The sequence below is a fragment of the Carettochelys insculpta genome, chromosome 30 (assembly GCF_033958435.1).
Source record: "Carettochelys insculpta isolate YL-2023 chromosome 30, ASM3395843v1, whole genome shotgun sequence".
Taxonomy (NCBI): domain Eukaryota; kingdom Metazoa; phylum Chordata; order Testudines; family Carettochelyidae; genus Carettochelys; species Carettochelys insculpta.
The window spans coordinates 10,055,383-10,116,475 of record NC_134166.1 but is presented as its reverse complement, the minus strand read 5'-3'; the positions used below and the strand labels follow the sequence as shown (position 1 = coordinate 10,116,475).

The 61,093-nt window shown below is 59.1% G+C and overlaps 2 protein-coding genes and 1 long non-coding RNA gene across 4 annotated transcripts in view; 2 read left to right on the top strand and 1 right to left on the bottom strand.

The window, feature by feature from the left end:
* Positions 1–1,694: 1,694 nt before the first annotated feature.
* On the bottom strand, positions 1,695–8,518 carry ADAMTS4 (ADAM metallopeptidase with thrombospondin type 1 motif 4). The gene is made up of 9 exons (XM_074980768.1): positions 7,512–8,518; positions 6,281–6,604; positions 5,862–5,994; positions 5,388–5,558; positions 4,366–4,652; positions 3,984–4,170; positions 3,491–3,666; positions 3,223–3,398; positions 1,695–2,863 (listed from the first exon to the last, which is right to left on the bottom strand). The coding sequence occupies exons 1-9, from the start codon at positions 8,109–8,111 to the stop codon at positions 2,452–2,454; spliced, it is 2,466 nt and encodes an 821-aa protein (XP_074836869.1). The 5' UTR covers positions 8,112–8,518; the 3' UTR covers positions 1,695–2,451.
* On the top strand, positions 7,708–29,765 carry LOC142003649 (uncharacterized). 2 transcript variants are annotated; one of them, XR_012642865.1, is made up of 4 exons: positions 7,708–7,841; positions 9,337–9,418; positions 17,401–17,521; positions 27,539–29,765. It is a non-coding gene; the product is annotated as an uncharacterized LOC142003649 (long non-coding RNA). The 2 variants fall into 2 exon arrangements; XR_012642864.1 differs by lacking the exon at positions 7,708–7,841 and adding an exon at positions 8,507–8,629.
* Positions 29,766–55,826: 26,061 nt separating this feature from the next.
* The window catches only part of NDUFS2 (NADH:ubiquinone oxidoreductase core subunit S2), a 17,843-nt gene continuing 12,576 nt past the window's right edge, over positions 55,827–61,093 (top strand). The window contains exons 1-3 of the mRNA XM_074980711.1: positions 55,827–55,922; positions 57,665–57,771; positions 60,779–60,969. Coding sequence (XP_074836812.1) covers positions 55,846–55,922; positions 57,665–57,771; positions 60,779–60,969 — 375 coding nt within the window. The 5' untranslated portion in view covers positions 55,827–55,845. The remainder of the gene's footprint in view (positions 55,923–57,664; positions 57,772–60,778; positions 60,970–61,093) is intronic.

Genomic DNA, 61,093 nt, shown 5'->3' with positions numbered 1-61,093 from the left:
AGCACTCTTTGGCCTACGATCAGTGGAGGCCAGGAGTCCGGCCTGGGCTAGTGGATCTTATCTTGCCACGCTGGCCCCCTGGGGTTTTGCTAGCTGCAGCCGCAGGACTGGGCCACACGTGCAGGAGCTGAGCTCCAGCGCATGCTGGGTTTCTGTGCCCAGCTGTAGCAGGTCCTTGTGCTGTGCTGTGCTGGCTCCGTCAAGCACGCTGCCCTGGCAAAGCTGCATGGCACTCGTGGGGCCACAGCCCGGCTGCCCAGTAGAGCCTCAGTCAGAGCAGATCCTGGTGCAGGGGAGCTGGTCCAAGTCACTCAGGGCAGGATGTAAGTGCCCGTGAGCTCAGGGCCTGTGCTGAACTGAGCCCCCAGTGAGGCAGTTCGGGCCAGGCCTGTGCAGCTGTGCTGCAGAGACAGGGCTTGGGCTCACAGCTGCCTGGGGTGGGGAGGGGGCAGAAATGGAGGCCCCTGGGCCTGGCAGCTCGTGCAGAGCCAGCCCCTTGGCTGTGGGGAAGGAGCTGGTGTTGCTCGCATAGTTCCCACAGGCTGGTGTGAAAACGCATTGGGTGGGGAGCGTTGCAGCAGGAAGGGTGAATTCCAGCGTCTGCCCCCCACCACCGCTGGGCCAGCCGCAGCCGGAGCCCCCCACCTCGGCTCAGCACCAGCACGGGTGGAAGCCTCCCTTCCCCGGCTGCAGCCCAGCGGGGTTGGCCACAGCAGGGACCTCCGTGCAGACCCAGCAGGGCAGAGCCCTGCACCCTGGGAGGGTCCTTGGGGACAGCCAGGGCCTGCACCAGTCCCAGCATGGGGTGGGAGCGGGCAGGGTGACGCCTCGGGCAGGGCAAGAAGCACCACATACAATGACTGCCAAGGCACAAGCTGCTGTGGAGCTGCCCCTCCCCCGCATTGTGGGGCCTGCTGGATCAGTGGGGGGCTCCACACCCCTGTGCAGCTCCCAGGGAAGGTGTGGGCACAGCTGGAGGAGGCAGTGTCCTGCACATGGCACTTGCCGAGCTCCCCCCGCAAACAGCCACTGCTCCCTTGGGGGCTAGGTCCTCAGAGGACACGGCCCCAGGAGCATATCAGCTTTGCCCGTTGGATGGGGATGCCTAGGAGCCAGGGGGCAGGCCCTTTGCCAGGCCCGGGATAGGCAGGCTGTGCTGGTCAGGTCTGCCCTGTCCCCACCAAGCCTCCTGTGTGGGTGCCCCATGGAGCCAGGAGTCCAGGGAGCCACGTGTCTGTTCCCCTCCCCACAGCAGGTGCTGCCCGGGCACTTCACTGCTCCCTGCCTCCAGCAGGCAGGATTGCCGACCTCTCCTGCAGGGCTGAGGACCCCCACCCTGGCTAGTGCCAGCCCCTCAGGTGCTGAGCAGTTGCCCAAGCCAAGCTAGGCAGGAATTGTCGCTCCTGTCCCTGCACCACACTGGGCCTTCTCCCCTGGCCAACACAGTGCTGGGGCCAGGCGCCTGCGGCACAGGGGTGGCCTGACGCTGGGCCCTAACATTGCCTTTCCCGGGAGCTGGAAAGCAGAGGATGGGGGAAGCCGTTGCCTTGGCACCAGCCAGCAGGGCAGGGCATAGGCTGTGGAGCTCTGACTTCCAGCTCCAGCCTGGTGGGTGCTCTTGCTACCAGGCAGCTGTGGCTGGGTGCTGTGTGGTTCCTGTGCCCCAGTGATCATGAGCCATTCACGCCTGCTGTATAAATAATCCGGCAGGTTTTTATTACAAAAGAATAACCCTTAGTAGAAAAAAAGCAGCTGGTGCAAACCGGGCGCAGCCATGCCAGCAGGGACTCGCCCAGGCAAGCGGCTGCAGCATTTTAAATAGACCTTGTTAAATTATTACCCCCAGTCCCTCCTTTCCCAGTTGGGTGGCCACCGGGCGCTGAGCAAACCGGCTGGGGGAGGCTGGCTCTGCAGCTGCTCTTGGGCACTGCCCTGGAATCACCCGCAGCAAGGCCTAGCCCCCAACTACCGGGCTGGGGGGGTGGTCGTTCAGCCCCGGAGTTCCTCTCTGCAGCCAAGGGGGTCACCTCCCGCCTGCCCTCCCAGCCCCAGAGACCATGCGGGTGAAGCCTGTGAGATCCAGCTCCAGTGAGGAGGGGGACAGGGGGCCTGAGGTAGAAACTGATTCAAACTGTGCTCCATGACAGGCGCCTGGGCTGCAGGTGGGACGAGTTTGCCGGGTCTCAGCCAGGTGGGAGGAAGGTGCTAGGTGATGTACCATGGACAGCGCCCACGGCTCAAGCCACGAATAAATACTGGAATAAATAAGACCCGGTCCAGGCGAGCGTCCCCACCAGAGGTCCCTTTGGGAAGCCCACAGCAGCTCCTGGGGCTTCCCTGGCCAAGCTCAGTCTCACACAGCCCCAGGCTGGCTGGGGGTGCCAGGGTTTGAGTCCATTGGTCCCTAGCACCAGGGAAAGCAGCCCTGGGCGCTGCCGCCTCAGCTGGGAGCTACTTGTGGCCAAGCCGGTTCCTCAAGATCTCCAGGATCTGGGCTTTCTGCTTCTGCCACTGCTCTGTGGGCCGCTTCAGCCGGGGCACGAAGAAGGTGTACTTGAGCCGGGGGGCCTTCTGGTCGCTCACCACCAGCGCCTGCAGAGTGAGCGGCTCCCGGAGCGGCCCACGGCCCGTGATGGTCTCCACGGCCTTGGTGGCCCCACTGTAGCGCAGCGTCACGCTGCCCGCCAGGCTGACGTCCAGCTCCGAGGGCACCAGCACGTAGTTCCCGTTCAAGGCGTAGGTGCCGTCCTGTTTCCGCAGCGCCAAGTAGATGCCGTCACTGGCCGAGGTGGAGCTGCTGCTCTGGCGGATGAGGATGTGGGTGGCCCCGGCTGGGATGGTGACCACGTCGTTGTAACCGTAGCTGGAAGACAGAGGGACGTGGGTGTCAGGATGCCGCAGGGACAGCCGACGGGACCCGGGCTTCAGCGCCGGTTCCAGCTAATGGCTTTGGGAGAGCTGCCCCACCCCCACCTCTGCTCCAGGAGAGCCCCTGGCTGTGGGTCGGGACTGGGGAGCCTGGAGCTGGGGACTGTGGGTCAGGACTGCAGGGGGCGAGGACCCCATCCCCGCTGTGGCTGTGTGGCTCTTCCCTCATTACTACAAGACCCAAGTGACCAAGCCCCATTAAAGAGCTCAGGAGACAGAGCTGCGAGGGGGGACCCCAGGAGCCGCTGCTATCGCTCCGTCCCAGCAGCCCCACGCGCAGGGGGTTACACTCACCGGGGCTTGGCGAAGGAGCCGTAGGTCTTGGAGCAGCTGGACCCATCCCCCCCGCACACCATGCACTTGTCAAACTTCTTCTTGGAGCCGATGACGCGGTCGCAGCCGGCGTGGATGCAGCGGCCCTGCACGCAGACCGAGCTGCTGTCGGGGGAGCAGGGGGTCCCGTCCGCCACCTGGAGACGGGCAGAGAGTCAGTGAGGCCTGGACCAGACCCACCCCGCCAGTGCTCGGCTCCAGCCAGCCCCACCAGGGCGCCCTCACTCACCCGTGGCTCCAGCACGTAGTAGTAGCCCAGCGCCCGGGACTGACATGTCAGCTTGCACTGGTCCTTCTCGGCCACGCCGCTGTAACGGGGCACCCAGTCCATGGGCGCGGGGAAGCCCTTGAAGAGGTCCGAGCGGTGGTTGTAGACAGCGCATTGCTGCTCCCGGAAGGTGAGGGCTGGAACGAGGCAGGGGGTGGGGTCAGCAGGGGTGGCGCTGGGCCCTGGCTTCTGGGAAGCAACCCCCCGCTTCCTCCCCACTAACCCTGGGCCTTGCCCAGCCTACCCCGCCGGGACCCCGCCCCCACCCGCGTCCAGCTAGGGGCAGCTCAGCCTCAGGGAAGAGTCAGCTCCCGGAGTCAGTGCCAGAGCACAGCCCCCTCCACCCCACAAGCAGGGGGATATGGCACCAGCCAGGAGCGCCTGGGTCCTTGTGTGGGGTGGGGAACTACCCCAGGGATGTGCTCCGCCCCACCCCGCCGGTGCCCCCGCTCACCCGTGCCGTCGGGGCACTCCTGGGTGCTGCAGGAGCGGTACTGGGTGCGCTTGCCCTCGCAGTATTTGCCGCCGTTGCGGGGGACGGGCTTGTTGCACTCGCGGGTGGAGAACTGCACACCCCCGCCGCAGGTCCGCGAGCACTCGCCCCACGGGCCCCACGGCCCCCAGCCGCCGGGGGTGGGAGTCTGCAGGGGGAGATAAAGAGGGGTTAGAAACGGGGTCAGAGCCGCACGACAGCCAGGGCGAAGGCACCTGCTGCTCCTGGGCTCAGTGGGGAAGGGGGGTTCCCAAGCTGCCCTCCCGCCCCTGATCCCTCCTGGCTCTTCCAGGCCCACCCCCGCCCTGGCTCCTCCCCCACCCCGGTACAGCAGGACACTCACGTTGAAGGCCTTCATCTCTCCCTTGCTGATGCAGCGCCCGCTCATGCAGACCTTGCCCTGCCCGCAGGCCGTGCCGTCCGCCCAGGGGAAGTGCTTGGTCTGGCACATGAAATGCCCGTTGATCTTGCCTGTGCACCACAGGGAGGCACAGGGCGGGTGCAGGTTGGGGCAGTGGCGGGAATCGGGCCCAAAGGTCAGCTGGCACTGGCGGTCCGCATCATAGTCACTGCCCGGCAAGGCGGCCGGCATGCGCAGGGGCTCTCGGGGCTTGTCCCGGAGGCAGTGACCTGGGGGGAGGGAGCAGGTTGGTGCGTCAGGCGCAGCGGACACAGGCAGGCGGGGGCAGAGCCAGCGCAGGGTGCCCAGTGTCGAGTCCCCACCCACTTGGCATGTGGGTAGCAGCACTGTGAAGGGATGTGGAAGAGCATCCCCCAGCCACCGCTGGGCAGAGATGTCCCTCCCAGGGCTGGCTCAGCTCTAGCTTGGCTGGCCCAGCCTGGCCGAGGGCTGCTGGGGAAAGGGCTCAGCCTAGTCCCTCACACACAGGTTTCAGCACAGGGGGCTGAGCTACACACACAATGTGGGGTGCAGGACTGGCCCAAGAGGGGCGAGGGACACTGGCAGAGCCGGGTGTGAGAGCCCAGGGCTGGCGCAGCAACTTAGCAGAAGCGTTCCCTGTAAGCTGAGCCCTTGAGCATATACCAAGGAGTGATTCAAATGCTGCCCATTGGATTAACATAGAGCTCATAACACCCACAGCCGGCAGCATGCGTGTCTACTGGTGGTACACAGCCGCACATGCTTCATTGCACATAAAATTTATTCCATACACGGAAAAAAATTAGAGGAAACCCTGTTTGGGAGTGAGGGGCACTAGCAGGGCTGGGTGTTGGAGCTCAGGGCCCACCCAGCAGGGAGCTGGGGGTCGGGAGTGAAGGGCACCGGCAGGGCTGCTTTGGAGAAGCTTGCCCAGTCCCTACGCACGTTGTGCCTGGCTCTGGGCTCTGAGGAGGGGCTCTTACCATGGCCGTTGTCCAAGAAATCTGTGATGAAGCGGGCGCTGCAGGGCGACCACAGCTGGTCGGGATCTACATAGGACATTACTGGAGCCATCATATGGCGGGTGCTGCCCTCCTGGACATTCAGCGGCTCACAGGGCTTGGCATTGTCATGGAGCATGTTGAACACGTGGCCTGGCGGGGGGGGAAGATGAGATGGGGTCAGTGTGGGGTGCTGGGAGACCCGGGGGGCAGGCCCTGGGCAGCAGGGGCAACCAAGCAGCGGAGCTGCTGATTCTTGGACTCCAATCCCACACGCTGGGGAGGGGAGGGGACGATATGGCTGGGCGGGAGAAGGCGGATAGAATGGGAGGAGATGGAAAATATGGATCTGGAGGGGGGACAGGGTGCTGGAGAAGAAGCGGCCGAGCCTAGAGCCAGTGCTCTGGGCTCTTGCTGCCTTGAGATACCTGGCCCAGCCCTGCCACCCACACATACCGAGTTCATGGGCCGCGGTGAAGGCCGACTGCAGCCCGTCATCCTCCACGATGGAGCAGCTGCGGGAGGGGTCGCAGACAGTGCCCACGTCTGCCATGCCCAGCGTGTCGCAGGTGGAGACGCCGCACAGATCCTGTGGAAAAGAACACGCTGGGGCATGCGGGGCGGTGGGACAGGGGCCCGCCCTGCAGCACCAGCCAAGCCTGAGGCTTGCTGCTCCCCTGCCACCCCCACATCCTGCAGCTGTGAGCCAAGGGGGGTACCCAGGCAGCTCCTCCATGGGCCCCTGCTCCAACGGGGTGCCTGCCCCTCCATCCCGGCTCAGACACCCACTGCTGATGTGGTCTGGGCAGCTGGCATGGCTCCCCCGAGCCCTGTGGCTGCAGAGGAGGACATTCAGGGCTGCAGGATGGGCGTACCTGCCGGGTGAAGAGGATGGCCGTGTCAAAGCGCTCCGCGTCCGCGTCGTCCACCTTGTTGAGCCCCTTCTGCCACTGGCAGAAGTTGCGCAGCATCTGGGCAGCATTGGTCGTCAGCTGCAGCCCGTCCTCGCCGGGCCCCAACACCACCAGCCGTGTCACCACCAGCGTCACCGGGTTGCGCAGGCTGGGGTGGCGGAAGAACTTGGCGGCGGCGGCCATGACCGTCAGCAGGTAGCGCTTGAGTCCCGCGCCGTGGAAGCGGGCCATGTGCTCATCGGCCACCACCAGCGTCTCCACATAGCGTGGCACCGAGGCGAACCGCTGGGGGGGGGGGGGGGGAAGAAGATGGTCCGATGGGGGACTGGGGGCCTCCTCCCATGTAACTCTCCGTGCCTGGGTGCTGGTGCCATACGCCAGGGCTCAGCTCCATTTTATAAAGGGGAAACTGAGGCACAGAGTGGCACTGCCCAGGCTCGTAATGTCTGTGTGTAGCTGGGATCAGCACCCAGAGCCCCACCTCCCCCGGCTCTGACCATTAGACCTGGCTCCCCTCCCAGAGCTGGGAGCAGAGCCCAGACAGCCGGACCCCCGCCTCTATTCGCCCCAGGCTCCTCAGCCGGCCCCAGCCAGAGACCAAAGGGAGCTTCTGAGCCCTAGCCCCGGGGGCAGCTGGAGGGACAGGAGGTTTTGGCTCCTGTCATACCAGCTGATGGGACCGGGCAGCTTGGGGTCTGTGCCAGCCCGCCCCCCTCGCTCCCGGGACAGCTCCAAAGGCGGCGGTGGGCGGGGGGGCGAAGATGCAACTCCCGCGGGAGGAGGGGCAAGAGGCAGCAGCCACCCAGCCAGCTGGCTTAGGAGGCAAATGGCCAAGGCAGAAACAAACTGATAACCCACGTGGGCGCAGAGGGGCCGGGGCTTCCCACAGCAGCCCGGCCCCGGCGCTGGGGTGGCAGTGAGCCAGCACCCCCGCCCCCGAGGGCCGGGAAAGCGGCTGGGATCCCCCCAACCCCGGGTCAGGGCCGGGAAGCCGCTCGCGGGGGATGTCCCCGCCCCGGGGGAGTCTCTCTGGAATCCCCCGCCACAACACAGCAGCTGGGATCTAGGGCAGCAGGCGGACGGGACCCGCGTGTGGGGGTGGGGGTGGGACCCGGCTCCGCCCCACGACCCCGCCCATTTCCCCGCCCCGCCCCGCCCCTACCCTCCCCATATGGCCCTGCCCCGCCCCTACCTTGGCTCTGCTCGGGCCCGCGGCGCCGGGTCGCCTCTCCCCGGCCGGCTCGGGGGCTGTGATCGGGGCCCGGCCGCCCACGCTGCACATGGCGCCGGTGGCTCCCTCCGGCCGCCTCCTGCGGAGCACGTGGGCGCCGGGCCCCGCCGCGTCGGGCGCCGCCCCGGGCAGCGGCTGCACGTGGTACTCGGCGCCGCGGTAGCGCAGCACCCCCAGCAGGGAGGCGCCGTCGTAGCTGACGGCCGCCAGCGAGGCCGGGTCGGCGTTGACCGTGCCGGTGTAGTAGCTGCCCGGCCCGTCCGCCGCGGCGGGCTGCCCGCTGCCGCCCAGGTACTGCACCGTCAGCCCCTCGGCCAGGAAGCCGCGGTCCGGCTCCAGCGCCAGCAGCAGCTCCTCCTCCTGGGCGCGGAGGCGCAGGACGAGCCGCGGGCCGGGGCTGCCGCCCGGCCCCTCCCCGGCCACGCCCGCCCGGCGGAAGGTGCTGGGCAGCCGCTCCGGAAACACGATTTCCTCCCGGGCGCCGCCCGCCCCCGCAGCCGGCCCGAGGGAGCCGCAGGCGGCCAGGAGGAGGGGCAGCAGCGCCCGCAGCGGGCTTCCCATGGGGCGCGGAACCCGGGCGCGCTGGTGGCCCTGGGGGAGCCGCGCCTGGAGTGAGCGGGCGGGCGGGCTCCGAAGATCCGTTCTGGGCAGCGCCGGCCAAGGGCAGGCGGGGGCGGCGCGCAGGCTGCTGGCTGCTCCGAGAGTCGCGGCAAAAAGGCTCCTCCGGCCGCTCTCGGGTCCAAGTCCCAGCCCTGCCCCGGCACAGTCCTGCAGCCCGCGGCGGGATCCCTGCGGGACGGGGCTGGTTCGGGCGCTCGGCGCTTTACTGGCCGCGAGAGCGGGGTTTTCTTCGCCCCGGGGCAAAGAGAGACAGTTCTGCCGCTGGAAGGGGCTGAGTTACTCCCGCCAGACACTGCGCCCCAGCGCCCAGCCCCGTGCAAACCCCTGCGAGCTCGAAGGCAGGCGGACTTGAGTTTCTCTGCCTGGCCCTGCGGTGCTGGTCCCCTTTTAACAGCTGTCTCCCGCGGGCTGCTGCGACCCCATTGGCTGTCACAGCCCCTGGAAGTCGAGGGCACGGGGTTTGTTTTTTTTTTGTTTTTTTTTTTGCAATCCCCTCTTGCCTTGACGCAAGTGGGAGCGAGCGAGTCATTTTGCTTTTTGTTGTTGTTGGGTTGTTTTGTTTGAAAATGAACTGGGGGAGGGGGGTGTGGGGGTGGGAACGGAGGGCTGGCGGCCGGCCCAGCCTGGGAGCTGGCATGCAGCCCGGTTTGCAGAGGCTTTTCTACCACTTGTAGCTTTGTTTCTGGAGCGGTTCCCTTCCTTCGTGAGGGGAGGCTGGGTACTGATGGGTGCCCTGGCCAGGGGAGGCAGCCAGCTGGCTCCAGATGCTGCTGGCTAGGATCCTCTTAGAGACCAATCCAAGGCTGCTGTGCAGGCCCCTGCAGGCCAGCCGCAGAAAATTATGACACTGCAAATACCAATCTACTAACTCAGGAGTTGGTAACCCCCAGCACGGGTGCCAAGAGTGGCATGCAAATCCATTTTCATTGGCATGCGAGGTGGGAGTGAGCCCCACTCCTCCACCCACGTGGAGCGGGGAGCTTGCTCAAAGCCTGTGGGTTAACGCAAGACCAGCTGATGCTACCAGCCACCACCTAAGGGGTAAAGCTCTGCATCTTCATTAATTGGAGAAGCTGTTGTAACTAGGCCTACTAGTGACTTTTTAAAGGGGCTCAGACCATCCGTAGAGGTCAAAAGGTCAAATTTTGGCACTCTGTCTCACCAGGGTTGCTGACCCCGGTCCTTATTGCTGGGTACTCTTCTCTGCCTCCTGCTTCATGCCCCTGTCTCTGGAGTCAGGAGAGCTGGTAAGTGACTCTTACTTTAATCCAGAACCACATGACTCCTGGAGCTGGGGCTTTAAGAAAAACCCCAGCCATTGCCAGAGTGCTTTGGTGGCCTGATTTCCTGTGCTCCACCCACTCCCTTTGATTGCACTTCAGTGGGAGAGCTGAGTTCCCTGTCTGAGCGGGGCCAGTCCCTGTTTCCTGCTGTGTACCAGCCAGCTCGTGGCATGGAGCAACAATTCCTCCCTGACGGTGAAGCAGATGCACCACCCCATCTGGGAGGTGGGAAAACCAAGGCCTGGAGAGGGGCAGTGACCTACACCAGGGCAGAGACTTGCTCAGTGCCAGAGCTTGGCATAGAACCCAGGAGTCCTGGTGCCCAGGCCAGGCCTTCAGCCGAGCTGTGGGGGGCAAGTCAGACGGGCACACAGAGCACAACAGAGCGGTGGCTCTGCTAGAAATGCAGCAAGAGGCCAACAGAGTGTGCTTGGACAGGGCAGACCTAGTGCTGAGGTGGTACCCTGGGTCCCTTTGCCACCTGCTTTCTGCCATCTCCCGTGGGAGACATGCAGGTCTGGAGTCATTTGGGGCAGAGCCTGGCAGGATGGGATGGAGGGAGAACAGGTCCTTGGGGCAGTGAGAACGGGAGGGGGAAGGCTGGGTATACAGCAACAGGTGAGCTCCCTGAGAAAGATGGCAGGGCAGCTTGGATGCTCCCCCCATCCCTCTAGCTTGCCACCCCATACCTGGGGTGCCCCCTGTTCCACCCCCCCAGCCAGTGTGCCCCCTGTTCTGCCCCTAGCTTGTCCCTCCAGACCAGGCATACCCCCTGCTGTGCCCTCCAGCCTGTTCCCGCAAGACCAAGAGTGCCCCCTCTCCATCCCCGGCTGTCCCCCCCCGAGACCAGGGGTGCCCCTTCTCCAGCCTGGCCCAGGTTCTCCAAGCGTGCAGGGGTGTGTGGGGCTCATGCCTGGGAATCCAGTGCCCTGGACTTCCTCCTTCCCAGGGGGCTGCAGTGGGGCCACGCACCCCACAGCCAAAGCCTCGTGGCTCAGAGAGGGGTTGTGCCCTGGGAGCACTGACCCAGGGGAGCCAGGTGAGCTCAGCCCCAGGCAGTACCTACAGCTCCGGGCTGGGGGCAAACCCCCCTGTGACAGAGCAGATTCGGGGTGGCTGGGGCCCCAGCTGCCAGACCTACTAATACAGCCCAGCTTCTACCCACTGGCTTCCCTTCCCTGCCCCCCTCCATCCAATGCACAGGCCCTGCGACTCACTGAGGGGGGGTGGGCTGCTGGCTCCCAGTGGCAAATACAGGCCATCCTGGGAGGAGTCCTGCTTGGCCTTTTGCAGCCTTTTCTTTCTCACCGACCACCCCTCAACTTCTCCCTTTTTCCTCCTGCTTGTCCCTTTCATCTCCCTGCTGCAGCCCCACCACCCAGGGCTTGCTCCTGACTTGCCTCCCCCTCCTTCCCTTCCCCCGGCCTTTCCCGCCCAGTGTGGCGCTCAGCCCAGGCGACGGAAGGCAGAGCTGTCTGCCTCCAGCACCTCCCGGCTGCGTGCCCCACGCCTATACTTCTAGGAAAGGCTGCTCATGTCCTCTTTCATCCTCCAGCCCATGCCTGCCCCTCCCTGTCCTTCGTGGAAGGGGCTGTGCTGTTAGGGGACTGGGGCTTCCGGTGAGTCTGTACTGGGGAAAGGGGAGGGGTTGGTGCAGGGCACTGGCCCTGCTAAGGAAGAGGGTCCATGCAGGGCACTCCCACATGTACCATCCAAAGCCCCCGCCAAACCTCTGGCTGATGCCCCTGTGCCCTGCCCCTCCTGGCAGGCTTGACGTTGCACTTGCCCTGGCTGTAACTACCTATCGAGTGGGAGCATGGCACCGGGGGGTCCCACGGGGGGCTCATGGGGAGAACATCGGGAGGGGGCAAGGGCTGCAGCCCTCCATGGAGGAGCTGGGGCTCTAGTAAGAGTAGATTAATGCAGACACTTGTGGGGTGGGGGCATATGGGGCTGTAAGGGGGGAATAAGGGGGGAGAATAGGGTAACCATCTGCCTCCCACTGTCGGCACCAGTGGTAGCGGGGGGCACCAGTCAGGGGCTCCTCTAAGGGTGAGAAGAAAGAGCCAGCCTGAGCCCCACCTCAACCCCGGGCAAAGGCGAATTCTCTGTGGCCAGCCCCACTCGAAGCACCGAGCGGAGCCTCCCAGCGCAGGGGAACGGGACCAGGCACTGATCGGGGAGATGCTGCCACAGGGGCTCCAAGGCACCCAGCCACGAAGCAGCTTTGGTCCTGGGTCCCTGCTTCCTATGTGGCAGCTTGAAAGCCAGAGGAACAAATGTCCCTTTAACTCACCGCTCTGCTGATGGCTTGGACCCTGCTATCTGCTGCTTTGCTGCTGTGTCTCCCCACTGCTGTAGGGCAGCTGCCCCAGTCACATGGCCACCCCCAGCTCACCCAGTTAGCAGCAACCCAGGCTGGGGAGGGGCTGCCCCATGTCATGCTGTCCTGTCCTGAAGCTCCACCTTAGCAATGGCTAGGGGCACTTCGCTGGGGAACCTCGCTGGCTGTCTGCTCTGCTCCCGCTTCCCTGTCCCCACACAGCAGCCCTGTATCTCGGGAGGCAGAGTACTTCGCAATGGGAGCAGCCCTCCCCAGTGCTTTAGGTGTGGATGTGCCCTGAGACTCGGCCCCTCCAAGGCTCCGGGAAAGTCTGTCTACATTTAAATCTGTTCAGGGCTGCAGTGTGGACGCTACCTACTGGGTAACCCCCCTCTCCCAGAGGCAGCAGCTGGGTTGATGGATGAATTCTTCCATGGACCCTGGCTGTCTGCAAGAAGGCGTGTGGGTCAGTGTAAAAACAAGCCCTGTGGCACCTTATAGACTAGCATATTTTGGAGCATCAGCTTTCATGGGCAAAGACCCACTTGGTCAGATGCATGAGTGGGGTGGGGGTTTCAGAGGAGGATTTAAAGAGGGAGTCTCAGTCGAGGGGAGGGCCAGAGTTGACAAGGTCTATTCAATCTGGGTGGATGTGGCCCATTATCATCAGTCGGTGGGGTTGTGAACATCAAGAGAAGAGAAATCATCAGTTCAGTCGGGGGGGAGCTAGTGAAGGTCTCCCCTGTCATGGCCAGAAAATGTGCCAGCCCCTGCCCAGGTGCACACACAAGAATATGGAGTGTGCAGCAAGGAGCCCAGTGACCCAGCTGCGATGGCGTGTAGCAGGTGGCTCCAAAGCTGAGTCAGGGGCACAGGGAGCCACTTGGGTGTGTTGTCTCTGTACTGGGGTGTGGGTGTGGGTGCGGGGGGCGCTGCATATAGGAATTAGGCAATGTCTGTGGGTAAGTGTTTGTGCGTCTGTATGTGGGGTGTATGTGTGTGCGTGAGGGGTAGGAGCCAAGGAGGGTTGTGTGTGTGTATGTGTGTGCAGAGAAGGGTTTTGTGTGTGTGACAGGAAGGTGACACCCTAGTGGTCCCCTAGGCAGGATCTGGGTCTCCCCTCTGCAACTGGCCACAGGCTGCACCCTGAAATTAAGGGGAGGTTTTATGGCAATAGGTGCCTGGCCTCATTGCAGGGCTGGCAGCAAGGGACTGTGGTGCTGCGGGGTGCCCCCCAAGTGTGTCTGTGTGGCATTTAGCCACCCGCATGGCCCTGTGCCAGCTGAGTTGGGCTCACTGCAGCTCGAGCTAATTGCAGAGTAGCCTTTTGGGCTCGGGCTGGAGCCTGGGCATGGTGATGGTGGCCGGGGTGGGGGAGACCCAAAGATCTGTTCTGCAATTAACCAGCCCAGCAGCCCTAGCCCCATAACCTGGCCAGGGTATCTGACTGCAGGGAAGACGGGCCCTAGAGGCCCAGGCCAGGGCTGCAGCAGGTTCTGCTCCCCACCAGGTTGGCTGAGTGCTGATGGGTTCCGCAGCTGGAGAGGAAGGGCGCTGGCCTGGGGCCAGGCATCACTTCCGCCCTTCCCCACATTGTTGCCTCTTGCTCCATGTAAGGGAGGGCGGGAAAGCGTGACTCAGCCGTGGGAGCGGATGGGCCCTGCACCTGAGTCCTGACCCATGCCTGTGAGTCCAGCCCCCTGGGAGAGGGTCTGGATCAACCCAGGAGCTCTGTTTACTCAGGGGAAAAAGGCCCTGCCCAGCTGTTATGGACTCGCGGGGTCTAGTCTGTGCCCTGGACTTGCAGCAGCTTCCTGGGTGCACCCTGGGTTGCATGGGGGTCGGAGGACGGGGCAGGCTCACTGTCTCTGTAGAGTCAGGCGCCACATGGGGCTGGTTCCTGCCCAGCCTGGCCTCTTGGCTCTCGGTCTGAAGTCCCTGGCCAATGTCCCACGTCCTTCCCCCAGAGGGAGCGGTGCTGAGGAGACGGTCCAGTCATGCCCCAGGTGCACAGAATATCCCAGCCAAGTCCCTCATTCTCCATGCTGCATGACCATGGGCGGGGGGTGTCCCATTCAGTCACCCTCTGAGAAGATCTAGCCCTCAGCCAGTTTTTCACCCATTTCCCAGGGACGAGGTGGATTTCGTGTGGTGTTAATTTTTTGATTATAGTTCACGTGGGACTGAGTCAAGCACCGTGTAGAGCCTGCTGGCTTCCGCCACCACCACTCCCTGTCGAGCCACTTCTTGGCCAAGCAAACAGCGCTCTCCCCTCCATTCCAAGAGGCTGATTTCCCCCAGACCAACCCCATTAGCATCAAAGCAGCTGCTGCCCTCAGGCAGAGAAGGATGGGTCCAGTGAAGTAGCCTGTGAGTTGGGGGAACCAGACCCCCTGTGTCACTTAACTGCTCTGTGCCCCAGTTTCTCACCATCCAGGGGGCTCAGAGCCCTGCCCACAAGGAGAAAGAACTCCCCCCATGGCGCACTTTGAGTGCAACTGAGGACAAGGGTCCTCACAAGATCAGGCTGTTTAGCTGCAGCCTGTGGGTTCACAGCGGCCCTGCCAGTCTCCCACCCTCCTACTGACGTGGGTAAGTGCACTGGGCCCCTTGTGGGGCAGTGCTCACCCAGGGCCTCACTGCCTTCCCTGGAACTAGAACCCAGAATGTTTGGCTCCAAAAGTCCTGCTGTAACCATTGTCCACGCACCTTCCTGAAGCCTAGCTAGAACCCAGGCTGTTCTCCTCCCCTAGCTGCCCAGAGCTGGTCACTGGACACCAGACGTGTGGAATTGTTGCAAGGGAAGTGGATTATTATTTTGCCTTGGCATGCAATGTGCGACCCTCCTGTCTGGAGCTAGCAGTGGGGGCAGGAGCTGCAGGGTGGAACTCGCTCCAGATATGAGAGTGGACCCACAAGCCAGGCAGGGGACCCTGTGCAGTTCAGCTCCTTCCTCAATGGCGACTCGCAGCCCCTCACCCTCCTGGTCCAGATGGGGGCCAGGCAGGGCCCCACCAACACACCTGGGTCCTGACCACAGAAGGGGCCTCTCTGGAGCAGAGCAGCAGTGGGCCCAGGCGGAAGCTGGCACTGGGTCACTGAGTGGCTGTGGGACTATGCAGCTTGAGGTGCAGCTCATTGCACCTGTGAGCCTGCGGGAAAGCCGGTCTGCAGGACACAGCCAGCCCCGGGTTCCTACCCCAGAATGCAGGAGCATGTTCCCATCCCTGCGGCTCCCTTCCCGTCATTTGCAGGCCAATCACGGCCATCTGCATGGCTGTGGGGCATCCTCTCCCAGCCCTGCCCCAGGGCCACAAGGCAATCCCCCTCCCGGCCCCAGCCCTGCCCAGCCAGCCCAGGGACAAGGGAGCAGCAGAGGTCGGAAGCCCCGCATTGAGCTGGAAGCTGAGAGTTTCCTTCTGGTGAGCTGGTTTCCTCTCCTGTAAGGGCCTGAGATGCTTCTGACTCTTGGGAGTCATCTGCAAGGCAGAGCCCACAGACCCTGAGCTTCCCACCCCTCTGCTGCCTCCCAGCCCCCAGCTCTCCTGCCCCACTCCCTTCCTGGCTGCCCCACCCCCTCCACCTCTCACTGCCCCCCCACATTGCCCCAGTGTCGCACCCTTCCTGCTCCTTTGTCCTTTCGTTTCCTCCTCCCCTCCCCTCATTTCCCCGCCTGGTTCAAGCACAGGGCAGGACTGAGGACTCCAGGCCCAGCGCCCCACACCAAGGACAGCCCAGCCTGAGCCCGCTGGCCCAAGGGGCTCCCAGGGCCAGAACCATGCCGGGTGTGGGTCCCGTAGGCTCTCTGGCTGGGGGGCTCAGAGGGCACTGGCTAGGGCACCTCCCTGGGGAACCCCCCTGTTGCTAGGGCTGGGCTGGCCCTGGAGTTGGGTGGGGCCCACAGCCAGGAGGAACAGGGCCGCTGCTGCCCTGGGGCCGGGGGCTCCCAGGCAGTGGCCCCATGCAGCAGGCAGTGTCCGGAGCAGGCGGCTGTGTTGTGTCAGGGGGAGACATCTCTGCACCGGGATTGGGACAGAGAAAACAAACCCGTGTCACAGGCTGGGAACAAAGGAGGGTGACAAGCACCCATAACAAAGGCCCTCAGTGCCCCTGGCACCGCAGGGACACCGAGCTGTTAGCGCCGCCCCCCGGCAGGGTGAGGCGCATGCCAGCCCCACTGCCAGCTGGCTCTGCACAAGGGCGGGTCCCCGGTAAGCCCTGTCCACCACACTGGATGAGTGCAGCGCCCCGTCTCTTGTCCCCCGCTGCCCCCACCAGAGCCCCCCCTGTACCCCCTGCAACGGACCCCACCCCCATAGCCCCCCTGCTGCCCCAGGCCAGACCTAGCAGCCCCCACTGTGTCCAAGCAGCAGGTCTTGCCTGCGCCTGTGCCTTGGGCTCCTCCTCTGCCCATGGCCAGCAGCTCTGTGGCCGTTTGGGCCCCTCCTCATCGGCAGGACTCTCACCCTGGGACCCCGCCCAGCCCCCCACTGCTGACGCTTGGCCCAGGGGGGTTTCTCAGGGGCGTGTCCAAGCCAAAGGCCCTCGTTGGGCTGGTCTCTGGCAGCCACGGCTGGCAGGAGTGGCCAGAGATGCCCGGTGCCGCTGTCTCTTCCCCTCACCGAGTAGCACCCCATCCCATGGACTCCAGGCCTTGTGCCATGCTGTGTCCCACCCCCCCCTGGGACTGGCGTCCGAGGGTTCCTGCTCCCTGTTGTTCCCAGGACCCCGGTGAGCAGGGGCTGCGGGGGGCGCTCGCTGTCACGTAGTGTCCTGTGGCGTGGCTGGCGCAGTGGGCGGGAGGCTGGGTGGTGGCGGGCATCACGTGACGTGTGTGCTCCTGGCATGATGCCCTCCTCTGCCCAGCCTCCCGCCAGCAGCGTGCGTGTACAAATGTCCGCAAAGCGCCCGGCAAAGCACAAGAGCCCCGCCTCGTCCTGGGGGCTCATAGCTGCCCTGCAGGGATCTCTACTCCTCCCCTTTGTTCAGCTTCCCAGGCCCAGCCGCCCCCTCTCAGCCGATCTGCACCAGCTGTGCCACTCCCCGGAAGGCAGCCTTCCCGGGCAGCTGGCCCCCTGCTCCAGTGTGCACAAGGGCAGTGGGTGCTGGAGGCTGGCTGGAGGCTAAGCCTCCCAAACCCGCCCCCTGCTGCAGCCCTGGGGCTGGCCTCAGCAGGGCTCAGACCTCCTCTGGGCAGCCTGGGCCCCAGTTGTCTGGCTGGGGCTTGGGTGCCTCTTGGCTGCTCCAGACTCTGGCCAGCTGGGGTTCAAGTCCACTCCTGGCTGTGGCAGCAGATGGGCTGGTGAGAGCAGAGGGAGAAGGCGCAGAGTGGGGAGGGGCCTTGGGTGTCAGAGATGTGGAGGAGGCCAGCCTGCAAGACATGCTGCCTATGGCTGCCCCCAACAGCAGCTACCGCTTGGTTTGTTCCCTTGTCTGCTCATGAGGCAGCATTAATGCCTTTCTAGCGTCGAGCTCTCCTGGTTCTGTCAGAGAAATCCTTCCATTTGGTTTGGCAGGACCCGTCCCAGACAGACCCAGCCTGTTACGTATCACTTGGGCACCTCCTAGGCATTTGCACTTTGCTTGCTTAATTATTTGCTCTGTGATCTTTCTGGTACCGAAGTTCAGCTGACTGGTCTGTAATTCCCTGGGTTGGCCTTGTTCCCTCTGTCGCTGTGGGCACTACATTTACCCCTCTCCAGAAGATCATCGCTGACGGCTCAGCTGTCTCCTCGGTTGGCCCTGTGAGTATTCTTGGGGGATTTTATTGTCATAAATGGTCCCCTGCTACTGTCTGGAGGGTGGAGGGAGCAACCACATGAGGGCCATTAAAGACGATCACTGATGAGGAACATCACAGCAGAGCAGCAAAAAACTTTTCTTCTTCCAGCAGCCCATGAATGCTCCTCCTCTGTCTGTGGCCCTAGTATTGCCTGGTGCCCTGCTGTGTGCTTGCAGGAGCCTCGCTCAGTACTGGGGGCTGCTGTGGGAGAGGATGGGTTAGGAGCAGCAGCAGGGTCCGGGCAGGAAAGGAAGCCCCAGGGAAATGGGGAGGAGGTGCTGATGGAAGCTGAGCGACCCGGCAGAACAGTGCCAAGCAGCTGTCGGGGGAGGTGATGTACAGCCGTGGCACAGGGAGGGGTGTTGAAGTGACTCCCCAAAACAATGGGCACCCCAGGGCGGTAGGAGGAGGTGAGGGATGGAGGGCTGGACTAGGGGAGCGGAGTGAAGTGAGAAGGGGGATCCCTGGCTGCTTGGGTCAGGCTGAGAGCAGGAGCCTCACCCGCGAGTGCTGACAGTGATTTCTAAGTCAAATGAAGCCTGATTCGTGACCTGTGTTCCCTGTAAGCTGAGCACTTGGGCGGCTGCCCAGCACAGATTCTAATGCCGCCCAGCCGACTAGCAAAGCGCCCGCAGCCGGCAGTGTGTGTTTCTAGCAGTGGTACTTATCTGCACAAGCCTTAGCACATATAACAAAATTTATTCCCCCCGGATGGAAAATTTTAGAGGGAATCCTGCTCATGATCTCTGGCTGGAACTCGGGAATGTCAGGATTTGGGTTTTCAGCTGCGGCTGACACTGGAGAGTTCTCTCGTAAGATCACGAGCCAGGCTTCCTTTGGCTTAGCAATCACCTCTCTTGTGCTCAGCTCCCCAGAGTTCATAGAATCCTAGGATCCGAGGGCTGGAAGAGACCTTGGGAGGTCATCGAGTCCAGCCCCCTGCCCAAAGCAGGACCAGCCCCAACTAAATCATCCCAGCCAGGGCTTTGTCAAACTGGGACTTAAATAAAACCCTCCAGGGATGGAGATTCCACCACCTCTCTAGGCAACGCATTCCAGTGCCTCACCTCCCTCCTGGGGAAATAGTTTTTCCTAATATCCAGCCTACACCTCCCCCTCTCTAACGTCATTCCATTGCTCCTTGTTCCGCCATCCGTCGCCACTGAGAACCGCCTCTCTCCAGCCTCTTCAGAGCCCCTCTTCAGGTGGCTGGAGGCTGGGATGCCTGAGCGAGTGAGCCAGGGCACTGCCAGCCGCTGCTGGCTCCTGCTGTGTTCAGGGAAACAGGACTTTGCGCCTGAGCAGTAGCGGACTCGTCCCACCAGTCTCTCCCCTCCCAAGGGAAGCTGCTCAGCAAGGGCCTGGAGACCGATAACACTTGGCCGAAGGGACAGCGCCCTGTTCTGCTTCTCCCACGCAGCTCCTTGTTCAGTGTGAGCACAAAGGGCCTCTGATTCACTCAGGTGGCCACAGGCCAGCACGCGCTGGGAGCCTGCGGAAAGTCTCCCAAGGCCTGGCGGGGTCAGGTCCTGTGTGCACCAAAGAGCCCTGGCAAAGCCAGCCCCAAAGAGCTGCCTGTATCCATAAGAATTCCCAGCTGATGGCTCCAGCTCCCAGCAACTATCACCAGCCCCTGGTTCCACGATCCTGTCCCCGCCACCTCCACAGCGCAAGAGAGGATGGGACCCAAATGCTTCAGAGCTGCTCTGGGGTAGATGGTCCTCCCAGTGCAATCCCACAATGCACCTGCTTGCTCATCAGGCAGCACTCTAGACAGGCGCTGTCACGCTGCCCCCTGCACAGGGCATCCCAGGCAGCAAGTCTCGTCCTTGCAGACTCTGCTGGAGGTGCCGTGTGTTGCTAGCGACACATTGCTGTATAGCGCCTGGGCTCCCAGGCCCTGCCAAATTCGCCCTCTAGCTTCTGCTTCGGGGATCTGTGCAGGGCACTGCAGGGCTGGTGAGTGGACAGCCCCCCGTGGCACGGTGGTGGGTGCTGCAGGCTGGGTCACGCTGGCTCTTGGAACAGTGCAAGACATGACTCAAGCTGCAGAGGGGCCAAGGTGGCTTTGCCAGCCCCTCCCTGCGCTGTGGCAGCAGCTCTTGGGGTGAAAGCACCTCTTCTGATGGGGCTGTACAGCACCTGCCTAGAGCCCTCGTCAGCCCTCTGGCCTGGCTGCTGTTACCCAGTGGAACGAGCTGCAAATGCCGCTGCTGGCTCCTGCCCAGCTGGAAATAATTCCAGATCTGCAGCTGTAGGGTAGCCAGGGCTCGAAGCCCAGAGAAACGCAGGCGCAGCAGCTCTTTGGCCTGCGGGACCAATGGGAGTCGGTGATCAGAATCCTGGATTCCCCGCCTGGCCCTGCTGACTGACCCGCTGCAGCGCCCGCACGGGTGGCTGTAATGGCAGGATGCACAGCTGCTGCATGCGGGTGGTTGGCACGTGGCATCACGCCCCCCCTCTTTGCAAGTGTCCCTCAGCTGCGGGGGGGCGTCTCTTGTTCTCACCCCAAAGCCCCCTGCGGGTTCCTCCAATCTCCCTTCCCTGCAAATGTCAAACCGGGCAGCCCAGGCCCCAGCGTCGTTTGCTGCAGGGTTCTTAGCTTCCCGCGCTAGCAGTGCTTCTTCCTCCTTCTGCAGGCGGACGCTGTGTCCTGGGCCAGCCAGGATGTGCCTGTGTCCTTGAGTAACAGCTCGTTGCGGGGCACTGCCGCTGCCAGCATCCGCATTGCACAGGCCATTGTGCTGCTGTGCAACCTTGTTGCCCCACCTGCTGATGTCAACATCTCCCAGGGCTGATGTCGTCATCTAACCCAATGCCCGGCATGTGCCATGTGCCCCCTGCAGTGCCTGTTCCACACAGCACCTGCCTGGCACGGTGCTGGAGAAGCGCCTGCTTTGAGCTCTCAGTGCATCTGTTTCAGTCCTTGCTGGGTCTGCCGTGATGTCACTGCAGCACTGAGTGATGGCGTTGTGCTGCAGAGTGATGTCATTACATGGCTCGGTGAGGTCACTGCAGCACTGCCTGCTGTCATTGCAGGGCTAGGTTCTGGATATGCCCTGCTGGTGGGACAAGGTGTGAAGTTGCTGCAGAATGGCCCGTTTTTCTCCAGGAAGTACCTGTGTGAGCTGAGCCAGGTCCCACCCTGCCCTATGGCTGCTGCCCAACAGGGAGCCGCTCTGGCAGGTGTCAGATGGGCCCAGTCACTGTCCTACAGGCTGGTGTCACAGGGTCTGTGGCTTTGGCTCCACTTCTCAGTGTTGTTACAGCAGTGGCAGCTCAACACAGAGCGGCCCCCAGCACAGATCACCAAACTCCCGCCAGGGCTACAGGGCTCTCGGCTCAGGGCTCAGCCCCAACCAGCCCTGCCAGGGGCTTTCAGCTGGGACTGGCTCAGCCGTGCCAGTGTGGGGGGTGTCTCTCTTCTGGGGTGGGCTCAGAGTGGCCCCTACTGGCCTAGCTGGGGGCAGCTCCCGGCCTAGCTGGGCTCAGCTTGTTTTCTTTCCCTCTCTCCAGCTTTGCCCATGGCTCCGTTATGAAGCAGGTGAAACTTTGTTGTGGGGTGAGATGAGCCTGGAGATGGGGGCTGAAGGCGCCTGTTGCTTGGACCACTGCAGCGAGGAGTTAATTCCAACCCCCCCTAAACCACAGGGAGGTTTGGACTGGGTGGGCCAAGAGGCCTTTTGCTGAGGCCTGTTTTGCGGGGGCAGGGGACTGCGGGGAGGTGGGCCATGGCCTCAGCCAGGTGACGAGGCAGAGGTGTGAGGAGGCCGAGCAGTGGCCTGGGAGCAGGGCATTGTGCTGGGAGAAGGGCAGGGGAAGGTGTGGGGGCATGGCCGAGCAAGGCATGAGCTGGGAGCTAAGGCTCTCCCCTGGGCAGGGGTCCGCCTGCGTCCTGGAGGACTTCACACATTCCCTCTGTGCACCACTGAGGCTGCACCACAGCAGAGACCAGACTCTGCCTCCAGTTTCTGCCCTCCGCCGGAGCATCCCCCGCAGGGCCCCGCTCAGGTCTGAAGGGGCCCCAGTAGCCGCCTGGCCTTTGGCCCTCTCTTGCGTGGCTCTGGTGCTGCCTGGCCTGGGACACATCTTCCACGCTGGGACACAGCAAAGGGCCAGCAGCTTTGTGTTTGCAGAGCAGAATCCCACAGGCAGCGAGGCAGGGCCGCGTGACACTGTGCCTCCTGGCAGCGGGGTGCTGGCATCGCATGGGTTGGGGGCCACCGTCCCAGCCGTTGGCAGCATCAGAGCTGGCGGCAGCTCAGTCTTGCCAACCACGATCGTCTTCTCCTTTGCAAAGGGAACTGAGGGAGATGGTGAATCTCCTGCCAGTGGAGGGAACCAGGAAGGGAGAACCCAGCACCGGCACCTTGAGCTCATGGCAGTGCCCAACCACAGTGCCCCAGGCTGAGGGACAGACTCCTGGTGTGGTCTGTGCTGTCGCTCATGGACCAGGGCCACCGGGAGCCACCCAGAGACCTAGCACCAGCAAGGGCCAAGGCACAGGGTCTCCCCACACCTGCCCTCAGCCCTTTCACACAGCATGTCCCAGCCCCGGGTGGAGCCCAGCTGCTGTGCGAATCCAGGTGGTCAGGACAGTGAGCAGACGTGGCTCGGAGCTCCGGCACGAATGAGTCAGCCATGCATGCTGCCGGGAGAGTCCCTTGCGCAGCTGCCGGGAGAATCATCGTGTCATTGCTTAAGGGAAAGAAAAGCCTCCTCTGCACAACTGAACGGCACAAATTCTGATGGACCCAGCAGCTGGGCTCTGCCCTGCAGCTCCTGGCACCCTCACCCACTGAGTCATTGCGGCCCTCTGGGGCTGCTGTGCAAGCGCGAGGAATTGGCACAGGCGTTCCCAGGAGGAAGTGGCCTTTTGCCTCCTCAGCCAGCATCCTCTGGGAAGCTGGGAAGGAGGCTTGGAACAGATGGTCACACATCCGGGCAGGGTGATGGGACGTGCCGGGGCAGGGGGAAAAGCTCCTGCCTGGCATTGGCATGGCCACCCCAGCATGAAAACAGTCACCGAACTGCTGTAGGAAACAGGAGAGCTTAAAAATAATTTGCAACGGTGTCTTTTTGCCTTTGCATGGGTTCCCGGTGCCGGCCTGATCTAACCTGGCTCCCATCCCCCACCAGGGCAGCCAGTTGTGGCCTTTGATTGAAAGGTGACGATCTCCTGTACCTCTCCCTGGCCAGAGCTCAGGGGAAACAGTCAGCACAGCAGGAGCAGCACGACCACCCGGGAGTTGTTGGCAGAGTAATGGTGACAGGCACAGTCATCTCAAGGAGATGCTCACATACCCTCTCACACACACGTGGGTGACAGACGCACCCTCACATGGAAACCCCAGAAGAGCGCCAGACAGGATGGCACCAGAGGGAAAGCCGGGCTAGTCTGTATCCTATCAAAACAAACAAGCAGTCCAGTAGCGCTTTGAAGACTGACAATATCATTTATTAGGTGATGAGCCTCCGTGGGGCAGACCCACTTCTTCAGATCACAGCCAGACCAGCACAGACCCAACACCTAAGGCACAGAGACCCAAAACCAGCAATCAAGGTTGACAAATCAGAAAAATATTATCAAGGTGAGCAAATCAGAGAGCAGAGGGGCAGAAGGGGCGTCAAGGGGGAGGAGGGGAGTCAAGAATTAGATTAAGCCAAGTGTGCAAAAGAGCCCCTATAATGACCTAGAAAATTCACATCCCGGTGCATGACGTGAAGGTTTGCATCTTGCTGAGGAGGAGTTTTAGGCTCATCACCTAGTAATTATTTTGTTAGTCTTTAAAGTGCTATTGGACTGCTTGTTTGTTTTTGTACAGTGTGGCAGTATGGACAAAGACACACACACTCTCCAGCCTTTTGTCCACTCGCAAACTGGAACTAGGGCAGTTGATTGGTTCCTGATTTCTGCTAAATTGAAACTGAAAGCTTTTAATCTGCACCCTAAGAAGCCACACTCAGGCCAGTACGGTGCTATGCCGGGAATGTGGAGGGAGGAACACAGGATGCAGGTGGGAAGAGTTTGGAGGAGACACGAAGAAGTTAATCTGTGTGCAGTTGGCTGGTCTCTGTAAATAGTCCTCTAAACAAAGAGTCGGTTTAGTTTTACAGCCACGCTTATTACCCAGCTGATAGAACAGGCAACGTGGTGGCAGTGGCCAGGCTCGTGAGACATGCAGCAAGGAACAGGCAAACCAAGCAGCATCTGGAACCACAGCAAACCGGCCGCACGGAGGGACTCAGTGCACCTGGAAGGCTGGAGTTTGAGACAAGCCTGGCCCAAGCCTGGAAGTGAGAACTGAGCCTGTGCACAAAGCTCCGGGGGATACAGACAAGAAATTAAGGGGAAAGTTTTGTATTACATTACTGGGGAAAGGAGGAGACGCGAGGGGGACACATGCCAGAAATCTGCCCCAAGCACTAGACCAGCTGCTACACGTGTCTGGTGAGTACACTGGTGCCAAACGCACTGCAGAGTGAGAGACTCCACCGAGCCAAGGCACCGAGCCAGACGCGGCAGAGCGGAGACCTCCGGCCTGCACATGTGGCTGGAGGGAGAAGCGGTTCCCTGATGAGCGACAGGATCGTCTGCAGGACACAGGAGTCCCGCTGAGGGGAGAGATGATCTGATCTAACCCCAGAGAAACACCTCCAAGGAGCAGCGGCGGCTGGGCTGTCCGGGCTGAAGCGGGAGGAACCCAGACAGCAGGAGCAAGGGCTGGGCCGAGGGAACAGACACTCTAGTCCAGCACTTTGGACAGGCAGAGGGACCGTTCTGCAGTGTGACCGTAGCCGATCACAGAATCCTGGGGCTGGAAGGGAGCTCAGGAGGTCACTGAGTCCAGCCCCCTGCCCAAAGCCAGATCAACCCCCACTAAATCATCCCAGGCAGGGCTTTGTCAAGCCGGGACTTAAACACCTCCAGGGATGGAGATTCCACCTCTCTCTAGGTAACACGTCCAAGGCTCTCAGAGCACGTGCGCTGCCCGAGAAGGCTGCCAGCCGCTCAGCAGCCCTGTCTGCACCTGTGCCATGAGATCAACGACCTGCTCAGGCCCAGCTGGGTTGTGGAAGCAGCTGCAGCACAGTCCCAGCTGTGCTATTAGGTGGCAGCAGTGGGACCAGGTGCTGGGGATGCGCTGTCAGGCCGTTCTGAGGCCAGGGCTCAAACGCAGGCTGTTGACAAGAAACCCACCAAAGAGGAGACGCTGCTGCTGCTTGGGGTTGCCAGCGGCTGCCATGCAGGAGAACTGCTCACTGCGAGGCGGCAGGGCAGGGCAAGGCAGCCCTGGGTGTGATGTCAGAAGGTCTCCTGACCTCCTCAGCGCGTGAGACGAGGGAGAACGGGGAGCGTGGGCCCTGCTCAACTTTCGAGGAGACTTGAAGGACCTGCTGCCAGGAGACGGGTTAGCAGGAGGTGGGTGAGCAGTGCAGACCGGACCAGGCCTGTCTGCAGGAATTTCTGGGAGGGGCGTGTGTGTTTCTTTTGTAAATGTGGACCACCTCCCCCCGTAGCAGGCCCTGTCCTTCTCCCTCCGCCTGTGGCTCTCCCTCCAGCCAGCCTGGCCCTGCCCGTCTCTCTCAGCATCCCCACTGCTGGAGTCCACACCCGTGCACCCAGGGCTCTCCTAGCTGCCCACAGCCCCACACATGCACTGGGACTCTCCTGGCGACGTGCAGGGCAGGGGACCAGTGTTCCCTGTAAGAGCTTCCATCTCTGTCCTTGGGTGGGTTGAATTTTCTTTTTTGGGCGAGTTAAAATTTCTTCCGTGCAACACCAGTAGTGAGCTCCTGAGTGTGTGGACATTCACCAGCAGTACGAACAAAAAGCCTAGATCTAAATAGATGTCGGAAACACTCCATAAGTGTGGAAGAAAATATATTCAAATAAGGGCTAATTAAGAAGGAACGATGCTCTCGATGATTATTTCATTTGAAATCAAATCAAAAGAAAGAATGCTGCTCTTGGAGCACCTGGATGATCTTTTCTAACAGCTCTCGCTAGTGATCACACTAAAATGCATATTATCCCCCCACAGCAAAGCTGTAAAATACTAAACAAATCTCCGAGACAGTTAGAAATACACCAGAAATTGTGGGCTGGAGTGTGGGAGGCTCAGGGCAGGGGACTGGAGACGTGGGGGTGCAGGAGTCAGGGCTGGGGTATATGAGGTGCGTAGGGTATTGGATTGGAGTATGTAGGGGTACAGAAGTTAGGGCAGGGTGCTGAGGATGTCGGGGGTTCAGGAATCAGGGTTGGGGCGGGAGAAGGGCCCATGGCAAAGTATCAGAGGTCATGATGGGCTCAGGGCCGGGTGTTGGGCTGAAGGGGTGCAGGGGGCTGGGAGTGGGGATTAAGGTACAGTATATGGTGTGGGGGGGTGGTTTTTTGAAGGATTTATTTAAAAAGAAAAACTGTCTGAAGATCCAAGCACTCGAAGCTAAAGCTGAATTCTCAGACTGCTCCTAAAGATCTCTGAAGGGATTTTTTTAGTGATGTGATTTTAGGAACTTCAGCCACAAACTAATAAAATATTTAAACACATGTTAAAGTCAGGGCCTGTGGCCATAAGACACAGCTGTTTATGTCAGTCAAGTCACGGTTGGCCCATGCCTGGTCGAGGCTTTAAATTACCACTTAATGGCTCTTTCACAGGTTCTGTGTCATCCCAATTCGTCTGATGCGCTGGAAGGATTTTCACTTTTCAGAGCCATGGTCGGGGAAGAGCCATGAGTCTGCAAGCTGCTGTTGTGTGGAATAAGGACAGGAAGAGGGGAGGTTGACCGCTAAGACCCAAGGGAGGCATCACCTGTTATACGTGCCACCTGTGCTGGGGGGCGGGGAGTGGTGGCACCCTCTGCCCCCCCTCCCACTACCGTGTACGGGTCTGCTGACACAAGCTGGGAGTCGGAGCCCCACGGGCTGCAACAGGGCAACAGAAGAAAGACCCGGCCAGCCTGTGAAGAGGAGGCCTTGCACCTGTTGAAATCAGTGCCCGGGGCACGTTACTGCCGGAGCCAATGGGGCCTATGCTCTGGGGTCCCAGCCTATTGGTGGCCCCCAGAAAAGTCCCCCCCTGCTCCCCCCACTGGGGGCCTGAGGCTGGAGGAGCACTCGCTCCCTGCTGCAGCCCTGGGGCACAGAGTGTCTTGGGTCTCTGGGCTACCGGGGTGGAAAGCAGCAAGCAGGGGCGGGTCATGGAGCGAACGTGGTGGCACCTGCGGGGAGGGCAGGGCAGGGCAGGGCAGGACTGAGAGTGGTATGGGAGGAGAGCCGTAGGGGGAAAGGGCAGAACAAGGTAGGGCCATGGGCAGGGCTGAGGGGGAAGGAGCAGGGCAGGGCCACAGTTCTGGCACTGGGACCCTCCTCCCTTGCTGTGGCCCAGGAGAACTTCATCCGCTCAGCTAGTGCCCGGGGGGCATCAGCCACCCGGGAGCAGTGACAGAACCAGCAGGTCAAGGGTAGGGCTGCGTGGAGCCCAACCCCAGGAGCTGGCTGGACAGATGTGAGTCCCCTGGCCCTTCTGCTGAGTCTGCTCAGGGATGGGTCCCAGCACATGGCGTGAGACCAGCCAGGTGGCCACTGAGTGCCAGTGAGGGAGCTCTGCCTGGGTCATGGACCCAACTGCATCCCTGAGGCTGGCTGAGCTGGGGGCTGTGTGGAATTTTGGTGTGTGCGGGTTAGAGTCCGGGTCTGTTTCCACCCGGTGTGGTGTGTCCCTCTGCCCCACACTGACCCAAGCCATAGCCTGCAAGGAGCCCCTGCCCTGAGGGGTCCCTTCCCCCAGCTCACCCACACAAACGCTGGCTTTGGAAATGCACCGCCTGTTTGCGGCTTCGGGCCTGGCTTGCAGGACACAGGCTGGGGGGTGACTCCTGGGCTCCCACCTTTTGCTGCCCTACCTGGGCCAGGCTGCTCCCTTGCTGCCCACCCCCAACCCCATCTTCTCTGTGGCTTGTTTGTGTCCTGCAGACTGGTGACACTGTGCCATGCCAGCAGGCAGCCGGGCTGCCCAGGGCTGGTGCTGAGCTGCCCCCTCTGACGCGCTCGGGGCCTTGCTGACTGCACAGAGGCGTTCCGTCCCGTGGCAGCGCGGTCCCCAGAAGGGCGTGCTGAATGCTGGCCGTGGAGCACTACGCACAGCGCGAGCGTCAGTCCGGCTCCGACGTGGCTGTCGTCCAGAACCGGCATGTCGGGAACATGGAACGAAGTCAAGAGGCTCAGCTGCAAGTTGTCCCGGCTGAGCCCCTCCAGCTGGGGAGGGACTGTCGTCCCCTGGGCCGCTGCAGGCCAGCGGCTTCCTCTGCGCCAGGCGAGGTGGCAGACAGGGCTCCTGCTTGGGTGTAAGATGGCCGCTTCCAGTGGCGCGTGAGCTGCCCCTCGCAGCTGCACAGGGTCGGACACAGGCGCTGTCCCGGGGCCCAGGGTGGTGCTGTCCCGGCTGAAGCAGGAGGCGCCCTGGGGTGCCCTCGCTGAGGTGCACTCATTGGCTCTGAGACCGTGGCGTGGCCCTAGCCATGTGTTAGACCAGCGTGAGCTCTGCCCAGCCCTGCGGCATGGCCGGCCTTCTCCTTTCACCGGGATGCCTCAGGCTGAGCCCCAGCAACAGAGGATGATGGCACATCGGGCCAGACGGCCGGGGGCTGGTCTCTCCTCTACCTCCCCTGGTGTAAATCAGGCGTGACTCCATTGTCTGAGTGGGGCTGGTTCCCTGGCACATCGTTTTACACTGGTGCAGCACCAGAAGTGGGCCAGCTTCTTGCCCCATGTCAACCGGCACTGCTCCTTTGGGACCCGCGCCCCTTGACACCAGCTGAGAAGCTGGCTCATTGGCGTTACTCTAGATTCCCTCGGGTTCCAGGTCCGACTCAGGCCCAGCAGCGTCCGTGGGACCAACCCTGGTGGGAACGAGAGGAGTCCATGGCCCGGCGGTCTCGGTGCGATTGCACATGTTTGCACTTAGCTGCTGTTCCGGGTTTGGAGACGCAGTTCCCAGCTTGGCTGGTGCCTGGCCTTTGGCATGGAATGTCAGCTCTGCTTGGCTGGAGGCATGGGACTCTTTCCCTGTTGGCTTGCCAGCTGCTTCCTGAGCTGCTGACTTGTGCAATAGCAAATGGAAGTCCTGGCCTTCTGTGCCCAGGCTGGTGCAGAGCCAGGCCGGATCACTCAGCCAGCAGAAACGTTTTCAGTCCCGGAGTGCGGCCCCTGGCAGAGCCGGGGCAAAGTTTGGGCTTAATTTGAAAATGCCCATCTGGGGTTGGTTTAGGCAGAATTCCTGCCAAGGCTCCGCCATGGTTTTTGTGCAGGAAACAGCTGCTCTGAAGGGGACTGGGCTGACGAGGAGCAGCGGTGCTGGTTAGGATTGTCGGCTCCCATGATTGCCAAGGCCACCGACAACAGAATTGACTCAGTCTCTGCTTGGACTCAATCCCAAGTACCCAGGGAGCTTTGAACCAGGGTGGCTCTCTTGTTGGAAATGATGCTCTCAGAGGACCCTTTGATGCAGGCTCAATCCAGTGGCTGTCTTTCTATGGGAACAATCCAACCGCATGCTGGGGGCAGTTCAGAGGTTAAGCTGGGTCCGAACTCCCTGCGTTTCGGAGACCTGTGATTCATCAGTTTGCCCCCTTCTGGAGCTCAGGTTCTGAGCTGGGCTTGGATCGGGGGACATTACAGAACGGAGGGGCACCGGCCATGATTGTCGCAGTGGCACGGAGAGATTTCTCAGCCCAGTTTTGCAAAGGCTAGTTGTGGTGGGGGCTGTCTGATGCTGGCCCAAAGCAAGCCTTGGCCCGCTACTCACCAAGAAGTGTGACAACAAGGACTGGAAGGAGGGGGATGGAATAGCTTTTTCCTGTGGAAGGATTAAAAAGACTAGGACTGGCTGTTGAGCTTGGAAAAGAAGTGACTGCAGTGAGACATGACAGAGGTCTGTAAGATTTAGATCAGTCTTTCCTGATTTTTTTTTTTTTTTTTACAAAGTACCCCTTTTTCCCAAAAAATTATAGTACCCCCAGTGCCTGCAATTTTCAGACACACAATTTTTTTTCTATCCTTGCAACACATTTGTTTAAACAATTTAATCGTAACTGGTGGGTTGGAAGAAATGGCCTCTGGGGAGAAACTTGCCATTGTGCTTATGTTTGTGCAAAAAGGATAAATAAACAAAATTAGATGAACGTAAAATAAGTCCAATTTTTGATTAATAAAGAAGGTTGAGACACACTGAGTGAATGTCCCCTCTGGAAGAGCTCTGAGTACCCCTAGGGGTACATGTACCCCGGTTGAGACCCACTGATCTAGATGATGGCATAGAGAGTACACTAATCCAGTTTGCAGATGATACCAAGCTGGGAGTTGTTGCAGGTGCTTTAGAGGATAGGGTCAGAATTCAAAATGATCTGGACAAAACTAGAGAAATGGTCTGAAGTAAATAGGATGAAGTTTAATAAGGACAAATGCAAAGTGCAATCGGTTTCCAACATGCCAAATGGGACGTAATTCCCTAGGAAGGAGCACTGCAGAAAGGGATCTAGGGGTCAGAGTGGATCACAAGCTGAGTATGAGTCAACAGTGCGATGTTGCTGCAAAAAAAGCAAACATGATTTGGAGATGCATTAACAGGAGTGTTGTGAACAAGACATGAGAAGCAATTCTTCTGCTCTACTCTGCGCTGGTTAGGCCTCTACTGGAGTATTGTGTCCAGTTCTGGGCACCACATTTTAGGAAAGATGAGGAGAAGTTGGAAAGGGTCCAGAGAAGAGCAACTAAAATGATTAAAGGCCTGGAAAATATGAGCTGTTAGAGAAGATAAAAAGCATTGGGCTTGTTTAGTTTGAAAAAGAGAACGTGGAGAGGGAACATGATCGCAGCTTTCAAGTGCCTAAAAGGCTCTCACAAGGAGGAGGGAGAAAAACTATTCACTTTAGCTTCTGAGGATAGGACAAGGAGCAAGGGGCTTAAATTGCAGCAAGGGAGGTTAAGGTTGGACATTAGGAAAAACTGTCAGGGTGGTTAAGTACTGGAATAAATTGCCTGGGGTGTAGAATCTCCATCACTGGAGATATTTAAGAACAGGTTGGATAAATATGTAACAGGGATGATCTAGATGGTTCTTGGTCCTGCCATGAGGACAGGGGACTGGACTTGATGACTTCTTGAGGTCCCTTCCAGTTCTCGTGTTCTGTGGTTCTATCATAACTGGTTAGGATGGCCAACTTTCCCAACCTGGCAATAGGTCTGTTTGGGAAAGTAGGACGCCCTGGGACTGGCAGGGAGAAAGTGACTAGGGAAGTGTGTAGTATGGGAACCAGAGGTCACCCAGAGAAAGGCTTAAACCAAACACGGGGAAGTATTTCTTCACACAGCGCACAGTTAACCTGCAGAACTCCTCGCCAGGGGATGTTGTGGAGGCCAAGACTGCACGATTATTTGGCAAGGTCATGGAGAACAGCTCCATCAATGGCTATGAACCCTGATGGTCACAGATGAAATCGCCTGCTCTGGGTGTCCCTAGCCTCTGACTGTCAGGATCCGGGCCTGGATGACAACGAGAGGATCACTCAATAATTGCCCTCCTCTGTTTGTCCCTTCTGAAGCATTTGGCTTTGGCCACTGTGGCTACTGGCCAGCTGAAACATTGGTTTGACCGGGATGGCCACCCAGTTGTTCTTGTGTGCTGCTCTGGCAGGTCACTGATCCGGATGCCCTGCAGGCTGAGGGTTGACTGCAGCTTGGGCCGGTGTACCTCGTACAGGATGAATCTCTCATCCAGCTGCGTCCCTTGTCCAGCAGATCCCCGCTTTTTAGATCACTCAGGCCCTGAGGGTGCTGGACAAGCGAGGTACATCCTGTACTCAAATTAGCAGTGGTGTGGCCACAATGTCATGTACAAGTCAACCAGCACCCAGGGTGTCTGCTTGTGTTGTGAAACCCTGGTGCCGTTGCAGCTACACTGTGGTTTTCGGCAATGCCAGCAGGGTAAAGTTAAAGCGAGCGTGTCCAACCACTCACAGCTCAGAATGCACTGCTAAGAGCTCTACCGCTCCAGGCCAGTAAAGGCTCTTTGGGCCCGTGCCCAGCACTGACGTCCACTCAGTGCAGCCCTGATCTCATGGTGAGGTGATTCCCAAAGGCCTGGAACAAACAATTCCTCAGTGTCCTCCTCTAAGCGGCTACCCCTCACAAAGGGCAGGGAGGTAGGAAGATGGCCTTCTCCTTGGGGCCCAGCAGGGAGGGGACTGCAGCTGGCTGGTGAGTGCGGGCTGGGTGACATTCTCCTTGTTGAAAAGGTGGCTTTGGAGACCCAGCTACAACTTGCAAACTCTTGCAAAAAGATAAAAAAATAAAAAAATAAAAAATCCTGAAAGAGTTGAAACTTTGCACCATTTTCTGAACACAATGTTGGACTTTTTGCATTAGATTGGCCTTCCAGGTTATTTTGAAAAATGTCCAAATATGTTTTTAAAACCCACTCAAAACTGGCAGAAAAAGTTGAGTTTGGGGTCAAATGAAGGTCAGAACTTTTGCCCTCAACTTTTTGATTCACCCCAAATTTCCAAGCATTTTATTTTCTGTTGGACCTGAAACGTTCCTTTCCTGCAATTTCTCTGAGCTTCCAGTGAACCAAAAACCTGGTTTTTTTGCTCAGTTCTCCCACTTGCTTGTGCTCAGTGGCTGTTAATTCAGAGGGTTCCTGCACCGCAGCACCTGGGCACCTCACTTAAGAGTCAGTATCTGACAATGGACACAGCAAAGGCAAGGCTGAGCAAGGCAAGGGCACCCAGAAATGAGCTTCACGCCAAACTCATGAACTTGGGCTCTGATGGACCTCCAGCCCAGATTCCCTTGAGCAGCCCACCTCCCTGCACCATGCTGCATATCCTTTGGTGACTGGGGCGGGGAGGGGGGCAGGACAGGACACACGACTGCATTGCTGATCTGGGCCAGGCCTGGAGGACCCTTGTGTTGCTGTTACCCCAGTGCGAGGTGCAGGGGACTTGTCCCACGTTTTCCTGTACCCCTGTTTCAGGCTGGAGGCCTCTCTCTGTCACATTGCTCTGTGGGCGAAGGGGAACCCCCAGAGGGACAGAACGGGGTGGTTAGGTGGCTCCTGGCTGCATTTGGCTCCAGGAAGGGGTAACTGCAAATATCTCAGCGGACTCAGGCCTTGGAGCCAGCTGCCTGTGGAGCTGTTATCTCCCAGCTGTGGGCCGGGGGTCCTGAGGCTGCCCAGATGGCATGTTCCCCCAGTTAGCAGATGTTTTTTCAATTTACAGCTGATCTCTGCTTTTCCCACATCCTCTGGCTGGAAGGCCCTGGGATCAGGCCAGCTGGAGGCTGCTGCCAGTAGCACGCCTGATGTCTGACGTCACAGCTCTCTGAGAACACTGCAAGTTCTCGGAAGATTTCAAAAGGGGGTTCTCTGCTCAGCTGGTCCCATCCTGGGGATAAGCTGCGAAAACCCCTCAGCTCTGCCAGTACACTGGCTCTGACACACACACACACGCTCACACTCTCCTAAATATCGTCACACACTGACACACTCATACACATGGCTCCCAGAGTCAGTCGCATTGGGTCACAAGCCCATGTACTCACAGCTCTTGGTCACAGTCACGCACACTCTGACACAGTCGCACAAGGTCATGACTACTAGAGGCCATCATACTCTGACACAATCACACACACTCACAGCTCCCAGAGACAGTCACACTCTGACACAATCACGCACACTCACAGCTCCCAGAAACTCACACTGACACAATTACACAACTCAGCTCCCAGAGACTGTCATAGGGACACAGTTACAGACACACACAGCTCCTGGAGACTGTCACATTGACACAATTACAGTCATCACAACCCCCAGAGACAGTCACACTGACACAATCACACACGCACAGCTCCCAGAAGCTGTCACACTGACACAATTATACAACTGAGCTCCCAGAGACTGTCGCACTGACACGATCACAGACACCCATAGCTCCCAGAGACTGTCGCACTGACACAATTACAGACACCCACAGCTCCCAGAGACTGTCACGCTGACACGATCACAGACACCCATAGCTCCCAGAGACTGTCGCACTGACACGATCACAGACACCCATAGCTCCCAGAGACTGTCGCACTGACACAATTACAGACACCCACAGCTCCCAGAGACTGTCACGCTGACACGATCACAGACACCCATAGCTCCCAGAGACTGTCACGCTGACATAATCAGTCATCACAACCCCCAGAGACAGTCACACTCTGATGGCATCACACACTCACGGCTCCTGGAGGCTGTCACCCTCCGGCTCCCAGCCACACCCGCGCCTCTTCCTGCTCACTGGGGAGGCTGCAGCACTCCTGAGGCAGAGACAGGATCCTGCCTGGGCCAGCCAGCGTACGTCCCAGCTGGGGTCTAGCCTTCGGGTCCCCACACAACACAACACTTCAGTGGACATTGGGAGGCTGGGGGGTCTAAGCCCTGCCCTGACTGCAGCTCCTTGGAGAGCTCCTCTGAAGACACACCATGTCCTGCTGTGCTTCTCCACGGAGGACCCCCCTGGTGCAGCTGCAGCTGGGACCCTCCTCCTCAGCTATGTGTGTGGGTGCAGCGTCTGACTGACAAGGCACCGGCCGCTCCTCACCAACCAGCCCCAGCTCCAACGCCTTCCCCCAGGAGCCGGTGAGTCTCATCTGGGAGATCCTCCCTCCCTCAAATCCCTCTGCATTTTCCACGGGATATCAGAGTTGCCTTCCCTTCCCATTCCAATTATTCTGTGAAACTGCTAAACAGATGCTAAACCCACCCCAGAGGCGGCTGCATTTCTGCTGCGGTGACATGATCCCTGGGCAGTGTTGCTGTGTGGTTGTTAAGCAGCTGCTAAACCCACCCCAGAGGCGGCTGCATTTCTGCTGCAGTGACATGATCCCTGGGCAGTGTTGCCATGTGGTTGTTAAACAGCTACTAAGCCCACCCCAGAGGTGGCTGCATTTCTGCAGTGGGTGATGTGATCCCTCTACACAGACCATGAGCTGCAGTGGGCTTCTTTGGGGTGGAACGAAGGCGCTGTGTAAGATCTCGGGGCCTGGGTGGTACAGCCATGTATCTCTGATCCCCTTGTCCTTTTCTCTCCATCTCCTGAGGGCTGTGAATCCATTGGCAGACACTCGTGGTGGCCCCTGACTTCCCTCCAGCTCCTGCATTGACTAGCAGAAGGTGGCTGGTTGTTGAGGGTGTCAGAGCCTCTTGGGGCGCCAGGTGAGCTGAGGTTTGAGTTGTGCTCTACTCTTGCACTCTGTGGCAGGCAGGGTTCTGCCCCACCGCCCCCCGGTGTTTCCTGGGCTGACCTGGATGCTGATAAACCCAGGGTCTCTCCCAGGTCCAGCCTCCTGGCTCACGCTCAGGGAAGGGGACTCAGTGGCAGCTCACCCTGTGGGTGCTGCTGGGTGCAGAGAGAGATGCTGGGAGCCAGTCTCTGCCCTGCCCGGCCGTGTCTCTATGGGGTGCACTGAGGTAGGGATTACCTGAGCAAAGGGCTGTTGCTGGTAGCCCATTTGCTGCTGGCTGGCAGGTTCATCTCCCTGGCTGTTGCTGCCCTGCGCTCCCTGGGGGACACGCACCCCTGAGCCAATGGAGCTGGGCGCAGCCTTGCAGGGGGTGGCTTAGCCCAGGCAGCAATTAGCCCTGAGCTGTGGCTAACATGATTTTCAAACACAAGAATGGCCCAGACTGGATTGGACCAAAGGTCCTTCTAGCCCAGTGTCCTGTTTGCCAACAGAGACCAACGCCAGGTCGCCCAAAGGGAGGAACAGAACAGGGCCTCACTGAGTGATCCATCCCCTGTCACCCACTCACGGACCCTGACAAACAGAGGCGAGGGACACCATTTCTACACATCCTGGCTCAGAGCCATTGATGGACCAGACCTCCATGACTTTATCTAGTTCTTTGAATCCTGTTAAACTCCCGGTCTTCACAGCATCCTCTGGCGAGGAGTTCCACAGGTCAACTGCGTGTTGAGGGAAGAAATACTTCCTTTCGTCTGTTTTAAACCTATTGCCTATTCAGTTTGGTGACCCCTGGTTCTTGTGTTATGGGAACACGTAAATAGTTTTTTCTTATTTACTTTCTCACACCTTTCATGATTTCATAAACCTCTGCCATATCCCGCCCCCCCAGTCTCCTCTTTTCTAAGCTGAAAAGTCCCAGTCTTTTAAATCTCTCCTCATGCGGCAGCTGTTCCAACCCCCCAGTCATTTCTGTTGCCCATTTCTGAACTTTTTCCAATGCCAAGAGATCTTTTCTGAGAGGAGGCGACTGCATCCGTACGCAGCGTTCAAGCTGTGGCCGTACCGTGAATATACATAGAAGCAGTAAGATGGTCACTGCCCCCTTTCGAATGACTCCTAACATTCTCCTGGCTTTTTTGACTGCTAGCGAGTGGATGATTTCAGAGAACTAGCCACAGTGACTCCAGGATCTCTCTCTTGGCTTTGGCCTTTCCCAGGAAATATGCAGCGCTGCAGGGCCTGCCCCACCTCACCCCCACCGCCCGACCTCCAGGGAGCCTCTGTGATGTGTTGAGCCTCACAGGATTCTCAAACCACTCCACAAACTCCATGCCCAGCACTCTCCCGTGGCGAGATGAGCAGACTTGTGCTGGCAATGTCCTTGCACCTGAGCCAGGGAGGGGCAGCTGGGCCCACGGGTGAGGCCATGGCTGTATTGTGTCTGTGGTCTGCTCATCAGCTGGGGGAGGCACTAAGACAGATGCTGGCAGAGGCTCAGGCCAGCAGGAAGCAGGACACAGGGTCAGGGTGGGGGGAGTTAAATGTGGAAGGGACGGGGCAGGCGTCCCCTGGCTGGCAGCAACCCCCCCCCCACCTGCATTTCCCAGCTGGCATCTCCCTCTGGCCCCTCTGCCCTCCAGCTGCCAGCCCTGCCCCATCACCAGACTGGCAGCCCCCTGTTCCCCAGCTGGCATCTCCTTATTCCCCCCGCCACACTTCTACCTCGTCCTGTGGCTGCCCCACCCCACCCCACCCCATCCCTGGCCGGCTGCCCTACGCCAGATGCTCAGCTACCCCTTCAGTGTCACCCTCTTGTGCAAACCCAGCCGTGTCTGACTCTCATTAGCAGCTTTTGCAATCTGGACTCAGGAGTTGCGCCAGTTTTTCCGGCAGGGGTGGACTGGGTCAGGGCAGCTCTCAGACACCCCGCCATGTCCCACCCTGCTCACTGCTCCTCGCAGAGGGCTATTGGCCCATTTGCAGGTGGGGACACTGAGGCACAGACGGGCCTTTTTATCTCTGTCAGTGATGCAGAGACAGGACTGGGAACAGAACCCCAGAGGCCTGGCTCCGGGTCCCACTGCTGCCGTTGTATAGTCTGCATGGTTCCCAGAGCCCGGGCAATGGAAGGAAACTTCCCCACTACCGGAGGCTGAGGGGATGATCCACCGTCCCTAGAGGCCCCAAAGTCTGGCACCCGGGGTCTCCTGGGAGGGGTCAGGTGATTTCCCTGTGAGGACGGGGGTGTGGAGGGGTCTGCAGACTGCTGCGTAGCTGAGGAGCTGGGGCTGAGAGGTCCCTTCCAGCCAGCGGGAGCTGGGAGGAGGAAGTCTGTGGGGGGCTTTGCCCTGGGATTGGGGGTGTTTGGCCTTTCCCGCAGCGACGGACTCAGGCTCGAGGATGGGCTCGGCGTAGCCAGGGAATCTCTGTCGACACTCCTGGCACAGCGCAGGTGAGGCAGGGACCTCCGGCCACTGGGTGCGTGTGTGTCTGGGTGAGGGCTGAGCGTGTGACAGCGGCAGTGCCCCTGCTCTGACACCCCCATTTCCCTGGCCTGTTTGTGACCCCCTGCCCATCATGCCCCATGGCCTCCCTCTGCATCCCTTCGCCCACCCCATCCTTTCCCATCCTCCCCTCAGCCTGGGCAGTCTGGGCCCTTTGCTCTGTCTGGTCTGTCGGCCAGACACCCCCACCCCCACCCCCACAAGGCTGCAGGCTCCATTCCCAGGGGGTGGCTTGTCCTTCCCTGGTCTGAGAGCTGGGAGTAGCTTGAGGGAGGACCCTTCCCCATGCCTGGGCTGGGACACAGGGGTCAGCTGTATGTACTGTCAGATCCTGAGTCACCTCAGCTGCTGGTCGCTGCTTCCAGCTGCTGGCTAGGGGCGGGAGTCCTGAAGCATAAGGCCAGGAGGGACCCATGTTGTCCCAGCTGGTCCCAGCCGAGCACAAGCCCCCGCTACCCCCGCGTGGAGCACAGGCTAAAGCTCTTCTCAGAAAGGCCCCAGGCGGGAGCTGAAGCTGTCAGGAGCCGGAGAGCCACCGCTTCCCTTGGCAGCGGGCCCCTGTGGTTACTCACCCGCCCTGCAGATTGCTGGAGCTGAGGTGAGCTGGAATTTCCACCCCGCGGGAGGGGCTGGGGCTGCCCCCCGCTTCTCGCCTGGAGCAGCTGAAATACTGAAATTCTTCATGGAATAAAAACTTCCACGAACCGTGGCTGGTGGGGGATGGGGATAGGCCTGGGGCTAAGACGTCGCCTCTGGCCTTTTCCCTCCCACAGAAAGGTGCTGAGGGGCTCACCGCAAAATGCTCTGTGGGGAGTCCAGCCACCGCACGGCTGCGCTTCTGTGGGGTGCAGCCTGGATGCTGCGGCTCAGGCGACTCATTCCCCTTTCCCTGCTGGGGTTCTGCTTTGCCCTGCTAGCCAAGCAGGGCAACACGCTCAGTGCGGCCCCTCGGCCCTCCTCTTCCTCCCCCAGCAGCGAGGCTGCGTCTGCTCCCCAGACCAGCGCTGGGCCTTGGGGCAGTGAGAACAGCCTTGGACTTCCAGTACGGCCTGGCAGCGCCAGCCTGTTACGCACATGGGCTCAGCCCTGCAGTCCTGCGCGAGGCTCCGTCCAGGCTTGCACGGCGAGTGCAACGCACTGAGCAGCTGCTCCACGGACCGGGGTGGGGTGGGACCTTGTTGTGGGCCATACACGGAGCTAGGGACGGGGTCAGGAATAGAACCTGAGAGCCCCGTCCTCTTCTCCCACTGCACCCCACATGGAAGGATGTCGCCCTGTGGGTGACAGAGCTGGGTCTGGGCCAGCGCCTGCTGGGCAGGGGGTGGCTGCCTGGGGCTGGGCCCTGCCCTGAGAGGTGGAGTGGGCACAGGCCTGTTACTGAGGGAGTCACAGGCAAAGCCTGCAGGTGGGGATGGGTCTGGCGAGTGGCTCTGAAGTGAGACCTGTGGGCAGCTCCTCAGCAGGGAAGGGGGCATCCGCCAGCTGCGTGGCCCTTCTAGCGCAGGCGGGTGTGAGTCATGGGGTGGTGTGGGTGCCTGTCACTAGCCGGGGAGCAGCTGCTGCGCAGGCCAGGGGGCTGGATTCACTGGCACCGCTGCGGATGGATGGAGCAGCTGCCTCGGACTGCGGGTGCTGGGAGTGAGCCCAGGGAGCCTCTCCTTGTCCCATCCTGCCAGCCAGCACCTGATCCTCACTGCTGGGGTTCCCAGCCCCACCATGAGGCCTGCCCCGAGCCTGGCCCCAGTGCCCAGCACTGCCCCGGGACCTCCCAGGCTCAGGCTGCTGAGCCTGGAAGCAGGTCAGCCTGAACCAGGGGCTGTGCTATGGGGTGGCTGGGAAGCCACCAGCCTTAGGGCTGCCTCAGCTGCTCTCAGTCCAGCTTCATCCCCAAAATCCTGGGCTTCCTGCTGTCCAGCAACCACACCTGGTGTGATGAGACCGGTGCCCCCAAATGCCCAGCTCACGGCTGGGGCCACTCATGGTGCAGGGCAGGAGAGAGGAGCGCCAGAGCTGTCCACGGACAGGCTGTGGGGAGACACCTGGGGAGTCTCAGGGGGAGGGAGTGGCCAGGATCAGTCCTGCAGCACCTGTGTGGGTGTGGTGGGTGAGCCCCGGGAGCTGACAGGCTTGGCAAACAGAGCTGCCCTCTTCCACCCTCCAGCAGCCCTGAGACCCTGCTGGGTCCTGCCCCAAACAAGGGCACTGGTGGGAAAGGGGAGTGGAAGCAAGGCCCCAGTGACTCACCCTTTCCAGCTAGGGGGTCAAGAGAGGCTGCTGGCTGCCAGGAAATCCTGGCAGCTGCTCCTCAGACCTCCCAGGCTCCTGCTCACAGGTGACCATGCTGACAGATGGGTCCTCCTGGGGCATGGCTGGGTCAAGAGCTGCCTTCAGGCCAGTGCAAGCGCCCGTTGCTGACACAGAAGGGCCTGAGATGAGGTGTGAGTCAGGCCTAGCAGCTCTGGGCTTCCAGGGCTTGGGAGGGGCCATGGCCCGCAGGACCAGAGCTTCACCCCACTTTGGAAGAGCCCAGGGGAACCCCTGTGTGCACTGAGCCATTGCCCCTGGGCAGTCAGTCCCATGTGGGAGCTGCTGTGTCGCAGGGACCTGCCGTAGCTTGGTCTGCAGAGCCACGCCAAGGCCACATGTTCCCCCTTGGAGCTTCTCCATGTGGGGTGTCAACTGTCCCAGAGCTGGGGGTCCTTCCAGCTCCTCCTCCAAGGGTTACACCCAGCCAGCCCACAGCCACCCTGCTCTGCTCAGGTGCTGCCCTGTAACCCTTACCAAGCCTGGTAAGTCACCACCATGCCTGGGGATGTCACATGCGACAGGCGTGTGCAGGCTGGCCCTGCTCTGGGACCCCCTCCTCCTCCAGGCTCCTTGCAGCCATGTGCCATGGAAGGGTCAAACCCACGCACACCGGGAGGTGACAGACAGGCCTCTCTTCCCCAGGGGCACTGGCTGTCTTGGATGAGGGAAAGTCAAGGTCCATCAGGAGAGGGGCCAGCTCAGAGCCCGCCAGCTGTTTCCACCTCCCACCCTGCTTCTCGTCACCTCAGCCTTTCCAGCCCAGCCTCTGCTCCCCACTCACCGGGCTGGTCTTTGGCACCTGCGCACTGGGCTTGCCAGGCCCCTCTGCTTGTCCAGACCCACCATCCGCCAGCAAACCCGCGCCAGGATTGGGGTGGCCACTTCCCTCTGGGTCTTTGCAATCCTTGGCTGGGGGTTCCCGATGGCCCTGGCCTTTGGCTGCCTCTGGGGCCAGGTTCTGGCTGGAGAGGAAGAGTCACTCCTCCCCTTGGAGAATCACCAGCTTGGCGTGTGGCTCTCCTGGGAGCCACAGGCTCAACCCTTGGGTATGGCAGTGCCCAGCCAACACAGGAGGCTCTCAGCTATCCCAGCAGAGCGGGGTACCGCAGGGTCCCGGAGGATTGCAGCGGGGCAGCATGGTGTCCCCGAAGAGCGGGGGGGGGGGTTGGCTCCGGGGGGGGGCTGGGGTGGGGAAGGGCTGAGCTCTGGTCAGAGGAGAGCCCGGTCTCAGCTGTTCACCTGTCCAGCTCACAAAGACAGAGGTTACTTTGTAGGTGGAGCTCCAACGAGCCCCTCCGCCTTTCCTACCACCCACGTGCTTGGAGGTCCTGAGCAGGGTGCTGGAGGCTGGGAACGTCCCACAACTGCAGTACCAGGGTGGTTCTTCGGGACTGCAAGCCCTGGGGGGGTCAGTTCTTCCTCTGACCCTCCTGGCCCAGGCTACTTCCCTTAGAGCCCTAAAGGGAACCCCTGGGGATGGAGCTGGTGGGATGTCCCCCTCCCCCCCCCCCATGCAGTAGCCAGCTCCCTGGGGATGTGGGGGGTTCCGCATACCCCTGGGGTGGCCATGAGTGCAGGGAGCTGTAGTGCCTGGCAGGGCCATCTCTTGGCCCCTGGCTGCAGAGCACAGGGGAAAGTGGCAGGAAGGGAAGGAGGAGAGACAGGGAAGACAGCCTATTTCTCTCCACTAATTACCTGCAGTGCTTCCTTGGGAGACAAAGCATGGGGGTGGGGGGTGGTTTGAAGGGCGCATTGCCCCCTCTGCACTGCCCATGCAGCCCTGTGCCCGTCCTAGGCCCATGGCCTGAGCCACCCAGCTCTGCAGGGCCCGGCTGAGCAGGGCTGTGGGGTGAATTTATGAGTCTAAACATTTGCGAGTCCCACTGGGCCTTTCAGCAACCGATTTCCAGGCCCAGAGCCGCCGACAGCAGGAGGCGGAGCAAGAGGGAGGAAAACGCCAGGTCAGCAGCAGTCAGCTGGAGGGGTTTGGCAGCAGGCGCGGGGAGGTCAGACTGTGGGGTGCCTCGGACCCACTGAGCTGACTGGGCTTTGCTGGAGCCAGGAGGTGACTCGCAGCACCCCCTGCTGGCCAGTGCCGGAGCCACAGCTCAGGGTGGAAGGGTTTGCAAAGCACTGAGGAAAGGGCAAGGAAATACCAACTTCCCTTCTGGGCAAGCACATGAGGGCTGTCGGCACCGGTGCTTTGCAGGGGAGAGGCATTGCCCCCAGCTTACAGGTGGTGAATACTGAGGCATGACTTTCCCAGGCTCCCAGTCCTGGGCAAACCCCAGAGCAGAGACCTGATGCCCAGTTCGCACTGTCTCTCAGGGCTGAGCCGCACTGGCCGGGGAAGCCCCAGCCTCTCCCTGCTGTCAGGAGACCAGGCTGGCTCTGTCCTTGCAGGACACATGTTGGACTGGGAGGTCACCGATTCCAGGCACATGGACGCTTGCACAGGGCCCCAAGCCCAGCTCAGCAGAGGGCACCTCATGATTTTACTGAGCAGCGAGGTCTGAAATAAAGCGGGCGCCTTGGAAGAGAGCAGTGTCCAAGCAAGAACACCTCGTGGAGCGAGCGGTTGGAGATGCTTCTGCCTGTGGTCCCCTGTGTGCTGAGCAGTGAGCCATGACTGCATTGCTGAAACCCGGAGAGCTCGCTGCATGTTCCAGTGATAACCCTGCTTCCTCCAGGTTTGGTTCTAGCAGGCCTGAGGGCCTCAAAGCCCTTCCCAGCACCAGTGAATCTGCTTGACATCAACCCTGAGCAGCAAGGCAGGTGCGTCTCAGACCACGCATGGGACAAAGCGCTCGGACTCCTGGGTTCTATTCCTGGCTCTGCAACAGACTCCTTACATGACCTTGGCCCAACCCCTGTGCCTCTGTTTCCCTGAGGGGGGGGCTGTGCTATGGACAGCACATGGCTGCTGAACTCACTGGGGCATGTAAAGTGCTTTGAGAGCTGGAAGTGGCCCAAGGAGGACCATGCGAAACAATAAGAATACCAAAGTGGAAACTGCATGGCGGAGGGGCTCCAAGAATCCTTGATTGTTTCCTTTGTTTCTGGAGCTGGCGTTCTCTGTGGCCTGCTGCATTGTTCTTTTCCTCTCTCTGGCCTGAGTTGCTTTTGCCTTTTTTCCTTTTGCTGACACAGGTTTGAGTCCCATCTGGAATCCATCAGTGCTGTAAATAGAGCTCATTCCTGTTGTCGCTCCGTGAGGACTCCAGGCGAGGGGGAGGGGACGGTGCCTGGTGATTATCGTGAGCGCTTTCGCAGGGGGGTTCTGTGGACAGTACAGTGAGGAGTAAGAAACAGCCTGAACTCTTTCCTTGATCACCCAGGAATGGGACAGAGCGGACCGTTCCTGCATGATTCACGGCCCAGATGTGCACAGCTGGGACTCAGCCGCACTGCGTCACCAGCAGGGTGCAGGGAAGGGAATGCTGGCTTGTCTCTACGCATTTAAACCCTGGGCAAGCCTCCTCCCATCCCATGCCAGGCCTTTGAGATGTGAGCCGCTGAGCCCCAATGCAGGCAGCCTGTGGCACAAACGGGGAGAGAGGGAGAGAGGGAGAGGCGGGGACGAAAGAGAAGCTCAGGAGGGGGTACATTTGTTCCCGTTGTGAAGGTCAGCGCCTCATGCTGCAGGCTGTGTGTGATAGATGGGTGTGTCTGGAGAGAGAGGTGTGTTGGGGACAGAAGGATGGAGGGGTGGGGTGCACAGGGATGGGTAGATAACTGGGCTGCACGGGGATAGATAAACTGAAGGATCAATAGCAGGGTGCTTGGAGACAGAGGGTGAGTCGGGGTGGATGGATGGAGTGTACAGGGGTAATCTGATGGATTGATAGATGGGATGTGCAGATATAGGCAGAGGGGTGTGTCAGGGGCTGGGTAGATGGAGGGCTGTATGCGGCATGGCTAGGAGGAGAACAAGGCGAAGTGGCCAGGAGCAGCCAGTGCTGGCCAAGATGTCCACGGTCCCAGCATCTCCTCAGGTCCACCGGCAGCGTCTCTTGGGCCTCCTGGCAGTGCAGGCTGGGAAGAGCTGCTTTCCCCTCTGGGGGATGCTGCCTGGGACTGCAGCGCAAGCAAAGCCATGGAGTACGTCATTGCCTGGCCCTGGCCCTGGCCCTGGCTGGCTGCGGGGAGGTGTCACCGGCAGGGCAGTGTGTCAGTAGGAGCAGGCCGGCCGTGCTCCAAGGCTGAGAGATGCAGAGTCTAAGGCAAAGGAAGGACCATGCTGATTAGCCGGTCTGAGCTGCTGCCGCCCCTGCATTGAGCCCCGTGGCTAGCAGCAGAGCCAGCACAGGGCACCTAGGGAAATGGCCATTCTCTGTGCAGTGGCTCCACGCACAGGCAGATGTCCCGGCTGTTTGGTTGCAGTACTGGCAGCCCAGCCAGCACTCGCCCTCCTTCACGGTTGTCCCTGCACCCCCAGCTGCAGTGTCCCCTTTGAGCTGTGGACTTGGGCAGCCGTCCAGGAGAGATTCGGATGCTGCCCAGTGGATTAGCAGAGCGACCGCAGCCGCCCATGGCCAGCAGCTTGTTTCTATGGGTGGTGCCCGTCCGCATGTGCCTTGGTCCACATTACAATATTCATTCTGCACAAGGGAGAAAATTCGAGGGAACGCTGCCCGGCTGATCCCTGGGTGGGGAGAGCACATGCCAGCCAATCCCCCTGGACCCTTTAGTGCCCTCTCCCCAACCCAATCGAGTGTGGTTTTGCTGCTGCCCTGTGGTAAATGGCTTCCCCAGCAGCTACTCCCCCAGCTCAGACCCTGTCACCCCAGCACAGGAGATGGCCTCCAAGCCCTCCCCAAGCACCATGCTGAGGTGGGGCGTTCTAAATGGGGGGGTGTCCCGCAGACAGACTGGACTAGCAAGAGTCTTCCCATACACGGAGCTGCAGGGGCATGGCTCACACTGGGCAGAGATCCTCCCCCTCCAGCAGACCGCCGGACAACCCTGCCTCACCTGGTGCAGGTAGTTAGGAGGACAAGGAGCAGAGAGAGACCCTGGTGCAGGAAGATCCCTGGTCAGCTGCCAGGGAGTTCTCTCAGGATGGGAAAAGCCCTGGAGGAAGGGTTGGCACATTGGTCCTGGCAGTGGCTGGGGCAGAGGTCTGGGGGTACAGCTCATTCCTGGGGCAGAGCCCCGAGCTAGGGTTGTAGAAACCAGGGAATGAGGGAGTTATCCAGACCTTTCATTCTGAACACGCGGAATTAGATAAAACACTCAAACAAGTTCAACGAAGGGTCCTGTGGCACCTTATAGACTAACAGAAAAGTTTAGAGCATGAGCTTTCGTGAGTTAACTCACTTCTTCAGATGCTCTGAAGAAGTGAGTTAACTCACGAAAGCTCATGCTCTAAACTTTTCTGTTAGTCTATAAGGTGCCACAGGACCCTTCGTTGCTCTACAGATCCAGACTAACACGGCTACCCCTCTGATACCTTCAAACAAGTTCAGTTATCCCAGGGAGCGATTTTCAGTGACTATGAGTAATGAGGCATCAAAGTCAGAAATGGCTACAAGAAAAAGGAAGATAAAATGCATAGTGCTGCTTAACAAACTAGGTTACATTCCACACAAAGGTTTCTCTGTATGTGTCCTCAGCAATTTGACCAAACTCTTCAGGTCAGGAGCCCTTCCCCAGAACCCAAAGGCTGCTTCCTTTGTCTCTTCAGGTGCACTGAATGAGATGAGCAGGGAGAAACAGACAGGGAGGCCTTGGGGTGTTTGTCTCTCCTTTTTGTAGTGTCAGTTCCCCTCTCGAAACACATTTCCAGCTGAACCCCAGGACATGATGAGCGGATGTGGGAGGATGTTCCTTGCTGCTTTTTCTCCACCTGTTTGAGCTCCCTTTGTTTTCTCTCCCTGATTGATTACTGTTTACTGCTTGAATGCATGTTAAGACAAGCACCCATTGCTCCTTTTGTTTATAACAAAGCAGATTTTGGCCCAGGCGGAGGTATGGGCTTTGGAAAAGGTGTTAACTGTACAGGGGAATCCTCAAACTTCATCGGTAATGCTGGCACAACTGTTTCACCAGATGATACTGACCAAGAAATTAAGTTTTCAAGTGATGAGTCACAAGGCATACCTTGTGCTAAGATTATCACAATGGTGTGTAGGGTGTGAATACAGGGGTGTCTTCTGTCATGGTATTCCAGCCAATCAGAGCAGTGGAGGGCAGTGCCTAGGAGTGGAGGGAGGGGGCACAGAGCTATGTACTTTGGGGTTAGCAGCTAAGTGCACCCCCATCACCCAGACTCTGTGCCTCTTGACTGCTCCGGCACTCTCTTCCATCCAGGTCCCCACTCCCACCTGCTTCTGCCCCCTCCTTCCCAGCCTGACTCCCCACCTGCACCCTGCTCCTGCACCCTCCTCCCCAGACCCCTTGCCCCAAACCCATGCCCAGACCTTGCACCTGAAACTCTCCCACACCCTTCCTCCCACCAAGATCCCACAAACTAGCCCTCTCCCACACCCCTCCCACCCAGACCCCCATCCCTCTCCTATACCTCCCTTCCAGCCCAGAAGCCCTCTCCGCACTCGCAGCCTTTATCTGCACCCACTCCGGTCCAGATCATCCAATCCCAGCCCACTTCTGTACCCTCCCTCCCATGCAGGCCCCAGAGCCCTGGCTCCCATACAATCAGGGACCACATCAGTGAGGGGCTGGGGGTTATTTTGCTTCTGACTTGTGTGGCCCCCCACTGATTTGTCTGTGGGTCACTGGCCCCCGACTCAAAAAAGGTTCCCCATCCTGCTACTAAAGAGACAGCCAAGCTGTGGATTAGCCCTGTGGCTCATCTCTACTGCAGTGGTTCTCAAACTTATTTTTTTCCCATGGACCACTTGAAAATTGAGGGTCTCAGAAGACCACTTCATGGTCTTTCCAAATGTTTATACCATTAGCTAAGTATTGTAAAGCATTTTGGATAAAAGTGCTACATATATCTAAAGAAACTCAATAATTATTAATGCTTTTTGCTCTACAAATAAAAGCACACAACTCATATTTTAATACCAGCAGGGGTCTCGCCCCTCTCCTTCCCCCACAGCAGCCACAGAGCCAAGGCTAGGAAGGAGGGGTGTCTCCCCCAAGCAGCTGCAGCCCTGGAGCTGGGAAAAGTTGCCTTTTGTTCTGGCCGCTGCAGATCCACACATCCCAGATCCGCCTCACTCCACGGCTTCCCCGACTTACCTCCTACTGCTCCCACCTCTCCCCACCGACTTCTCCCACCAACTCCTTTTCCCTGCCAAAGCCACCGCCTCACCTTACAGGAAGGATCCAAGGTCCAGGAACCCTAGTGGAGCTACACCCATGAGCCACTAATTAGGTGGGCAGCCCTTCATTCGTTTGTGTGCAGCTGCTCAGGTGTGCATCTCAGAAAGAACCATTCGTGGACCACCTGAATGGAGCTTTCAGACACTAGTGGTGCATGGAGCACAGCTTAAGAGCTTCTGGTCTGCTGGATCCTGTCACCTTTAATTGAGGGTTACAATTTACAGCTCAGTTCTGGGGTCCAACTGCGCCCTCCTCCACCTACCGTCCTCAGCCCAGATGGAAAGGGTTAATCAAATTTTAGAGCAATGCCTATGAAGTTATATTAACCACACTTTCATGATTAGTCCTTGCTGTTACCCTATGTTAAATATGCGTATAATAACACAAAGCAGGCATCTTTGCCACCTATGGGTACCACCTCCTATTCCAACCAAACTTTCCTATGATTTCTCTTACCCCTATCACCCTGGACTTGGTGCAGAGGATTCAGCAAATCCAGAAGAAGTAAGGGCCACTGGGAAAACAAACAAACAAACAAACAAACATCAGCTACAAGCCACATTCAGACCAACATTGTCAACCAGGGCCCATCTATTCAGAAGGACAAAAATTGTGGCTCTCGACAGAGCATGTCTGTATGAATATAACCTCTTGTAAGTTGTCCGTCCAGTTCCTTGGCCCTTATCAGATCCTAACACTTTGCCAAGGTAACCTAATCACTGTTGAACGACACCTACTCCGAGCTTTGAAAATCCACCTGGTATTCACATATCCCTCCTGAAACCCCATACTGAGCATTTGCCTGTCCCACCAAGGCACGTCTAAGACCACGAAGAATGAGTCATGCACGAGAGCTTGGATTCTAAGCTTTATTCAATTGACTGGGAAGGCCCAGGGAGCACATGTGGGAGCCAGGGGAAAACATTCATGCACCCACCCTAATGCAAGCCATCTGTGAGAACCACCCTGAGAAGATTGGACCTGCTGTGCCCATAAGGCACCTCCAGGGTCTCAAACCTGCATCTGTGGGGTCCTCAGAGTCACCACATGCTAATCTTCCACCTGGCAGATCACAGACACCAGCTGGGACCAAGGTCGATGTAGGCCAGCTAAGCAGCAAACTGCACCCTATGATCTGATGGGAAGAGACCCAGGGCTCCTGACTGGGCAGTATGCCCTATTTAAGCCACAGGAGGAAACAGGGAGTAATGTGTGTAACTGGGTTTCTTCCTGCCATGGATCCTCTGGCCCGATCCTGCTGCCTGGTTCCTGACCTCCCAGTACCCTGACTCTTGATCCCTGCCTTCTGGTTTGCCTTGTGAGTCTCACCTCCTGACATTCTAACTTGGCCTTATTACTTTTTGGTAATTGGTTCCTGGCCTCTGCACCCATGAGTGATGCCCCACGCGAACCCCTAGGTCTAGGCAACACCTACCCTGGTCCTGCCAGTGGCTGAACCGGGACACCCTTCTCCCTGCCTAATGTCTCCAGGCTAGGCCCAGGCCTGATCTCCACCACGACACCCATGAACCCCTCCAGCTCACCCTACCCAGCCTAGTGGGTTCAGACAAGGAAGGCCGGTTCTGCAGTGGTTCCAAGCCCCAGCACTCCCTGTGCTCGTAACATTAGCCTGGAGCTGGGACCACTGCCGGGAGGATTCTGAGCCAAACATGAGGAACATCTTTGCTGTAGGAAAGAAGTCCAAACCCACATTCAAGAGCTCAGCTTCTCTGGCCTGAGCGTTCCAGCCGACTCCCCCTCGTGAAACCTGAGAGATCCTGTCTTCGGCTCAACCCAAGGTTAGCCACCCTCCCGCTCTGCAACGTGCAGAAATGCGCTAGACAGAGATAAGCCCTGGCACACCTCTGTACCAGCCCAGTCGCAGATTGGCCTTTTGCCGCTTTGGAGACAGGCTGTTACATATCCAGCGTTCACAGCAATCCAATCCCACTGCTGTAGGCATATGAGAAACAGGGCTGAGACACAAATCAGAGCCAGGCTGGAGCTCTAGCTTCCGATGGGTGGGACGGAAAATAGGAGCTTTGTTGCACAGAGAGATCAGCACCACGCTGGCCTGGGATGGATTCAGCGCAGAGTAAACCCTGGGTGGATTCTAGCGCTGTCTACACGGGGGGTTAGGTCGGCCAAACGCTGTTGCTCGGGGGGTGGATTTTTCACACCCAAGCGAGGGAAATGGGTGCACCTAAGTGTAAACCAGACCACAGCGACTGCAGCAACAGCTGATCTCACCTGCCCTGGTACAACACAGGGGGAGGGGTGAGGCTTGGGCCACACCTGGTTATAGCCAAAAATTGTGGTGGACTGAGAGCTGCCCCCCTCTTGCTTAGCAGGAATGAAAGGACTGTCTCCTCTGGTGTTAGCCCCACCGGCAGGGCCTGCAAGCCCTTTGCAAACACTCAGCCCCCAGCCCCTGGGCCACGTGTGTGCCAGGAAACTGAAGCCCCAGGCCACACAGAAGGCCACGAATTCCAGGTTCAGCCATGGGGCCTCTTAGCTCCTCGTGCAGGGGGTTTCTCAAGCTCCAGAGCACTGGCAATTTTCCAGGGGTGGGGATGCTGCAGACCTCAGTTGGACGGAGATACATATGCCAACCGCCCCCAGGAGGAACTGTTGTTCTAGGAACAGAAAGAGGCACAGGAGCCAAGCTGATCCACTGCAGAACACTTGTTCCCAGCCCCAGGAATTCTGAGCCCTGCAGCTAACAAGGCTTCCAGCATGAGTAGGGCTGCTTGGGTGGTTCCCTAGGAGCTTTCCAGATTATCTCCAAAATACCATTACCAGGACCCCTGGCTGCCTGCTCCAGCTTCAGCCTCTCTTGAAGGCGCTGATCCGCAGCTCAGATGCTGCCCAGTGGTGAGGTCCAAGGACGACAAGGCAGAGCACTCCCCGCAGTCAGACAGGGAGCTCCCAGCACCATTCCAGGCTGGGGCTGGAGCTGGGGCTGCCATGCAATGCACGGTGAATGGATGCGCCATGCTCAGAGGCTGTGAGACGTCGGGGTGAGCCTCAGTCCTAGCAGGGCAGTGGGTTCATTGCTCATGGTCTTCGCAGTGGTCCCTGGACGGTCACGTCCCTTTCTCACCCCCTTGTGGCTCATTGCATGAGCGGGGAATCCTGATCTGGTGGATTTGCCTCCCTCTTTGCAAAGCGGTAAAGGCTGCCCCAGAGCATGTGACAGCCACCCTGTCATACCTGTGGGTGGGGCCCAGTCTCTGCTGCTTACGTGAGATGCAGCTGCAGCCAGAGGATGCGGAAGGAAGAAAAAAGCAGAGGCAGCAAGTTCCCCTCCTGGCTGGGTCATCTGAGGCTGCCTGTGGGATTGACTGACCAGGCCCAGCAGTGCCAGCCCTTCCCGCATCCTACAGAGAAGCCAGGCAGCAAAGACCGGCCTGTCCCCAGCCATCTTTGCTCCTGCTGGAGGGGGAGCCAATCCATCAGCAAGACCTGGCTGGAGGGCTGGCGCTCTGGCCAGGGCAGCGGGTTACTGAGGGTGCTAGGCAGTGCCGGGTCTGTCCCAGCTGCACATGGGATGTCAGCCCTTGGAGAGCAAACAGCTCCACAAACCACAGCCCCCCCAACACTTCGGAATGTCTGCAAGGGATGAAGCCGCAGCCCTGAGTGGGAGGGCAGAGGGCCTGTCTGGCACCGGTGGCTAGGGACCGGGAGTAAAGATTTCCACTGACTCACCACAGCCTTCCAGCAACACAGGCTGGGCCCCCAGCACCCCAGCACAGCACAGCCAAAGGGCCCTGCTACACACTGCTGCAGAGTCAGATGTATGTGTCACAGCCTCCCAGCACTCACCACAAAGGGACACACAATCTACACACACAACTGGTGCCTGCAAATATGTGTACTCTGCACAACCCCCTTCCCCTGACACAATCCACACACGTAGCTTCCCCCTCCCCCAACTCCAGGGTGGCAACTTTGCAGAAATATTGGTGGGGACCAGAATTCCCCAGAGCCCAAACCCCTCCCCTGCCAACCTCCCCCACCTGCCTACGCTGCTGGGCGGGAGTTTGGATGGAGGAGGGAATTTGGGCGCTGAGTGCCGGCTCTGAGCTTGGGCAGGGCATTGGGGTGCAGGAGGTGATGCAGGCTCTGGGAGGGCGTTTGGGTGTAGGAGGTGGTCTGGGTGCAGGCTCTGAGAGGGGGTTTGGGTGCAGGAAGGGGTGGAGTCTGGGTGCTGGTACTAGCCTGGGGCAAAGGATGGAGGTTGGAGGGGTAGGGGATACTGCACTTTCCTATGTTACCCACCTTGGGTAGCATCTCCCTGCTGGCCCTGGGCAGGGCATGTCATGCCACCCCCATGCGTTAGGAAAATTGACTTATGAATATGCTTAACTCAAAGATGTTTTATGCAAAACAGGTCATGGATCCCACCCATTTTAAAGTTACAATCCGCTCAATACGTGTATCCTCTTTTCCTGCTTGTATTGTTCTTGTGTGTAAAGTTAGAAATATGAAGGGTGAATCTGGTTCTCTAAGGCTACGTCTACACGTGCACCCAACTTCGAAATAGCTTATTTCGATGTTGCGACATCGAAATCGGCTATTTCGATGAATAACGTCTACACGTCCTCCAGGGCTGGCAACGTCGATGTTCAACTTCGACGTTGCTCAGCCCAACATCGAAATAGGCACAACGAGGGAACGTCTACACGGCAAAGTAGCACACATCGAAATAAGGGAGCAGGCACAGCTGCAGACAGGGTCACGGGGCGGACTCAACAGCAAGCTGCTCCCTTAAAGGGCCCCTCCCAGACACACTTTCATTAAACAGTGAAAGATACACAGAGCCAACAACTAGTTGCAGACCCTGTATATGCAGCACGGACCCCCAGCTGCAGCAGCAGCAGCCAGAAGCCCTGGGCTAAGGGCTGCTGCCCACGGTGACCACAGAGCCCCGCAAGGGCTGGAGAGAGAGTATCTCTCAACCCCCCAGCTGATGGCCGCCATGGAGGACCCCGCTATTTCGATGTTGCGGGACGCGGATCGTCTACACGTCCCTACTTCGATGTTGAACGTCGAAGTAGGGCGCTATTCCCATCCGCTCATGGGGTTAGCGACTTCGACGTCTCGCCGCCTAACGTCGATTTCAACTTCGAAATAGCGCCCAACACGTGTAGACGTGACGGGCGCTATTTCGAAGTTACTGCCGCTACTTCGAAGTAGCGTGCACGTGTAGACGCAGCCTAAATGTGCTAATGAGGGTTATTGGGGTATTACTTAGGAACTCAATAGCTCAGTACTCACACCTACGATCTGTGAATGGTCTTGGTTGCTCTGTCAGCCCAAACTGTGGTTGGTCCTAGAAATATATGCGACCATGCCACCTAGTACTGGAATCCAGCTTGAATCTTGTATTTTTCCATGGGGATGGGGAGACTGAAAAGAGGGTTCCTGCTCTGGGGGAAACTATTTAAGGAATTGAAAGCAAACAGGTCTTTGAAACTGCCTTGTTCATCGTAAGAGGATACACATACAGAAACCTGAAAACAAAGGACTCTGAAGAACTCTGAAAAAAACTGTAGAGCCAGAGCAAAGTTGAGATCAACTCTGTCTTGAAGAGTTTTACCCGAGATAAGAACAATTGTGCAGGGTAAGGATTTGCATGTAACAAGTTCCTTAATATTAGAATTAGCTGGCATCTGTTGTTTATTTTAACAGAGTGACATACTTTGATCTGTTTTCTCTTGCAGCCACTTAAATCCTATGTTTTACACTAAATTAAAACGCTTTCATTGTCAAGCCCAGTGTAAAGAAATTGTTACCAGGGGAGGGACGGGACAACTGTTGTGCAAATCTCCCTTGTACTGATGAAGGGGGCGAACATCTTCATGAGCTTTTTCTGCATAAAAGTTTTACACAGAGTAGGATGGATTCGGTTGGGGCCCTGGTCCCATCTGAGGGTTGGTTTCTTGGGGTGCTGCCGACAGCCTTTTAGCTGAGCCCTCCCAGAGCTGATCTGGTTCAGGATCTGTGTTGCTGTGCGGGGAACCCCACCTCTGTGCCTTGGCTGGGGGAGACCAAAGGGTGGTGGGGAGCCCCAGAGGGCTGGAAGGTGGGCAACAGTGGCTTGATCAGCCCATTGGGGGGCAACCCAAAAGGGGATTTCTGTGATTAAACCCACCACAGAGGTGTGTCTCTGTGCACTGCTCTGGTGCTGTGTGAGCAGCCCACAGAGACACCCCACTCCCCTCCAGAGGAAGCTGTACAGACTCAGGTGCCGGGAGTGTCACAGAGTGAGTGGCAGGAAGATGCTCCAGCCCCTCTGCATTGCCAGGGGTGGCAGTGGGAGCCCCTGGAGTATTTTGCATCTCCCAGAGGTGGCACGCAGAGCCAGGGGACCACACTGTGGGGAGCACATAGGGGCAGTAGGTAGGGGCAGGGAAGAGACCTGGCCCAAAACTTTGGTGGAGCAGGGCTCTTGGGCCAGGAATATTCCTGGTGCTTGGCCACGGGTGGACCCATATAACTCACCACCTGTGCCCATCTCACACACAGATCCTCACAGAGCAGCTCCCCAAGTACCTCTACCAAAAATCACTACCACCAGCTATGCCACTTCACGCTCTGGCCCCATGTTTCCTAGCAGGGAGGGGCTTGAACCCCTCACAGCGTGGTGCTTGAGCTGAGCAGAAACACTCGCAGGCTGCCTGCCTTGCCATGCCTGGAGGCAGGCCACAGGGCAGGCACCGAGCTGAAAGTCTGCAGGGCAGGCGCTGCATTCCTGGGTCATGGAGCAGGGTAAAGACAAAGGCTGGGTGACGGAGATCGGCTCCAGGAGCCCCCTTGTGGCTGTTGGTTCCTGGAGCAGTGAGTTGTCCTTTCCCCAACGCCTTCCAGCAGCTCTGGCTTCCAAGCATCCTCCTTGTCAACCCTCAGAAGAGCACATTTGGAGGCCTGGCTGCTCCCACTGTTCAAAGCAGAGCCCTTCTCAAGCAAAGCAGAAGGTCCAAGCAGGGTGGGTCCAACCCTTTGTTCAACATCTTTATTAATGACCTGGATGAGGGACTAGATTGCACCCTCAGCAAGTTTGCAGATGGCACAAAACTAGGGGGAGAGGTAGATGCGTTGGAGGGTAGAGAGAGAATCCAGAGTGACCTGGTTAATTTGGAGGACTGGGCCAGAAGAAATCTAACATGGTTCAACAAGGAGAAGTGTAGAGTCCTGCACTTGGGGCGGAAGAATCCCAAGCATTGTTATAGGCTGGGGACCGACTGGCTCAGCAGCAGTAAGACGGAAAGGGACCTAGGGGTTATGGTGGATGAAAGGCTGGATAAGAGTAAGCAGTGTGCCCTTATAGCCACGAAGGCTAACAACATACTAGGGTGCATAAGGAGGAGCATTTTGAGCAGATCTAGAGAAGTAGTTGTTTCCCTCTATTTGGCACTGGTGAGGCCACATCTGGAATATTGTGTCCAGTTTTGGGGCCCCCAGTATAAAAAGGATGTGGATGTGCTGGAGCAGGTTCAGTGGAGGGCAGCAAAAATTATTAAGGAGCTGGAGCACAAGACCTATGAGGAGAGGCTGAGGGATTTGGGCTTGTTTAGTTTGCAGAACAGAAGACTTAGGGGTGACTTAAGAGCAGCCTTCAACTTCCTGAAGGGGAGCTCTAAAGAAGAGGGTGAGAAACTGTTCTCAGTGGTGTCAGATGGCAGAACAAGGAGTAATGGTCTGAAGTTAAAGAGGGAGAGGTGTAGGTTAGATATTAGGAAAACTACTTCACCAGGAGGGTGGTGAAGCACTGGAACGTATTGCCTAGAGACGTGGTGGATTCTCCATTCCTCGAGGTTTTTAAGTCCGGGCTTGACAAGGTCCTGGCTGGGATGACTTAGTGGGGGTTGATCCTACTTGAAGCAGGGGGCTGGACTAGATGACCTGCCAAGGTCCCTTCCAACTCTGTGATTCTTTGGCTTCCCACTCAGGGCTCTCTGGACAGCTGCCTAAGTCTCCTCCAGAAGCTTAATGTGGATTTCACCCTAAAGGCAGTGAGTGTCTGGGCTTGGCTTAGGTCCTACTGCGCTGCCGGCAATTCCCAGCCCCTTCCCAGCTCCCAGGGCAGCAGCCCGGTTGCCATCATCACTGTAGACAACCTTGGCTGCCCAAGGAGACACAAAGGGGGCGGAGGTGCCGTCCAACTCAGCAGAAGGCCCAGTAGAGTCTGGGATCCTCAGCGCCGGGAGCCAGGGGCTAGCGGACCCAGCTCCGGCGTTCTGTTCCTGGACCTCGCTGCCACTGGGAGCCGGCGGGGCCGGGGTCACAAGCATCCCCGGGAACCCCCCGCCGCCATCCTGCTCCTCCCGCCCGGCACTGCCACGGGCCCGGGCCCGGCCCAGCACCGCCGGGTGTCCCACCATGGCCGGTGACCCCCAGCGTGCGGCTGCCGGGCTCGGGGCAGGGCTGGGAGCTGAAGGCGCCACGCGGGGACCTGGGGGGCCAGGGAGCTGATTCCCTGGGAGCTGCCCAGCGTGGGAAGACCTAGGGGGGCAAGGAGAGGGGACCTGAAAGCCACCTCCCCTGGTGTCCAGCCGTGGCGGAACGCGCTGAGGGGCTGGGCACTGCCCTTGGGAGCCGGTCCCAGGCCAGGATCCCTGGGGTACGGCCCACAGAGCCAGGTCAGCCCCCCAACAACAGGCTGCCCTCATCCATCATGGCGCCCTGCTGCCCGGCGGGGGGCTACAGCCCGCACTAAACATGGCGCCGCCCCCGTGCTGCGGGGAGGGCTCAGCGCAGGCGCCTCCTTCGCCCTTAATAAATATGGCGGCGCCCGCCAGCCGTTCCTACGGGGCTGAAGCTGCAGGGGCCGGCGGGGTACTTCCGTCCCGCCCTCCCTGCCGCGGCGCCGCTGGGAAGATGGCGGCGCTCAGGGCTCTGCGGAGGTTGCGGGCACCTTCAGGGCCATGGCTCCGGCTGGGGGCGGCGCCGAGCAGGTGAGACCCCCCCCCCCCCCCGGCCGGGTCTCCCCCCACCGGCTCTCCCTGAGCGCCCCCCCCCCCCGAACTCCTCCCCCGGGCCCCTCCCCCAGGCATCTGCCCCCCGCGAGCCGCCCCTCCCCCCCGGTACCCTTTCGAACTGCCCCCCTCCCCCCACCCCGGGCCGCTCCCCCTCCCAGACATCTGCCCCCCTCACCCCCCGCGGGCCGCCCCTCCGTGCCCAGGGCCACCTCTCCCCCTGCATCTCTCCTGCCCCGTTCCCCGGGCGCTGCTCCCCCGCCTTTTGCCCCTCCCCCAGGGAGCCTGTGGCTTCCCTCCCCCCGCTGCCCGTCCCGGTCTCTTGCACTCGCACAACCTCCTGGGCGTTGTTATCCTGCCCTGCGGGGGTCCCCCCTCCCCGGGGATCAGTGCTCTGTCTCCTGCACCCCCAGGACCTCCTGCTCATTGCTGTCCCCACCCCATGGGGACCCTGTTCTCTCCTGTCTTCCCTGCCGCCGCCCTGGTTATTGTCAGTTCTTCCCCTAGCCTCCCAGTAAGGCTGCCGTCCTCGGCTCCGACCATAGATCCCAGCCCATGCTCTGGGTTTGTTCACATTATTACTCCCGTTCCTGTGAACGGGCTCCAGAAAGTTGCGTCCTCTGCCGAGCACAGCCCTTGTGCCCTGGCTCCTGACTGCTTCTCATTGTTTGGGGGGGGTTGTTGTACAACCCTCTACCCTGTGGACAGGTATGTGTGGTGCCCTTGTGTCAGAGCAGGCATATTAGCACGTTGGGTTTCCCTCGGATGTCCTTGCTGATGGCAGTTGATTCGGGGACTGGGCTAGCTCAGAGGCATGTGGGAACGAAGCCTTTGTGAAGCTACCAGTTTGCATCCTGTTCGCATAAGTCTGGGCTTTTAACGGAGGGTTTATGAAATTAGCAGACGGGCTGTCTGTTTCCCTGTACGTGGCACAAAAGTCGCCTCTGTCTTGGCGGTCACTCCATAAGGAGTAGGACGTCTTCATGTCACCCTCCTATTTGTGAGTCTATCGATGGCTGCCCAGCCAGATGCCACCTTATGACAGAAGGGGGCAGGCGTTGGTAGCTGTTGGAGGGCATGGGGCAGTTTTTACCACTCTTTTCCCCTTGGCAGGGGAGCAAGACTAAGAACTGAGTGGGCTGTGGGAAGTAAATTCCCCTCATCCTCAGACAGTCCCCACTCGGTCAGGCTTGAGGGTGGTTGGTGGGAGCAACGTGTGGGAGCTTGTACTGCTGCTCCCCCGACTAGGGAGAAATAGGCTCCAGGGCTGCCAAGTTGCTGCCTGCATAAGGATGGTCACACTGGGTCAGACCAAAGGCCCACGTAGCCTAGCGTTCTGTCCTCCGACAGAGGCCAATGCCAGATGCCCCTGAGGGAGTGAACAGAACTGGGAATCCTCCAGTGATCCCTCCCCTGTCGTCCATTCCCAGCTTCTGGCAGAGGCTGGGGACACCGTTTCTACCCATCCTGGCGAACAGCTGTTGACGGACCAAACCTCCATGAATTTATCTTGTTGTTTGTTGAACCCTATTAAAATCCTGGTCTTCCCCATGACTCAGCTCTCTTGTACTAGATGGTCTTTCTTTCAGTCCTCTTCATCTCCCCTTCTCCCCCACCTGCCTGGCAACAATGTCTTTAAAAGCCCCTGGAGTCTGAGACTGGAAACGCGCAGATTGAAGGGACTAGCTGTGTTTGACCCCTTTCTGTATCCCTGTGGCCAGAGGCGCCAAGCAGGAGCAGCCGGACGTGGAGTGGGCCCAGCAGTTTGCACGCGCAGTCTTGTACCCCACCAAGGAGACTGAGAAATGGAAGCCTCCTCCCTGGAACGGTGAGTTCTGGCAGGGACGCCTGCCCCATTAAATGCATTGTCATTGTGCTGGTGGTTATCACATTTTAAGTGTGAAGCCAAACCCACTGTAGGGGTTTGCAGTCCCACCTCTGTCAGTGTCGCTTGGATTAGCTTGGTCCCACTCCTGCCGTGAGCTGTGTGTAGATGAACCCGTATCCCCTGTGCTGTGTGGGAAACGCAAACACAACTGCTTTGTGTGTGATGCATTGATGGGGACAGGTTGGGTATATTTGGTGCCAGAGATCGCTTTGTGCAAGATGCAGCTTCAAATTAGTCTGTTTTACCACAGCCAAACACAAGGTGGTGAAAGCAAAGACTGCAGGCCACGCTGAGAGGCTGGGGGTGGTATCCTGGAGTGACTCTGAATAGGACCTAGGAGTAGAGCTGTGTGAATAACTGATTTTGGAATGTGCTGGCTATTCTGGGGTGGGGAGGGACGGCCAGGCAGGTTTGAATCTGCTTGGTCACAAATTCATACAATGCTTCAGTTAACCTACAGCTGCATTCCTCCCTCCCCTCCCCCTGCTTTGAAATTTTTGTTTAAAAACTTGTGCTCAGGTCCTATTGGGGTGAGCATCATGTGTGGCATGTCCTGGCAGAGAATCGGGGGAGCAGGCACTACCAGTGTGATACGGTAGCTAAGAGGGCTTATGTGATCCTTCGCTGTAAATGCAGGGGACTAGCCATTACTCGATCCTGTGTGTAATTCTGGTGTCTGCCTCAACCTGACTGGTGACAAATGGGAAAGGGTTTAGAAGAGAGCGGCAGGAAGGATTGGCAGTCTGGAAAACTTGCCTGAGACACTAAAGAAGCTCAGCCTAATTCGCTTCTCCAGGGAAGGTGAAGAAGTGATGTGATCGGTTACAGGAAGAGGGATCTGTTAGTAGACAGCTCATTAGTCCTTTCTCTGCCAGACTGACTCATTCCTGTCTCGCAGGGGTAACCGTGTCTGTCTGTCTGTATTTGCAAAAACACCGCCGAGTCGTGTGGTATCTGACACACTTCACAGATTTATTTGGACGTCTGCTTTCTTTTGGCCACAAAAGCCGGTGTCTGGATAAATCTGTTTTTAAAGTGCCGTAAGATTCCTCACCATTATAGCTTGTCCAGTGGCTGGAGACTGAAGTCAGACTAATTCAGAAGACAAATGCAGCACACGCTGTTGTTGGTGAGGGCAAGTAGCTGCTGGACAAAGGTACTGTGGGGGTGTGATGATTTTGTTGTTCTCAGAAATCTTTAAAACTGCAGTGTCGTACACGTGGTAGATGGGGCTGTGTGAGGTAGTGAGTGTGGCTCAGGACAGCTGCACACATAGGGTGTGCATCCAGCTGCTCTGTGCATGCACCCCGCCATGTGGTGGGACAAGCACCCGGTGGAGGCAGCTACTCCAGGCTCAAGCCTCGGGGCAGCTCACACAGCGGTGGCCCCAGCTGTGGTGAGTAATCTCCTGGCGGGGGCAGACAGGAGGGTTTGTGGGAGTGTGTGAGCCTGGCCTGGGGGAGGGAGGGACTGTGGCAATCCGGTGAATCTGTTTTGGACACGCTGCTTTAAAAGATTTGTTGCCTGATCCTGTGATATGTGCAGATAGCAGGAATCATGGACTGACGTTCTCTGGCTTGTGCTGTGCTGGTTGGGCCAGAGCTATGAAACCTCCCTCAGCGGCCTTGGAAATCCAAGCCCCAGGGCGTTGCATGTGAAATAAGAAGAGGAGATCTGAGGTGCAGGAAGGCCAGGGCAGGGGGGAAGAGCCCAGGTGGGAAGAAGTCAGGAGAGCAGCTTTCCCGTGGCTGCTCGTTATTCAGACTGCTGCTCGTTACAGGGAGGAGGTGTTCTGCATGAAGTGCTGTCTGCTTTTTAGCTGGCAGGTTCCTTTGAACCCATGTCCTAGTAGCAGGCAGTTTTGAGAGTGTATTTGCTGTCTCTCTGGCCACTGAGCCGTATGCTGCTGGTGGATGGAAGAACTGCCAGTTGTAGGCGGGCCTGGCAGGGGAAAGCCTGCTTGGCGCTCAGCAGGACCCGCGGGTGGCCCGTGGGCTGCGCGTGTGTTTGGATGCGCAGCCTTGCTCCATATGGTGCTTCCGTGTGTTTCCGACATGGCGGAGCAGAGCCCTGCTCAGGCTGTGGCCTTTTGCTGTAGGAATTCTCCCATTTCAGCTGCTCCAGTCCCGTGGAGGGAAACGTGGTCCGTTTTTGCGTGAGAAGCCTGCAAGATTCTCCTCCAAGCCCCTTGCTGGGCAGAGACCAAGTTTGGGACAGTTTGGCCCCCAGGAGGCTTCCTCCTATGTGGTCCTTCTGGGGCCAGCACTGAGCTCTGCTGGGAGCAAGGAGGAAGCCAGATTGTGCCCTTCCCCCCTGCTTTCCCTGCAAAGCACAGCTAGACGCTCCTGGTCCCAGGGCTTGCATAGGGCTCGCAGCCGTTTAGCCTGCCCTGCGCACAGTGATGAGAGGGGAGCAGTCAGTGGGATATCCCCCAGAGCAAACGAAAACCATGAGGGATGTGAAGTGAGCAGGGAGACCTGAGAGCAGCCTTCCTGGTGAGCGGAGCTCTTGCGTGGCCGACCAGGAGAGAGTCGGGTGCCACCCGGCTGATCCCACAGCCGCAGCTTGTTTCTGTTGGTGGTGCACGTCTGCATGTGCCTTGGGGCGCGTGGCAAAATTTATTCCGCCCATGGGCGGAAGAGATTAGAGGGAGCCCTGGCTGAGGGCGACAGGTGTGGGGTGGCCTGCAGGATGTGCCGTTCCTAAAGTCAAGCCCAGTGCATGCCAGGATGGACAGGACTGCTCCTCAGTGGTGGCAGTCCCATGGGCCAGGAGGGCTGGAATTCCCTCGAGTCCCTGAGGTCTTTGCTTGCTCAGCCCTTCTAGCGCAGTGGGGCAGGAGGGCTGTGGTTCCCCCAGAGCCCGGCCCGGCCCGGCCCTGCCAGGGCTGTCTGCAGGTGCACCCTGCCATCTCATGGCCTCTGTTGGTCTTCCTGCACCTGAGCAGACAAGGACCCTCCAGCTGAGAAGAACATTTCCAACATGACCTTGAACTTCGGGCCCCAGCACCCAGCTGCCCATGGGGTCCTGCGGCTGGTCATGGAGCTGAGCGGAGAGACTGTGAAGAGGTGCGACCCACACATCGGCCTGCTGCACCGTGGCACAGAGAAACTCATTGAGTACAAGACCTATCTCCAGGTAACCCTGCTGGGAGTGGGAGGGCTGGGACGCCCAGGGCCCTGGCCAGTGAGGCAGACTTGTGCCTGCCTGGACATCCCAGCACAGGGCAGCAGTGTGGTGGGTTCTAGCTGTCTGCCTCTGG

What these genes read in the sequence shown, in the direction of transcription:
- ADAMTS4 (XM_074980768.1), bottom strand. Translation starts at nt 8,111, where the DNA reads ATGGGAAGCCCGCTGCGGGCGCTGCTGCCCCTCCTCCTGGCCGCCTGC. An exon ending in CACCGCGGCCCATGAACTCG is followed by an intron (nt 5,559 to 5,861) that starts GTATGTGTGGGT and finishes CCCCCCCGCCAG; the next exon opens with GCCACGTGTTCAACATGCTC. An exon ending in ACTACGTGCTGGAGCCACGG is followed by an intron (nt 3,399 to 3,490) that starts GTGAGTGAGGGC and finishes GCCCGTCTCCAG; the next exon opens with GTGGCGGACGGGACCCCCTG.